Raw genomic sequence first — 72,089 nt, 5'->3', positions numbered from 1 at the left:
TCTAAGGTAAGCTGGCAATTTGGTTACGCAATTGGTTTGACATTATAAAGCAAAAAGCTATGGTGGAGGTATGCTTGTTGGACTGGAGGCCTGTGACTAGTGGAGTGCCTCAGGGGTCCGTACTGTCCCCATTGCTGTGTGTTATCTAGATCAATGATTTAGACGAGAGTGCACAATGCAGGTTAGTAAGTTTACAGATGGCACTAAAATATTGAATGGTACAAGGAAGTAAGAGGGGGTTAGTGATGTTATAGTGGTATTGTTTACAGTGAGCAACATTATCAGAAATTGCAGCACTACCTTGATCAGCTGGGGAAGTGGGCTGAGAAAAAGCAAATGGAGTTTAATATAGATAAATGCTACATCTTTCATTTTGGAAAGTCAAATTCAGGTGGGAGTTTAATGGTGAATGAGAGGGCCTTGAGGAGTGTAGTGGAACAAAAGGATGTTGGATATCAGGTGCATGGTTGTCTGAATTTGAGTCGCAGATATACAGGACAGTGAAGAAGGTTGTTGGCACACTGGCCTACATCAGGGCATTGAGTATAGAAGTTGGTACGTTCTGTTGCCGTTGTACAGGATGTTGGTAAGGCTGCAGTTGGAGTATTGTGTTCAGGTTTGTTCACCTTGCCCTAGAAAGGATATTATTGAACGAGAAAGAATGTATAAGAAATTTACAAAGATGTTTCCTGGGCTAAAGTGTCTGCGTTATAGGGAGAAGTTGGGCAGGTTAGAACATATTTCCTAACAGCATAGAAAACTGAGGGGGATTATATTGAAGTGTACCTCTTATCAAATCATGAGAACCATGCATAGGGTGAATATTTCAATTTTTTTTGCAAGGTTGGGAAGCCAAGGACTAGAGGACATCTGTTAATGTTTGGAGGGGACAAAAATAAAAAGGAACCTGAGGGTCAACGTTTTTACACAGACTGTGTTTTGCCTTTGCACTGAGCTGCCAGTGGAAGTGGTTGAGGTGGGTACAATAACAACATTAAAAAGGTATTTGGATAAATACATGGATAGGAAAGAAGCAAGGGCAGGGAATTGGGGTGAGTGTGGATGCACATTTTGGTCGGCATCTACCAGCTGGGCCGAAGGGCCTGTTTCCATGCAGTAGAATCATATGACTGTAAACATGTGTGTTTCAGGATAGAGACAGAGAGGGACAGACTGAGAAAAAATGTAATGGAAAGATATGTTCACAGGTTTTAGAATGCTGATATGAAGACATTTCGATAGTATCATGCAACACGGGTCAGTATTATGAAGAATTATGAGTGAATGGAATAATGCTGTGAGTTCAGGCGATGGGGAGTTTTGAATGAGCATTTGTTCTGCAACTTTGTAACTGGGAGTGAGGACAGCAGAGTGTTCGGCTCATTGAACTGTATAAAGCAGTAATTTGTCTCAGTGTCATTTTCATTGAGTGTGACAGAGGGATTGTCTGTACGAAGCTGAGCTAGTTTCCTGGTGCTGTCCTATCGATCTCACCTCATTAAATACCACCCACCCCACCCACCTCTCATTGAATGCCAGCCCGATTCTTCCACCCATCATGATTGGAGGTACTCACAGTCGCCAGGATTTCCCTAGATATTCCGTGTTCCCTGTCACTGGTGACATCTTTAAAAGGCCAAGGGGCACACGGCTAAGTTTTCTCAGTTTGGAGCTGCCCTGTACAGTTTACCCCGATCATGGCAGATAGTTTGTTGACGGTGCATGGTGTGCATAGTGGATGGGCTAGTGCAGAGAGGGGCCATTGCCTTCCCAGAGGGGGCCATACTACCAGACCCACCGAGCATGGTCTGTGCTCACCACCAAATTCAATGCAGCATCTGCGGCCTGAAGAAATATCCAGCAAAACAGGACAAGCATCAATAACCTTCCCCGCTCTGTCAGGGTAATTGGTCTCTCTACTCCCTCACACTCATTGTATATCTGTTATAGCACGACCAAGGCGCATGCTCCACCACTCTCACTGCCACATGCAACAGCTTCGCTCTCTCTCTCTCTCGCCTTTGTAATACCCCTCACACAGTTAGAGAACATTCTGGAGAACACCGAATATGGAATGTTCCAGATAGTGTTCCAAATAATGCCCAGTTTAAGGAAAATTAGCAGTGCCCCAGTGTGTAACCACAAAAGGGGAAGGAGTAGAGATGCACGTTTTCCAAATCACACATATTTCAAACCATGTTGAGGCCATTCAGCCCTTCAAGTGTGCTCTAGCATTTAATAACTTCCCAGCTGATCTGGTGCTTTTCTCAGATACAGGAGCTTTCAGTCATTCAACCCTCTGCGTTCCTGTCACTGTCCAGACGGCACTCAGGCACTTTTACCCCAATTATCTTCAAGCGCCTGCTTGAGGGCATTTCTGATGGAACGCGCTCTCCTAACAGTATATTCCATCAACTGTATACTTTCATGCAACAGTCAGCATGCTTTACACAGACCAAACAAAAATATACTTTTATTTTATGGTGATAGATATCCAATCACACTGTGTAATTCTGGTTATTTCAGTTGACTCACCATAATGATATTAAACCAAAAACAACTTCTAAACACGTCTTGTTATAAAATACAATTTCGAACAGAGAATGTTTTTACCCTTGCTGGGCCCAAGGGCTTTTATCCACACTGTAAGGATTCTACTAATTATAAATCACTCAAGTAAGACACACCCCTTGCTGCCCACAGTTTAAACCTGGAATCCATTATCACAGGATGCTAATTATAGGGGTAAGAAACATGATTTTGACTGTATTGCCCTCAATGTGACGAATTGTCATTCATGCTTTAACAGTCTTGATAATTATTGAGTTATGACAATACTCCATAAATGTTATATCCGTCATCTGAACTGTACCACTTTCCTTGTTATGAGTGCTTCTCTTGCCCTTTGTTTGTGACTGTTTCTGTGTGTAACAGTTACACAGTCTCCCACTCAGTTGGCTGGACGGCACGTTTGTGATGTAGAGCGCAGGTTCAGTTCCTCACACTGACAGAGGTTACCAAGAAGCGGACGCTCTCTCAACCTCACCCCATCAGCCGAGATGTGGTGACCCTCAAGATAAACCACCATGAGTGGACTGTGTAATGAGAGTTCTTTGGGACTCTATTCTATCAATGTTAGCATTTTAATACTTTTAAAAATATCTTTATTGAAAAAGAGAATTTTAATTTTATAATAAACCAATAACAACACAACTCCAGTAACTGATCTAAATTGCACCCATGTGCATGTACATACAAAACAAGTTAAAAAAAATAAACAGACAGAAGGAAAACAAAAATTTAACAGTAAATAATGAATAAATAATACTGCTCAGTGTAACAAAATGATAGCTCTCGTTCTTCAAGAGCATGAGCTGATATCCCTTTTTATGTTCATTATTCCTCCTCTTTGGATATAAGATTTATTAGATAATATCGTCATGGCTGTATAAAAGCCCTTCTGAGAGTGGCAGATAAGCCTGTATCAAGGTAATTCAAAAAGGTCTGCCATGGTCTTATATAAATCTCTGTTTTTGGTGCACCATGCTGGTGAGAATGGCCAAATGGATATTCTCCATGAAGAGCTTACGACGACCCAACAGACCCGGGTGGGGGGTGGGGGAGGGTGTTGGGTTTTTTTTGGTGGGGGGGTGGTGATTCAGACACAACAGAATGCTTTTCCTAGCACAGAAACTAAGGATATTTTTTCACTTGTGCATCTGTGTAAAGTACCCTGGGCAGGCCCAGGAAAAGAGAAACCAGGTCTATCTCCAATTCAGTCCCCTCGACTCACTCTATCACACCTAACACATTGCTCCAATATTTATGAAGCCTGCAGCAGGACCACATGCAATGTGTAAGAGTGCCTGTAGTCATTCTGCATTTCGGACATGCTGAAGATAATCCCATTTTGAATTTTGGGAGATAATCTAGGGTCAGATAGGCCCTATGAAGAATTTCCAACTGCATGGAAAGGGTCCTATTACAGATGAAATTCTTCGAGCATTTTCACAAATATCCTCCTCTGGCTCCGAAGTGTTCTGAACCCCCAACTCTCTCTCGCAGACATCACAAAGCTGCACAGTTTCGTCTGAGGGGACACTCTCCAACTAATGATAAAGGGTACTGTGGGAGAGTGTATTCTAAGCAATAAGCACCCTCTTCTCTCTATTGGATCTTTAAGAGTCTGGTAAAAGTGTGCTTTTTAAAATCAAATCTCTGATCTGGAAAAGAAAGAGAAGAGGTCTCTACTAGCAAGTCCATACATACGAGTTATTTGATCAAATGACATCATTGTTTCTCCCTCAAAAAGCACGAGGTGCCTCAGTAGTGAGCATTGCTGCCTCACAGCACCAGGGTTCCGAATTTGGTTCCGGCATTGGATGCCTGGCTGTGTGGAGTTAACATATTCTAGGCCTGTCTGTGTGGGTTTCCTCCCACAGTCCAAAGATGTGTTGATTAGATGAATTGATTACTGATAAATCACCCATAGTGTTCAGTGATGAGTAGGTTGGGTCATTAGTCAGGGGAAATATAGGATGGTACGGGAATGGGTCTGGGTGGGCTACTCTTCAAAGGGTCAAAGTGGACTTGCTGGGCCCAAGGGCTTTAATCCACACTGTAAGGATTCTACTAATTCTAAATCACTCAAGTAAGACACACCCCTTGCTGCCCACAGTTTAAACCTGGAATCCATTATCCCAGTATGACAACCCGGCATACCAATTATAGGTGTAAGAAACATGGTTTTGACTGTATTGCCCTCAATCTGACGCATTGTCATTCATGCTTTAACAGTATTGATAATTATTGGGTTATTACAATACTCCATAAATATTCTCATTTTGTCTAAGACCAGCAGACCAATAAGGGTTCACTTTGTCTGAGAGGGTTCAATATCTAATCCTATTGACGCCGAGTCATCAGCGGCCCAGGCACTAACATAGGATAAAAATGACCTGAATTCAGAACTTTTAATCTGGGAGATATACTCCCCACAATGTGGGGTAGTTAAAATTTGGTTAGCTTGAGAGAGAGTCGCTTATGGTTCCTAAATGTCTGTCTGGGAACCATAAAAGGAAGCTTTCACACGGGTTACAGTAAATGAGGAAGAACATTCATTTTAAGAACAGCTATCCGACCTAGCCAGGATATTGGAGGTGCCTCCCTTCTTTGAAGGTCTTGTTTAATTTTTCAAACAAATAGACATAGTTCCTGTTAAATAAATGATCAAAAACGGATGTAATGAATATACTGAAATAGAGAAACCTCCCTCCCCCCACCCACCCCCGTCCATTTAAAAGAAAAACAGGATTTACCCTCAAAATCTGGTATTTCCCTAAGGCCTCCCATAGGCATGGCCTCCAACTTTGTAAAATTAATCTTAAAGCCAAAAAGGTGACGAGCGAATTAATGCATTGCATCACGTGAGCTGCCGAAATTGCGGGATTTGACAAAAACATAAGACCTTCATCTACAAACAACATAATCTTATGTGACTTCTATCCCATTACTGGGGCAAGTATGTTGGGGTAATATTCCCAATTGTGCAGGATGCCAGCGAACCTAAGATTGTTTCAGGGATGGGGAAGAGATCAACCCTCGTGTGCTATTTATGCGGGTTCAAGAAGAAAATAAAATCTCTTCTTGTGAAGTCGAACTGCCTCCAGACATCCACCAGCTCTGATTCTGCACACAAATCCACTAATTACGTACATTATAACGAGGGTATTGGGGACCTTTGGTCATTCTGTCCACAGTGGGGTGCATAAGACAGTTGAAATATCCTCTACAACAATGTGCCACGATGCAAGATAACTTAATTTGGGAAATGCATCTACCAGGATTTTCAGCGGGTGCACTGGGTGGCAATTCAAAACACTGTATTAATTCCTATAGTTCAAGGTTTTGAGGATTATGATCCTTCCATGAGTGTTTAATGCAATCTAGTGATTTAAATGGAAGATTCTTACAATCCATTCTGACTTTTCCCCTACTCGTAGTATTAAAAGACGCGAAATAAACCCGATCAAAGCCGCCTTGCTGTAACATCAAATGTTCCTTGTCATCACGGTGCATCTCCTGCAATAGGCAACAACCACCCTCTTTGATTTTAAGACGAGAAATTACATTTTTCCTCTTGACTGGCAGATCACTGCCCTTAATGTTTCAGGTACACTATTTAACCACATTATAATCCATAACACATTGCAGCAACATTTGAATTCGAGAGAGTTTCACATCGAATTACACATCGCTGAACATTAATGATAAAACACTCAGCGACCCTTAAAACGATACAAACTATTACTACTACAACTAACAAGCTCGCAAAACTTTCCAAAGCTAAACACATAAAAAAAAACAAGGAACGAAACAAAATCCCAATTGCCAATGACACGTTATATGGAAATTTACCCCGCCCCTTGGAGGCGCTTACATATCCCAAAACTTTATCTTCTCCCCCCGACCAATATGGCATTCAGGGCAATTCATAACAAAAACCAGGCTTCAACTGTCCTTAGGTCAGCAGTTTGTCATCACAACTACTTTTGTAACTCCCTCCAGCTTGAGCCACACCTCCGACACAAGCAAAGAAAGAGAAAACAAGTAGTAATACTTATGAAGAAGTTAAAAGTGTGCACTCTACCCATCCCCGACTATAATTCAACACTGGTTAATACCAGAAAAATCCAACAAAATTTCTTTAAGGGAGAAACATGATTATCTCAACATCCAGCTTTCTTTAAAATATCCACAAAGTTTTCGCTTTCTCTGGAGAATCAGACGAGTTCATTGACCCATTCAAAGCAATACAGAGCATAAGGAATACTGAATCCCGAGTTCACTTACTCTTCTCTTGATATCATCAAAAGATTTCCTTTCCTGAATCACCGATGTTGAAAAGTCATAAAAGAACATAATCCTGGAGCTCTCGTGAATTAAAGCCATCGGAAACCACACTGAGCTTCCATCAGTCTTTGTTTATCCCTGTAACTATGTAACCGTACAAGGACAGGGCAAAGGCGTTGGTCTGAGTCTTACCACCGTGCCATAACCCAATGAACTTCAGCTTCGAAGTGAAGGAATCACAGCAGCCAAATCAAAGCTGACCACCTGGCGTCGGGCCCAGCAGATCGACGATGTGAACACTCTTCGTCCTGTCCCTGTTCTCGACGAGGTCATCTTGTTCAGTTAAGGTATGAACCTGTATTTCAAGGGGGAGGATCCTCTCCCGAGAGGAATTGATCGCAGTCTCTGTCAATGCAGTTCGGCACTTGACATTGTATGTTCTGTTTCCAAGGCTATCTAGTTGCTGCTCATGTTTTTGGAGCACGTCTGAGAGCGGTTCTAGCCACAGCTAGACTTCTGTTCAGTCATGCCTTCAATCATTTCACTTAAGTTGGTGAACTCAGTGACCAAGGCCTGGTGAGTAACTGGGTCCATGGAACGAGCAGAGTGGGTTGCAGCTACAGCCTCAGGCCTGCTCGATGCTTCTGACGGGTGCACTGCATGTTGTGACTTGATCGATCCTTTCCCATGTTTTGTCATTTCCACTTGACGAAACGGGATTAGTAAAGATTCTATCGCTCTTTTTAGTGTTGAATGTTAAGTAACTGGCAGGGATGGGGTGGGTTAGAGAACCACTTTGCCTGTGCTCTGATGCAGACCCCATTAAAACAGACCTTCCAGATCGCCACCATCTGGGCTTCCCCCTTAACATTTTATCGACATTACCATTTCTTTTTGAATTATATTCCTGGATGTTCTGGAGCAATGTCATTTGGTACCACTGTCTACATTTACCCCCATACCGCATATTACTGCCAATCCCTGATAATCCTCGACACCGTTGTTATTTATGAACCTTCTGTCTGTTCCTCAAAATTATTCAATATCTCTGCCTCCAATGTTCTGTGGGGAAGAGAGTTACAAAGAACCACAACACTGAGGAAAAAAAAAATAAAACTCAAGATCTGAGTGTGAGATTATTTTTTCTTTGTCTCCTTCTCTGAGAAAGAATATAATTACGTTAGAAGCAGTTCGGTGATGTTTTACTTCACGCATTCCAGGAATGAGTACCTTATATTATGAAGAATTTAACAGGTCACCCTTGGAAAGAGAGATGATCTTATTGAAACATACAAGACCTAGATGAGAGTGGATCAGATAGATACCCACTGGGTATAGTCTAAATTTCTTGTCATTTTCACATAATCTCTACAGTGTGTAAGTAAGACATCCCATCCATCAACTCCACACTGACCCGCCAAACAGCATCCACCGGACCTGCCCCCCTACCCATTTCCCATGACTAACCTACCTAACTTACATATCCCTGGGAATGATGGGCAATTTAGTAAAACCAATCCACTCTAACCTGCGGATCTTTGGACTGTTGGAGGAAATTGGAGGATTGGGAGGAAACCCACACAGAAAACTGCAGAGAGAATGCTCAAACTCCACACATAGCGTCGCCTGAGGTTATATGGAAAGCAGATCCTTAATGATGGGAGGTAGCAGTGCTAACCAGATATCCACCATGCACATCCGACAGTTCTATTAGTTATTTGTGGCTGACTAAAGAAATCTGCCTGACTTGTTCCTGTCACTGAACCTGACGCAGTCTGAGAACTTTATGATTGGCCACATCACCAACCTGGTTACATTTAAAGTTTACGAGGAGAATAGTTCATCTACTTTACTAACACCTTCCACCCCGACCTCAAATGTACCTGGACCGTCTCAGACCCCTCCCTACCCTTCCTAGACCTCTCCATTTCTATCTCAGACGACCGACTCAACACGGACATTTACTATAAACGGACCGACTCCCACAGCTACCTAGATTACACCTAGATTAAACCTCCTCCCACCCTTCCCCCTGTTAAAACGCCATCGCATGTTCCTAATTGCTTCGTCTCCGCCGCATCTGCTCCCAGGGAGACCATTTCCAATACTGAACAACCCAGATGGCCTCCTTCTTCAAAGACCGCTATTTCCCCTCAGACATGGTTGACGATGCTCTCCACTGCATCTCCTCCACTTCCCAATCCTCCGCCCATGAACCCCACCCCTCCAATCGCCAGAAGGACAGAACCCCACTGGTCCTCAACTACCACCCCACCAGCATCCAGATACATCGTATCATCCTTCATCATTTTCGCCACCTCCAAACGGACCCCACCACCAAGGATATATTTCCTTCCCCACCCCTATCATCGTTCCAGAACGACCAGTCCCTCCACAACTCCCTTGTCAGATCCACACCCCCCACCAACCCAACCTCCGCTCCTGGCACCTTCCCCTGCAACTGCAAGAAATGCAAAACATGCGCCCACACCTCCCACCTCACTTCCCTCCAAGGCCCCAAGGGATCCTTCCATATCCATCAGAAATTCACCTGCAACTCCACACTCATCATTTACTGCATCCGCCGCATCCGATGTGGCCTCCTATACATTGGGGAGACAGGCCGCCTACTTGCAGAATGTTTCAGAGAACACTGTTTTGACACCCGCACCAACCAAACCAACCGCCCCGTTGCTGAACACTTTAACTCCCCCTCGCACTCCGCCAAATACACGCAGGTCCTTGGCGTCCTCCATCGCAAGACCGGAGCAACACGACACCTGGAGGAAGAGCGCCACCTCGGAACTTTCCAACCACAAGGGATGAATGCAGATTCCTCCAGCTTCTTCATTTCCCCTCTCCCCAACTTTTCTCAGTCCCTCAGACTCAGCACCGCCTTCTTGAGCTGCAATCTTCTTCCCGACCTCTCCGCCCCACCCCTCTCCGGCCTATCACCTTCACTTTAATCTCCTTCCAACTATCGTATTCCCAACGCCCCTTCCCCAAGTCCCTTCTCCCTACCTTTTATCTTAGCCTGCTTGGCACACCCTCCTCATTGCTGAAGAAGGGCTCATGCCCAAAACGTCGATTCTCCTGCTCCTTTGATGCTGCCTGACCTGCTGCGCTTTTCCAGCAATACATTTTAAAGCTACATTTTAAATTTGTTCAGAGCAGTGGAAGAGTAGGATAAAAATGAAACAGTGACACCCTCTAACCTCAGTCAGAGCAGGAATTTGGAGAAATTCACCAAGTGGGAATTTATTCCAGTGGGAATTCTCTTTCCCGGAAGTTTGGGATGTCGGAATCTTTACATTATATCGAGGCTGGCTTCGATATAATATAAAATGATTTTCCATAAACAGGTGAATCAAGGATAATAGTGCATCGGGAGCAAAGTGCAGCTGGGAACACAATGAGATGAACCACAACCTTATTTACTGGTGGAGTAGTGTCAATGGGCTGAATGGCCCACTCATGTGCCTCAGCCCCATGTTCTGATGTTATGTTCAACCCTTCAGACCTGCTCACAGAGGCACATCGAGGCCACTCCGATGGTGAGGTGTAGTTTCGGAAAACTACTTGGAAAATTAAGGCTGGGTCAGGAACTGACCCCCACCCCCAAGCTCTCTTTCCAGGCTTCCCTCTCTGTAACATCTGTTCCAGATGTGGGTCATGTTACAGACTTAGATACGCTGGGTATACAGCCCCTATACCCCACCTAAGGTTAACCTAAACAATTCATCTGCTGTCCTTGAATGCAACATTGTGCAACACGACTTCCAGGAAAATAACCTGTTAGTTTCCAATAGCGTAACATGTGAAATTAATAAATAGGAACGGAAGTAGGTCACTCCCCCCCTCAAGCTTGCCCTGTCATAAAATAAGAACATGGCTGATCTACTCCAGGGCTCAACTTCACTTTCTTGCCGACCCCTGTAATTCTCCACACTTCTCTGGGTTAGGGAATTCCAGATATTGACTACCTTCTGAGAGAAGGCATCACTTTGCATCTCAGATTGAAATCGATGTTCTTTATTCGGTATCTTTATCCTCGAGTTCTTCACTCTGCCCAGGAATGGGAGCAACTTCTCAACATCTACCTTCTCAAGCCCTCTCTGTATCTTATATATTTCAGCAGTATCCCTCTTCATTCATTTAAACTCCAATGAATAATCACCACACCATTATAGAGATTCTGAATAACTCAACCCTTTCATCTCTGGAAGCCGGTTAATGATCCAACCGCATTACTTGCTGCATCAGCATGCTGTCGTTATGCTTCATACTGAGGAAGACTCCAATCACTTTGTACTCCTCCTTTTTTGGAAGTCCTCTCCATTAAATAACAGCCAGCCTTTTGGTTCTCAGTGTCTTCCACAAACTCGGATGTATATTGCACTCAGCTCCCTCCTTCAGGCTGTCAGTATAGATTGTAAATAACTGATGCCATCGGACTGATATGTGTGGTGATCCAGCAGATACACCTTTATCATAAAGATCCATTAATCCTGACTCACCGATTTCTATATGTTAACCAGTCATCATCGCATGTTAATAAACTATTCGTCATCCTACGAGCTTCCGGCTTGAGTAAGATCTTTTATTTTGTAATACCCTGCAGAAAATCTCTGAAAAGCCTCTTGTATACCAGATCCCCTTTATCAAGTCCGCTTGTTATATTTCCAGGCATCTCCATAAATCTTTGCATGATCTTACAGGGCAAAATATAATTTCCCTTTCACAAACCCTCACTGACACTGCGTGAAGCTTTTCTTAATGTCCATGCTGGCCAGGTTTTCCAAATGAAACTAGCCCCATCTGCTTTCATTTGACCCATAGGCCTCTAAATGTTTCCCATTCGTATGTTTGTCCAAATGAGTTTTAACTGTTATAGCTATATTGGCATCTACCACTCTTCCTCTGAAAGCTCATTCTATACCCGTACCACTCTGTATAAAAACACTGCCTCTGCGTCCCTCTTAAATCTTCCCCCTTTCACCTAAAACCTATGCCTTCTATGGTTGAACTCTCCCCTCCTGTGGAAAAGCCCTTGGCTATTCACCTGATCCATACCTCTCATGATTTCCTAAACTTCTATAATGTCAGCCCACAATCTTCTGCACTCCATCTGATACTAACTTCAAGAACAAGCATTTAAAGACAAGTGCTGCAAAATTGAAACTATATTAAACATGACAGTAAAACAATACACAGCCAAAACTTCATACTATTATTTGTTTTTCTCCATATTACAATACTGAGGCAGCATGAAACGCTTATTTAGTGCCAATAACAAGTCACGCAGCTGAATTTATTTGTCTAACGGAGGTGATGATCTCGACAATGAAAACGTAACTATGGCCAGATCTATATAATACCATATAGTCAACATTCCCCCACCTGGCCTCCCATTGAACTTCTGTGCTTGTATCTTCCTTATCTTGCACTCAATAGAGAGAACCCCTTTCCCCATCGCATCTTAATTTAAACTCATTTCACAGAATCTTCTTTTATCTTTTGCCACACCCTCTTTCCCCTGTCACCCATTCCCCAACTCTGGTTAGGGATTTGAAGCACATTTTCCAATCATTTCGAGTTCTGAAGAAGTGTCACACTAGACTTGAAACACTAATTCTGTTTCTCTGTCTCTGCAGATGCTGACAGACCTGCTGAGTTTCTCCAGAAATGAATAGGGGCACAGAACAAATTTTCAATTAAAAAATAGTGATCGATACTGGAAATAAAAATGCCAAAAATTGCTGGAGAAACAGAGAGCTTTGTAGAAGTTTCAATGGACCTGCAAGTTTATATCTGCATCCACTCCAGAAGATGCTGCAACATCATCAGTAATTTCTGTTTATGAACAATTTCCAACGATGAATGTCAAAGATGCCCAAACATCCTGTCCAACATGGAGTGCCATACACTGGGAACTGAACGATAACGCATGGTGACAAGTTCCTTGACTCTGGAACTGCATAAGGCTGGCATTACTGTCACTGCAGAGCTCTGAATTATGGTCAGGGAGAAAAACAGAAGGAAACACATTCACTTCAAATACTGAAGATGGTGTTACTGAAAGGAAAAGATTTAGATTCGTACCTTAAATTGATTGAGTTAAAGTAACAAATTGGAGGCGTGACGTCATGGAAAGAATTTCAGCAGAATGAGAATATAAAAATGGAAGTGCTACCGCATCAGAAATCAGAGTAAGTCACTGAATACAGGGCTGTTGGGTGAATGGGTCTTGGTGTTAACTGGGGGACAGTCAGTAGAATTGAATTGTAGATATTGCAGGTTAAACTGGGTTATCCTCTGATGCTGTAGGTTACAGCAGCAACAGCAAAAGCAGAATTGTATTCAATGACAATCTGTAACCTTTCCCTCAGGATAATCCCTCAGTCCACCATTACCCTCAAGCCGATCTCTAGTTCAGTGACGAGTGTGGGTGAACATGCCAGGGTCAGTACTATGTGTACCTTTATATGATGAAAACCCATTAAAGCTACCGCAATTGGCTGGTTTCTCTCGAAACAGCAGAACTAACATCTGGTACAGAGGCAGAAATTATACCACGCGTAACAAATCAGATCGAAGCACTGTCATCCTGCCAAATCCAAGCATAAATATCAATGGACCATTAAACAACGTAGTGGAGGAGAGGACTCCACAAATATCCCCATCCTAAATAATGGAACAGTCCTGTATATCAGTGTAAAAGTCAAGTATGTGGTGTCTGTACTGTCCTCAGCCAGACGTGTTGAGTGGATGTTCCAACTTACCCTATCATGATGCCCACAGAATCACAGATGGCAGTCTTCAACCATTTCGATTCGCTGCACGTGACATGAAGAAACACAGTAGATACAACAAAGGCAATGGGCCCTGAACCCATTCCTGCGACGGGACTGAAGACTTGTGCTGCACAATAAGCCGTGTCACTGGGGAAGCTGTTTCATTCCAGCTCCAACTCTGACATCTCCCTGGCAATGTGGAAAATTACTCAGCTATGTCCAGTTTCCTAAGAGGGGAATAAATACAATCTGACTAATTACCACCCCATCAGTCCCATCACGACAGTCTAATTGGCGGGAGTTCTATTTGACAGAGCTGTCAAGTAGCACAGAAATAACCAGCTCAGTGTAGTTTCAGATAGGTCTCCATGTGGAGATGGTGCGGTCGTGGAATTGTCATTGGATTACTAATAAAGACCAGGCTCATGCTTGGGCAGCTGGTGGAAGATAAAAACAATTATTAACATATCAAGATCTAAAATCTGGTTCAGTAAAAATGATCTTGAGTCCATCGATCTCCCTCCCCAATGTACGTTCAGGAAGTGAATCTCCATGTTTTCCTGGTCTGTCCTAACAGTGACTCCAGACATACAGCCATGTGATAAACTCTTCAATAGTCTCTAAAACGGCCAAGCAAGAGACTCAATTGTATCAACTGCTCCGAGCTCTTAAAGGATATACCCGGAGAGAACACCTGGCTACAACCTTGGTCTCAGAAAAGGGAACGGGAAACATAGTCCTGTTGACCCTGCAGAGACCTCCTTCCTAATGTCTGACGGTTTGTGACAACACTTACTGAGCTTTCCCACAAACTGTACAGGAACTTCGGGAAATGAGTACGTCACACAACACATTGAGCTTTCTCTATGCTAGTTAATAGTCGAACATCTCCTTCATGCAGTTTTACCCATACAATATTCATATCCCTTAATATGTTTAAACATTGTGAAATATAAAATTAGAACTGCTGTAGTCCCTTCAGCCCATCAATTTTGCTCCTTTATTCAATATACAGGCAGTTCTCAGATAACGCGTGTTGATTAAATAAAATTTGGCTGCAATGTGATTCATGAACCTTTTTCCACAAAGTGAATTCCCGTTCACTGTGACGCAATTCCTTGCCGGGAACCAACTGAACAGCAAAACCCAGCCTCAGGATCCTCTGTCTGCAAAATGTACAATCAATGTGTTCAGCTAAAACAGGAATGTAATCCGCTCTGGAAGCCTTGAAACTGAGCCTGAAACGGGGAATTGTATTATCCACTTAGAAAGAACTTTATTTCAAACTGTGGGGAGATTCTTGAGGAGAACTGGAATCTCCCCATCGACATGACGTGGTCAGTCAGCCTCACGCGCTTTCTGGTGAAGAGTGTGGTGAAAGGTACACTGCTGTAGTCATGACCTGTATTTTGAAAGTGTTACATTTACAGCACTGTTTTATTACAATATGTGACTTAAAGTTTTATTTAGACTTTGCTAGTATGTGTGTTAGACTAAATTAAATTTTTGGCTTTACTAATAATTTTGGGGGTTTGCCCCTTACCCTCTTTTTCCCATAGACCCCATGATTAATATTGCACGATTTTGCACAACACGGTGTTGCACAGGAACGCAGCTACTGAGTTATTGGAGAACAACCTGGATTGATAGCTGAGCTTCTATCTTCACACGATACTCCGCTATCCTTTTAATTTCCAGAAATCCTTATTTATATTCAGTGCCTAGGTTTCCACAGCCTGAGCTGGGAGAGAACACTCTAGTTCACCAGTCTCAGAGTGAAGACATTTATTCTCATCTCAATGCAAAGTGGCCTGTCTGTACTGAATGCTGTGGCCCCTTGTCTGAGGCATCCAAGCCAGCTTCCAATCTGTCGTGCCCTGTCAGAGTTTTATATATTTCACTGTGATCACCACTCATTTTCCTAAATCCCATGGAATACAGGTCCAGTCGCCCAAAACTCTGCTCCCACAACAAGTCTGTCATTCCAGAGATCAGTTTGGTCATTCTTCCCTGTTCTCCCTCAATGTCAGCTTTGTCCTTTATTGGGTAAGGTGCCCAAAACTGCACACAATACTGTACAATGTTAGAGATGGGGTCTCACCAAGGTCCTGTACAGCTGCAGTAGGATACTCTTACTCCTGCACTCAATTCCCCTGTAATGAAGGTAAAATACATCATTGATCTGTCCACCTGCTTTCTGCTCCTGCAATATTGCTTTAGTGACTGGTACAATGTCATCTTTCAATGTTACAGCTCCCCACTTGCTGGGTCTATATACACTGGTCAACGTATCAATGCCATTCCCAGTATTGACTTCGAGCTTCAGACTCACTGTCCTGCATGTACTCAGAGGGCTGTGCAGAAATAAACGAAAATGCAGCTTAAATTCCTTTGTAGAACAACATTTTTCAACCACTCCCTTTTCAAATGAGAGGCTGCCATTCTATTGTTCCCATCAAAGTACACAACATCACATCTCTCCCAATTGCTCTCCATCTGCCACATATTATCCAAGTAATTTCACTTGTCTCAGTCACTTTGGAGCATTTGTACATCTTTCTCGCCAACTCACAGGCCGACAATGTTTAGTGCTGTCAGCAGACTTGGGAATATTGCATTTGAGCCCGTCAACCAAATATATGATTTGTATTGGGAATAGCTGGGGCCCAAGACACGAACCTTGCTATATCCTCCTAGCCTTCCATTTAAAAAAAAATGTTGTTTTATTCCTGCCAGCTCTCCCATTCTAAAACCATGACCATACGTTAGACCCAGTCCCACAGGATTCGAATTTGCACAATAGGCTTGGGGCTTTATCAAAAATCTTTCTGAGATTCCACTCGTATTACATTGATACCTTCTCCATAATGTTGCTAAAAGCCACTTTCTCAAATATGATTCCCATTTCATAAATCTCTGTTGACTTTGTCTACGTCCATTAATTTCATTCCGATACTTTCTCTAAACTGTTTAGTTGCTAATTTCATTCTATTCCCATTTTCTCACCAGACTAAAGATCCCTAGTATTGCTAGGAAGTTTTCTTTTTTATTTTGTTTTCCTCTGTGAAGGCATGACTGAAACTTTTGTTACATAGTTCTACCATTTCCTGGTCCTCAATTATCTGACATCAAACTGTAAGAAAGCTGCACATTTCTTTCTCTTAATTTTGCCATTAACATATTTTCAGAAAATATCGTAAGTTCTGTCTTATAGACTTTGTTAAGACATTCTTCAGAAACCTATCAATTCCTATTTTAAGGTACTCACTGATTGGCCTTCTACAGCCATACAATCACAGAAGCAAAGACTCTGTACTATCAGAAATACAGCATGGTCTACATAAGGCCCACTTTCCGACACAATACGCCTAGCCGTGTATCTTAAGGCACTTCAAGTGCACAACCGTGTATTTTCGAATGATTTTGAGTTTGTCATGACATCTCCCCTCTCAAGAAGTGCACTTCAGACCCCAATACACATTGGCTGAAAAGCAATCCTCAAATCCTCACTAAACCGCAAACTCTTCACTTTAAAAGTGTGCCCATTTGACTAAAAGGAACAGCTGCTGTCCATCCACCCTGTCCATGCTCCTCGTAATCCTATGCTTTTGAATACGTCCCCCTCAGCCTCCTTTCCTCCAAACTAAACAACTCAAGTTTATCCAGCCTCTCTCTATAGCTGATATGCTCAATCGTAGGGAACATCCTGGTGAATCTCCTCTTCAAACCCTCCCGTGCAGTCACATCCTTCCTGTAATATGGTTCTCAGAACTACACACAGTATTCCATCTTGGCGTCACCAAAGTTCCGCATAGCTCTTATAATCCGTGCTTCAATGAATCAAGGTTATGTTTACAGTCCTCTGTGCTTTCCCAAATTGTGTATGAACCTGTCCATCACATTCAGGGATGTGTGGAGAAACACCCTCTGACCTTCCCAGTGTGCTGCCATTCATTGAGTCCTCTCCTTCTTCCAAAGTGTATCACCTCATATTTATCAGGGTTACATTCCATCTGCCATTGATCTGTCCATCTAACCATTTCATCTGTATCTTCCCGTTACTTAAGACCTTCCTCCTCACTGCCAGCCAATGGCCAATCTGTGTATCAAACACAAACTTACTTATCACACTCCCCACCTCTCGTCCATATTCACAGCGACATCATTTATGAGTACCACAAATATTAAAGTTGAAAATCACACAACATCAGAATAGAGTCCAACAGGTTTTTTCGGAGGCACCAGCTTTCAAAGCGCTACTTCTTCATCAGGTGATTGTGCGCTTTGATGAAGAAGCAGCATTTAGAAAGCTAGTGCCGCTGAATAAACCTATTGGACTATAATCTGTTGTTATGCGATTTTTAGCATTGTCCACCCAGTGCAACACCAACATCTCCGAATCACAAATAATAAGGGATACAGCACTGATCCCTGTCGTATACCATTGGATACTGGCCTCCAGTCACAAAAGGAGTCAACCACCACCTTGTGTCTCCCACCACTAAACTTTATTTTGATGCAATTTGGCCTAATGAGACCTACCTGTTTCTTGGTTATTCTGTTCCGCTGGATACACTTGTAGAATAATTGGGAATCCATAATCTTGCCCTGCCAGCAGGTTTCCATGTCCCTGTGTTAGTTAGTCCCCAACGCATGCAGAATTTCCTCCTTATTGCAGTCTTAAATGGTCTGTCCTTTATCCTGCCATTATTTCCCTTGATTGTGTATTAGGCAGCCGGAGAAACATCCTGTTAATTTCCAACTTGTCACATGTTTTGTGAATTTTATGCATTTCACAGTGACCCATCTGTAATTCTTTGAAACTCTAGAGAACACAGGCCGAGTTTCCTCATCGCGCAATCTCACCAATTGAGGGATTAATCTGGAGAATGTCCATTGTACTTCCTCTGTGGTCAGTATATTCTTTCTCAGATTTGGTGACCAAAACTGTCCTCAATATTCCAGGTACAGTCTCACCAACACGCTGTTAACATGTCTTCAACATGTCTTTACATCTATATTCTGACTCCCGTAAAACAATGCAATCCAAACTTTAACTTACCATTTGCATATATTCCTCCAAATACCCTTCACATTCATTGCATTTACAAACTCATTGTGTGAGTTCTTATAGAAAACCTTCTGATAATCTGAAGTATGCCATTTCTACTGGTTCCCCATTATCTGTGCTGTAAGAATCAACTTCAAACAATTCCAAAGCTTGTCAAGTATGATTTCCCTTTCAGAAATACATACTGATTCTCTCCAATGTTGCTGTTAATTTCTCAATAACGAATATCACATCCTACATAATAGATTCCAACAGTTTCCCCACAAATGTCAAGTTAATTAGTCTGCAGTTCTCCACACTATCTCTTCTTCCCTTTGTAGATGCTTGGATCACTCCCGTTCATCTATAGTGCTTGGTTCCAGACTATGCAGAATGCACTGGGTAATGGTGCACATTCATCGACAGTGCAACTAATACTTCAATTAGTGGTTTATTTCTGAAGGTTTTGGTATGAAGTACAACTAGTTTGTCAAGGTTAGCAAAGCTCAGTCCAGCTGCATGTTCAAGTAGAGCCTTGTTACTGATATAAATTGACTTTCTGTCTTTCGATCCACAAGTCCTGTACGATCACTTCGTATTTCTGGGTGATTTTCTGGATCTTCCTCCATGAAGACAGATGTGAGGTAACTGGTTATTTGCTTGGCCATTTCTCTGTTATCCATAATAAACTCGTCTCTCCTGATTGCAGATTTCCACATTTGACTATGCTTTTCTCTTTCCTTTGAAATATAGATCATAGATTTATGCAGTCCTTGTGTTCCTTTTTGTTTGTATGCATGTTCCCTTTTTGATTTCCTTACCCGTTTCATGGCCCTGCTTTTCTGGATCGTAATTTTCTGAGAATTCTCAGGATTCCACAATGTCTGGAATTCTTCTGAAGTTACTTCCTGTGATTCGTGTGATCTTTAATTTATTATGCTAATCATTGTTAACTCACTTTCTCACTCTTGGGTGTTTTACCTGAAATAAATAGACATATTTTTCAGACTTTGTAGTATTTCTATCAATCTCCTGGTCCTGATCATATATATTCAGGAACACTGCAGGAGGACAGGATAGAAATAGCGGGGGCCCTGGTTGGTACTCTTGCATCATCGGTCGTCAATGGGTAAGGTCCTGGAGGACTGGAGGGTAGTGAATGCTGTGCTGTTATTCAAAAAGGGCTACAAATAAAAACCGGGGAACTATAGACCAGTACACCTAAAATCTGTAGCAGGTAAGTTATTTGACAAGATTCTGAGGGAGAAGATATACATGCATTTGGAAAGACAGGGCCTTGTGAATGGAGGATTATGGCTCACAAGTTTGTTAGACTGCATTGATGAAGTGACCAGTAACTTTGGCAAGGACATGGCTGTATATATAGATTTCAGTCAGGCCTTCAATAAGGTTCCACATGGTACGCTGCTCTGGAAGGTTAGATCACATGGAATTGAGGGGGAGTTGGCAAATTAGGTCCAAAATTAGCTTGATGATAGGAAGAACAGGGTAATCGTGGAAGGATGCTGGTTGGACCGGAGGCCTGTGATGATTGGAATGCCTTAGGGATAGGTGCTGGGACTATATATTCATATATTACACATATCTATGATTTAGATGAGAATGTACAGGTATGATTTGTAAGTTTGAAGGTGACACTAAAATAGGTGGTATCGTGGACAGTGAGGAAGGTTATCAGAAATCTCAGAAATTACAGCAGTACCTTGATCAGGTGGGGAATTGGGCAGAGAAATGGCAAATTGAGTTTAATTCAGATAAGTGTAAGTTCTTGCATTTTAGAAAGCAGGAGTTTCATGGTGACTGGCAGGGCCTTAAGGAGTGCAGTGGAACAGAGTGACCTTGGAATTCAGGTGCACGATTTTCTGTAAGTGGAGTCCCAGGCTTTTGACTCACTGCCCTTCATCAGTTAGAGCACTGAGTATCGAAATTAGGGAGTTATGTTGCAGTTATACAAGATGTTGGTGAGTCCATACTTGTCGCGCCATGTTCAATTTTGTTCACTTTGCTCGAGGAAGGATGTTATTAAACTGGAAAGAGTGCAGAAGAAATTTACAAGGATGTTGCCAAGACTCAATGGTCTGAGTTATAGTGAGAGGTTGAACAAGCTAGCAGTTTGTACTTTAGAATGTATGAGGCTGAGGGGGATCTGATAGTAGTGTGTAAGATCATGGGAGACATGGATAGAGTCAATTCACTCAGTCTTTTTTTCCCCAGGATTGGGCAATCACGGTCTAGAGGGCATCAATTTAAGGTCAGAGGGGAAAGAGTAAAAGGGAACTTGAGGGGCAATTTCTTTTACACACAGGGTGGTATGCATATGGGATGAGCTGACAGCTGTAGTTGAGGCGGGTACATTCACAAAATTTAAAATACATTTGGACAAATACAGAGTTAGGAAAGGATTAGAAGGATACAGGGAAATGGCGGGGAAATGGGGTTAGTGTGAATGGATGCTTTTTCCGGGATGGACCAGTTTGGGCCGAATGGCCTGTCTCCGTGCGGTAATACTATATGGGTCTAACAACCATTGTTCTCCTACTGAATGTTATATTGTACTTTCCCAATTCACTGGAGCGAACTTGACCCTCTAACCTCTGTGCTTCCATGATGTTTGACCAGAATGTTCAACCATTCCACATTGAATACAGACGCAGTGTAAAATACAACATATTAATGTCACTATTCCTCCAAAGCTGCTTCAGAGGAAGGTTAGTAATTAGTCCTTCTGATCACACAATAGATAATAAACAATAGGTGCAGGAGTAGGCCATTCTGCCCTTTGAGCCTGCACCACCAATCAATATGATCATGGCTGATCATCCTTAATCAATATCACACAACACGAAATCAGAAATAATCTGCTCTCTAGTTTGGTTCACAACATACTCTCCAACCTACCTGATATACACTTAAGGAATTTATTTTTCACAACATTAGCAGTCACTTAGTTAATTCAGTTTCAATGCAACTTGACACCATTCATTATTACTGCAGAACCCACGAGTATTTGTTACACATTCACAGGATGGGGGGCTTAGCTGGATAACCAGCATTTAATGGCCATTCCAGACGGCAGTTAAGAGTCAACAGCGTTGCCTTGGATCTGGAGTGACATGCAGGCCAGACCAGATAAGAACAGCCGTTTCCTTCCCTAAAGGACATGAGTGAACCAGATGAGTTTTTCCAACAATCAGGAATGGATTCCTGATCATCATAAACCCTTGATTCCAGATACATATTGAATTCACATTACACAATCTGCCATGGCAGGATTTGAAACCATGCCCCCAGAACATTACCTGGTCCTCTGGGTTAAGAGCCCAGCGATAATATCATTATGTCATAGCTTCCCTTTGAGTATAGTTGAATATATAATTTCCAGAGCATATGATGCAAAATATTTGCGCGACAGTTTTGGTTCAGATATATAACACAACAAATTTGTTTCTCCTTGCTATTTGTAAGACCCACCCAAACCCATTCTATGGAATCTGAGGGACAGAGCCTGTGTCGTTATTAGTGATAGACTTGGATAAGACATATGGGGAGGCTCACCTCGATGCTGAGATGATCTGAAGACATGTCCAGCAATACAGGACAAGCATCAATATCCATTCCGCTCTGTCAGGATAAGTGTCACCGTATATTCTCACTGCTCCCTCACACTCACTGTATGTCTCTTATAGCACCTACCCTCGACCAAGGCTCACACTCTAACTCCATTAAGGTTCAAGCACGACCACACTCAGTGTTGAATTTAGCACCTTCCATCCCTCACATTTTCTGTCCCTGATGCAATAGTCCCACACACTAATAGCACGACATGGATACAACACTATGGACAGACTCCCTCCGGCCACCTCTCCATATCACACCTCACCGAGTCCAGCACGAACAGCAGGACCATCCACTTCCACCCACACTCCTTCCTTCCCTTTCCAGGAGAAACAGCCTGGAATAGGACAGAACGGGCCAAGCCGGGTGGTGGAGTGCCAGATATCCGTTCCCTCATCCCCCTACCCTGATATGTGGGGAGGATCCTGGAGTGAGCCGGAGAGGACCAGGAGGCCTTGTGTGGAGATTCGGAAATATCCACGTCCCACCAACCGAATAAGGAGTAGTGTTCAATAAAGAGCAATTCTCAATTCAAACCCACTGTCAGTTCCAACCTCATCTCTCTCACTCGCAGATGAACAGATACCCCATTGCACAGAGATGCAGGCATTGAAATACACAGACGTATTGGTAAACACCCCAATATACTAACATGCACAATGCATACAAGGAGATAAGCATGCACACACGGAGAAGCACACAAAGACATAAACAGTCACACACAAATAGACACAAACACAGATAGAAACACACAGGCTGATACAAAGACAGACAGATATAGTCACACAAATACAAAAGTAACAAGTACATGGACAAACACACACTTAAGTACACATTAAGACACAGACGTCAGTGCCATTAGGACACAAATAAATAAGTTTCTGATTTATAAGGAGATCAAGGATTCTGGGAGAAGGTAAGAGAATGATGTTGAGGAACATTATAGAAATGGCTTTAAAGTATATCAGACTCGATAGGCCAAATGGCCTAATTCTGATCCTTTTTTAATGTTTGTGTGGTGTTATGCTATCAGGTATTCTCTTCCTGAGACAGCAGCAGCAACATATTTGATTGGAAATAGTCAGTGGTAATGTGGGAAAAGATTGGAGGGCAGAATGGTTAATGTCTATTCCTAGTTATTGTACCACTATATTCGAAAAGGGGCAGTGATTTGATATGAGGTTAACACAGTTTTTAAAAAATGTGTCCCACAATGAAAGAAGGATGTCCCTTTCCCTTTAATGTTGTGCTATCTGTGGTGTCCTCATCCTCAGGGAGCAGTGGAGACTCGGTTAATTTAGGTATTTTAGTTTGAGTTTGACTGATCTTTGCCGGACAGGAGAGTCAATGTTTATTGGGAACAGACAGGAGACGGATGGTCAGACACACTCGGATCAGCCATGAGCATTCTGAATGGTGCCACCAAATGGCCAACTGCTGCCCCTATCCAATGTGTTGTTCCCTCAATCCACGCTCCCGGCCGTTACAGAGATATACTGCTGTCCCTACCCCATGTGTTGTTCCCTCAATCCACCACTGAGTGCGATTACAGGGTAGAGGACTATCCCATTCAGCCTGACTGGATCGTTACAATGACACGGGAGGAGACCATTCTGCCCCTCAAAAGAATTACACAGAAATATATGATGAAGTAATTCAGCTCGTTGAGTACATTACACAGCCCAGGATGAGGCCATTCAACCCGCCTGAACTGCTGCACAGGAACAGGGAAGCTGTCGCTAACAGGAAATAGACAGTAGTGATATATGACTTTTTTAAACAAAACTGTAACTAGTTTTGACTCAGAGATCACTGTAGGGTCATCACTGATCAATAATCTATGTAAAATATCTCGATGAAGGGACTGAATGGATCAAAGCTGAACTACCTCGGACACCAACATGATCATTCAATTGATCTTCAAATGGAGGTAGCGAATCTGCATTATGATGTAGACAGGGTAGGTTAGTGAGCATACCCTCAGCAGGAATAATATAATGTGAGTTGTCTATTGCAGTCGGGAACAATTTAAATGGAGAGAGATTGCAGAACTCTGTGATGCAGATGTTTTTCATATTCTTGGTACATGAATCATATGAAGTCTGTCTGCAGATGCAGCAAGTGATTCGGAAAGTAAGTGGAATGATAATGTTTGTGGCAACGGGTATTGGGTTTAATTAGGAATATTTCACTGTATCTGTGCAAGGATTGCTGAGACCACATCAGATACACTGGGTGCAGTTCTGATCCTCTAAACTAAAAAAAAGGAGTCAATTCCTTTCAAAGATGTTCAAAGATGCTTCCCTTTACTCATTCCTGAAATGAAGGCCTTTTGTTATCGGGGATTATCTGTTTAGATCTGAGATGAGAAATCTTACTGAACCACGATTTTCAGAGAAGTCTTTCAGCTGGATACATATTTTCTCTTCTTAAGAAGTCTAAAGCTAGATAATAATTTTTTGAATGAGATGCATTGGTATTAACACAAATCTTATGAAGATATCAACCCATTTTTAAAAATTACGCTGATGCATATAAGCATCTCATCAAATCATAAAACGGGCACATTATTTTCTTTTGCTAATGAAATGCACTGTGCACAACAACAGCAATGATGCTGCATACGGCATACAGTCTAATATCATCCATTCCAGAGAATGTACATGGAGAGCGCACATGGTCCACTTTGGTGTTCAGTTGACATTCTTGTATTTTTCCACACAGAGACGGAGAAAAATATTACTTGCTTCAGAAGCAGCAGCCAATTGGTGTCTCTACCTTACTTTGTTCTGCCTGAAAACAAGGTGTAAGAGCAGAAAAATCCTGAGTCATCTTTACCATTCGTGGAGGATTCCTGATGAGGATTCATAGAAATCTCTGCACAGCTCGAAACAAAGGGAATTCAGCCAAATCCAACTGTTCCGGGAAGAAATCCGCATTCCCAGACATTTGTGTGAGCAGAATAAGTTCAAAGTCAGAAACATATTTGGGACACTCTATGATTTTACCATTTTTTCACAGTTCAACTTTCTGTGTCTCAGATTTTTCCAGAAAATTACCCAGTCGGATACCTATATCATTGGGCACAGCACTCAACTGGTTACATTTAAAATTTGCTTTCACCAATAGAGGAGTGGGAAAAGACATGAGTGACCCTCCAACATTGGTCAGAACACAAACAAGAGATTCTCAAAGGGTTGTTAAGGTGTGAATTCCCTTCCACAGACGATTGTGATGCTTGGATATTTCCATTTGTTCAAAGTTGTCTATGTAAGACATTTGAAAGAAAAATGAATGTAGGGAAATGGTACTGACAGAAAAGTGCTGCTGAGACCTTAATCAGATGATAGTTCATGGAAGAGCAGTGACAAAGTGTCTGATGACCCACTCTTGCTCCACAGTCCCGTGTTACTATGGTGCATTCAGCCTCATACAGCTCCTGCAAGGTGCAGATGGGGGCCACTTGCTCCAAATACCTGGTCCACAGTAACACAGGATTTCATTAAATCACTCACAACTGTCACACTCAGATTGGTACGGATTGGAAAATGTTATTTGGAAATCCAGGCTGGTTTTGAAAGATGCCACTGGTCTGTTTACAGAGTGTCCCCTCTCTGCAACTTGTGCTTCATTTGTTGGTCTTGGACTAGACCAGGATTCGTTATGAATAAAGCTCCATACCTCACTCAGAGATGATGCAAAAATGCTTTGTTCTCTCTGATTACAGCATACAATAACAGTACATCCAGGGAAATTACAGCCATTTACTTTGAAATTACAGAAAATGAAAACATAAGGAACAGGAATTTGTAATTTGGACGGTCAAGCCATTGTATTTGATAATGGCTGATCTACTGTTAGCATTAACTCCTCCTTAATGCCCAGTTTTTCACACTCCTCAGCTCACTGACAGGTCAAAGATTCATGTACCACCTCTTTAAATACTTTCAGTGATGTAGCTCCCCTAACTCTCTAGTTCAGATAATTCCTGACATTGATTACCCTCTGTGAGAGGAAAACACTCTCTACACGTACACTGTCACCTATTGATATGAACAAGAGGTGAACACAGGGGCTCAGGAAAGACTGAATGGCCTTGATATCAAGGCAGTAGATGACTGCGGGTGTTATCGGGACCACCTACTTATTTGAGCTTATTGAGAATCAGGTCTAACCTCCTCACTGGTTGGGGTCTGTCAGAGCACAAAGGAAGATGTTTGTGGTCGGTGGCCGACAATCCTCTCAATCCCGGGACATCGCTTCACGAGATCCTCAGATTAACTTTCCTCAGCACAAACATCTTCAGTTCCTTCGTCAACGTCTATGTGCCCCCATTCCGACGCCCCCCATTTATCTCAAGATCAGAAGCGGAGTGATCACTGAAGATCACACAATATTCGGAATATTTTGTCCGCACTCAGCTCCTGAACGGGTCTGTGTCCATATTCAGCAAGACCCGAACAACATTCACATTTGTGCTGTTAAAGTGTCGGTAACATTCATGTAACAGAACGGCCAGGCACTGCACATTTCCACAGTTAAAAGAGGAGCTCATTCAGCACCTCAAGCTGGTGACACCCGGATATGTAGAAACTATTCAGCCCATCGAAATGACTGAACAAGAAGAGGGACAGCCCATTCAATCCTCCTGCGTGTTCCACAGAAGAGGAGGCGTCTGATCAGTACATTGAGCTGTTAAGCAGGAACAGGCAGAGTCCAGTAAGACCCCTAAACCTGTTCTATGGAACCAGTAGGAGACCATTCACCTCTCGAGACACTTACACAGGAATAGGAGGGTGTTATTGATGCTCCAACCTGGAAAACGAATGGAGCAGAGACTGCACTCATAGACTGCTCACAATGTTCCTCGTGGCTCCATTGCCTGTGGAACAAATGATACTTTAACGTATTTTGCGGACAGTGAGGGAGGAAGCCAAATGTTTTGTGCCAAGCCTCAAGGAGGCATCTTCCATCTCCAAGAAGACAGATCCATGTTCTCCATGGGGGTCAGAAGCTGGTGGGGATTGTTAAATTGTTATAGAATGAAGGTATTGTGGCTCCTGTTGCGATGGTGGATAACGTGAAGTTATATGTATGATCACACACCAAATGCACTGTATTAATGTTGGAAGAGTTCAGTTAAAGACTGGCTCTCTCTCTCTCTCAATCGAAATGGGGAGTGGTGTGGAGTGAGAGGAACGTTCTCAGAGTCGTTTAAGCCATCGAGAATCATGTAAACCAAGTTAAAAAAAACATGGAATTTATCACCGTTTTAGTTCTGTTTGGAATATAATGAGTGACTGTCCATCACCTTGAGTTCAATGCAATCACCTCTTATTCTTCAAAGCGCCACAGATTAATCCTCATGCACTCCCGATGGTACAATCATTCCAACAATTAGTCAGGCGAAACTCCTTTATACTCTTTCTGCCAAGAGGATTGTTCCTTATAAAGGAGAGAAAATCTGTGCACAATACCCCAAATACTATCACAACAACACTCTCAGGGTTGATCACAATAATTCTGTTCCAGGAACATCAACTATAGCGAGGATGGGATAGTAACCACCTTGAATAATCCAAAGGATATCTTCAATCCGTGATGCTAATGACATCCAAGGCTGAGAAAGGTAGAAAAAAACCACAGGATAAACTCCTGTCTGTTGTAATATTCCAGTCTAAGGTTCTCAGATTCTGATCCATTAATGGAACATTCCAGTCTAATGTCCTCAGATTCTGATCTCTCCTCCCCCTGTCTCTCGAGCTACTGATCCCTGTTAGTCCAGTCATTGATGCTCCCGTCAATACTGGGATAACACAATGAACCGAGTCCTTAATTAATAGAAGAGGCAAACCCTCCAGTGACTCATTGTTTATTTTGAAGGATTGCATAAATTCTATTCTCCATTGGGCAGGCTACCACTTCTCACATTTTACATTAAAAAGTTGATTCTGATACAAAATTCGTAATATTATTATTATTTCTACTGTTAATCTTTTTCTTAGCGAATTGGACAAGACATGCCAGGCATCTGTTTAAGGTTTTATAATTACGTTGAAATCTGTGTCCATGATTATTCACCAAATATTTAACTAGAACTTTTTACGATTGTAAACAGTTTCAAAGGCCAAGCTGGCTTCTGAAAGATAACTTGGGTTGCTGTTTTTGAGGATGAAAAGAATCCTTACTGAGATCAGAATAAGTTACCTTTTGTAGTGATTCTTCAGAGTTTTTGTGCTACAATTTCATTATTTCATCTGTGTTCTGTTACAAATCATCAATTTTTCGCAACAAGAACCTTCTTTATCACTATGTTAGCATGTTTCAGAATCTTGCGAATCAGATTATCCATTCTTTGGCCTTGGAATTATTTCCTTCTCAAAGTCACTTTTTTCGCGAATGCTGAAGCAATCTATTTTAATGTCTGGCTATTTTGTGGCTTTTCAAAAACAGACAACTGAAGTAGACTTTTAAATTTTGGCCATTTCATGTCTCTAAAAAAAGGCAGCTCCAACTCTCACTATCCCTGTCCCTGGGGAAGCTGTTTCCTTCTACCTCTAACTCTGACATCTCCCTGGCAATATGGAAAATGACTCAGCTATGTCCTGTTCCTAAGCGGGGAATAATTACAATCTGACCAATTCCAACCCCCTCAGTCTCATCACGATAGTCAAATTTGGAGTTCATTTTGACAGAGCTGTCAAGCAGCACAGACATAACTTGCTCAGTGTGGCTTCAAATAGGTCCCCATGTGGAGATGATGCTGTTTTGGAAAAGTCACTGGATTAATAATCAAGACCAGGCTAATGCTCTGGCAGCTGGTGGAAGTTAAAAGCAATTAATAAAATATCGAGACCTTGAAGTGACCTTGAAGTCAATGTCGATTGTAAACAACAATTTTCTTTTCCAATGTACTTTCAGGAAGTGAATCTCCTGTGCTTTCCTGGTCTGGCCTAAATGTGACACCAAACACACAGACATGTGATAAACACTTGAATGGTCTCTGAAAAGGCCAAGAAAGACACTCTATTGTATCAAACTGCTCCGAGGTCTTCAAGGATAAAACCGGACAGAACACCCAGCCTCAGTATGGAAAAGGGAACTGGAAACACAGTCATGTTGAGCCGGCAGAGACCCCCTTCTTAACATCTGCGAACTTGTGACAACATTTACAGAGTTTTCCCACAGACCGTACAGAAACATCGGAAATGGAATAGGCCATACAGCACATTGAGCCTGCCCCATTCTAGTTAATGTCTGAACATCTCCTCAATGCACTTGCCCCACTCACTGTTCACATCCCTTAATGTGATTAACCTTGTGAAGCTATTAAATAGGAACTGCGGTAGTCCCTTTGATCTGTCGAATTTGCTGTCCAGTTCAATATAATGATGACTGAACATTTATTTCTACACCATACTCCTGCTCTCTCCACCACCCCTTCGGTGTCTCGGCATCCTTTATAGCCTTTAATGCCTTGTCTTCCACAGCCTTATGTGAGAGAGAATTCCCAGGTTCACCAGTCTCTGAGTGCAGATAATTATTCTTATCTAAATGCAATGTGACCTGTCTGTACCTAATACTGTGGCTCCTTGTTTTAGACGTCCCAGCCAGGGGAATTATCATCATTGTTTCCAATCTACCTAACTCTGTCAGTGTTTTATATATTCCTCTGAGATCTCCACTCATTTTCCTCAACCCCATGGGATACAGGCTCAGTCACCCCAAACTCTGCTCTCACAAAAAGTCTGTCATCCCAGAGATCAGTCTGGTAATCCTTTGCTGCACTCCCTCAATTTCAGGTTTGTACGTTATTTGGTACGGAGGCCAAAACTGCACACAATACTGCACAATGTTCGAGTTGCGGTCTCACCAAGGCCTGTACAGCTGCACTTAGACACCCTTACTCCTGGAGTCAAGTCCACCTGAATGAGGGTCAACACCCCATTTATAGAACATAGAACATAGAACAATACAGCACAGAACAGGCCCTTCGGCCCACGATGTTGTGCCGCACTTCTATCCTAGATTAAGCACCCATCCATGTACCTATCCAAATGCCACTTAAAGGTCGCCAATGAATCTGACTCTACCACTCCCTCGGGCAGCGCATTCCATGCCCCCACCACTCTCTGGGTAAAGAACCCACCCCTGACATCTCCCCTGTACCTTCCACCCTTCACCTTAAATTTATGTCCCCTTGTAACACTCTGTTGTACCCGGGGAAAAAGTTTCTGACTGTCTACTCTATCTATTCCTCTGATCATCTTATAAACCTCTATCAAGTCACCCCTCATCCTTCGCCGTTCCAACGAGAAAAGGCCGAGAACTCTCAACCTATCCTCGTACGACCTACTCTCCATTCCAGGCAACATCCTGGTAAATCTTCTCTGCACCCTCTCCAAAGCTTCCACATCTTTCCTAAAGTGAGGCGACCAGAACTGCACACAGTACTCCAAATGTGGCCTAACCAAAGTCCTGTACATTTATCTTCCTGACTGCTTTCTGCTCCTGCAATATTGCTTCAGTGACTGGTGTACAACGGAGATCCCAGATCCTTTTCAATGTTACAGCTCCCCACATGATGGGTCTGCGTAAACTGGTCTCTGTGTCAATGTATTTCCAGTATTGGCTTCTGTCTTCAGAACTCGCTGCCCTGCATGGATATCAGAGGTCTGTCCAAATAATAATAGAGGAAAAGTGTCTTCATAGATCGACATTTCTCAACCACTCCCTTTTTAAATGGTTGGCTGGCATTTTAGTGTTCCCCAACAAAGTAGACAACATCACATCTATACACACTGCTCTTCATCTGCCACAAATTTAATCATTCACTCCATTTGTTTCAATCGCCTTGAAGATTTTTTCACATCATCCTCAATTTTCAAAATCCTAGTTCCGTCAGCAGACTTGGAAACTTTGCATTTGATTCCCTCAACGAGATGTTTGTGATGTATTGTGAATATCTGGCGCCCAGCATCAATCATTGCGATGCCTCATGAGCCTTCCAAACTGAAACCCATCCATTTATTCCTCCTTTTTGTTTCCTGTCAACACTCCCATTTTAACACCATGTTCATATATTACCCCCATCCCAATTGCTTTTACTTTGCACACGAGGCTTGGGACTCTATTAAAATTTTTGCTGAAAATCCAAGTTCAATGCCTCTATTATTTTTTTTCTGTAATTAATCCACCAGTCAGTTTCTCAAATATCTTTCCCATTTCATCAATCTGTGTTGATTTTTTTTCTATGCCCGTTATTTTCGGTTCCAATAATTTCACCAAATTATTTTATTTACTAATTTCATTCAACATAATTTCCTCCTCAGACTCCTATTGCTGGGAAGGCTTTGTTTATGTATTTTTCTGTGAAGACAGAAGTGAAGTAGTTGTGTCATGTTTCTCTGTTCTCCATTCTCCATTTCCTGTTTTCAGACTGTAAGGAAGCTGAAACTTTGACTAAAAAGAACAGCTGTTGTCTATTCACCCTGTCCATGCCCCTTGTAATATTATACCTGAATTACTTACCAACTCAACTTCCTCTGCTCCAAATAAATAACTCGAGCTTACCCAGCCTCTCTCCACAGTTCATATGCTCCATCCCAGGGAACATCCTGGTGAATCTCCTCTGCACCTCATCCAGAGCAATCACATCCTTCCTGTAATGTGGCTCCCAGAACTGCACACAATATTTCATTTGTCCTAACCAAAGTGCCATATAAAATTCGTATAACCTTTGGGTCAATGAATAAATGCTTTGTCTACAATAATGCTGAACTCATCAATTATCACTTCCAGTCACATTCAGAAATGTGTGGAGAGGCACCCTCTGAGCTTCCTAGTGAGGTGCCATTCTTTGAGTACTCCCCTGTCTGGTTCCTTCTTCCGAAGTGTATCACCTCATATTTATCAGGGTTACATTCCATCTGCCATTGATCTGACCATGTGACCATTCCATCTGTATATTCCTGTATCATAAGACCTTCCTCCTCACTGCCAACCACCCAGCCAATCTTTGTGTCAAACACAAACTTACTTCACACACTCCCCCTACCCACTTCACATTCACATCACTTATGAATACCACAAATAATAAGGGGCACAGCATTGATCTCTGCGGTACACCAGGGGAAATTGGGTTCCAGTCACAAAAACACCCTTCTACCATGAAGTTGAGTTTGGATGCAACTTTGCAAGTCACTAATAGGCCCTACATGTTCCCTGGCTGTTCTGTTTTACTCGATATACGTGAAGAATATCTGGGGATTCTCCTTTATCTTGCCCTGCCAACAGGCTTCCATGCCCCTGTATTAGTCAGTCCCCTCCGAGGGAAGAATTTCTGCCTTATTACGGCCTTAAATGGCATATCCCTTATCCTGTCATTATTTGCCTTTAATATAGAGTAGACAGCTCGAGAAACATCCTGTTTATTTCCACCTCATTACATGCATCATAGATTTTTGAAATTTCACTGCGATCACCTCTCATGCTTTGAAACTGGAGAGGTTGCAAGACAACTCGCTCCATCAGAAAATCTTGTCATCTGTGGAATTAGTCTGGAGGATGTACATTGATCAGTGTAATCTTTCTTAGATTAGGTCACCAACACTGCACTCAATAACTCAGGTACATTCTCACCAACACTCTATGCAACTGCGACATGATGTCTTTCCCTCTATATTCCTATTCCCTTAAACAAAATCCAACCTAAGTTTAACTTTCCAATTACACGTATTCCTCCAATTACCAATCAAAGTAATTGCATTTAAGAACTCACTGTGTGAGTTATAGAGTCGTAGAGATGTACAGTATGGAAACAGACCCTTTAGTTCAATCCGTCCATGTCTAGCAGATATCCCAACCCAATCTCGTCCCACCTGCCCGCACCCGGCCTATATCCCTCCAAACTCTTCCTATTCATGTAACCATCCAAATGCCTTAAAATGCTGCAATTGTACCAGCCTCCACCACATCCTCTGGCAGCTCATTCCATACACGTACCACTGTCTGTGTGAAAATGTTGCCCCTTAGGTCTCTTTTACATTTAGATCAGATTTCTTACAGTGTGGAACCAAATCCACACGGACCCGCTGAAACGCAACCCACCCAGACTCATTCCCCTTCACCTAATACTATGGGCAAATTAGCATAGCCAATTTACATAACCTGCACATTTTTGGATTGTGGGAGGAAACCCACGAAGACACGGAGAAAATGTGCAAACTCCACACAGAGAGTCGCCTGTGGCGGGAATTGTGAGGCAGCAGTGCGAACAACTGTGCCACCGTGCCACCCAACATCTTTCTCCTCTCACCCTGAACCTATGCCCTTTAGTTCTGGAGTCTCCCAACCCAGGGAAAAAAACTTTGTCTCTTTACCCTGTCTATGCCCCTCATAATTTTGTACATCTCAAGAAGGGCACCCCTCAGCCTCCGACGCTCAAGGGAAACCAGTCCCAGCCTGTACAGCCTCTCCCTTTAGCTCAAATCCTCCCACCCTGGCAACATTCTTGTAAAACTTTCCTGAACCCTTTCAAGTTTCACAACATCTTTCCGATAGGAAGGAGACCAGAATTACAGGCAATATTCCACCAGTGGCCTAACTCGTGTGCTATACAGCCGCAACATGACCTCCCAACTCCAATACTCTAACCAATAAAGGAAAGCATACAAAACGCCTTCTTCACTATCCTATCTACCTGCGACTCCACTTTCAAGTAGCTATGAACCTACACTCCAAGGTCTCTTTGTTCAGCAACACTCCCCAGGACCTTACCATTAAGTGCATAAGTCCTGCTAAAATTTGCTTTCTCAAAATGCAGCATCTCGCATTTGTCTGAATTAAACTCCATCTGCCACTTCTAGGCACATTGGCCCATCTGAAGATCCTGTTGTAATCTGAGGTAACCTTTATCGCTGTCCACTACACCTCCAATTTTGGTGTCATCTGCAAACTTACTAACAATACCTCCTACGCTCGCAGCCAAATCATTTATGTAAATGACAAAAAAGAGAACCCAGCACTGATCCTTGTGGTACTCCACTGGTCACAGGCTTCCAGTCTGAAAATCAACCCTCCACCTCCACACTCAGTCTTCAAACTTTGAGCCAGTTTTGTATCCAATTGGCTAGTTGTCCCTGTATTCCATGAGATCTAATCTTACTAATCAGTCTCCCATGGAGAATCTTGTCGAACGCGTTACTGAAGTCCATATAGATCACATCTACTGCTCTTCCCTCATCAATCCTCTTCGTTACTTCTTCAAAAAACTCAATCAAGATTGCGAGATATGATTTCCCACGCACAAAGCCATGTTGACTATCCCTAATCAGTCTTTGTCTTTCCAAATACATGTACATCCTGTCCTTCAGGATTCCCTCCAACAACTTGCCCACCACTGACGTCAGGCTCACTGGTCTATAGTTCCCTGGCTTGTCCGTACCACCCTTCTTAAAAAGTGGCACCACGTTTGCCAAACTCCAGTCTTCTACCACCTCTCCTGTGACTATCAACGGTCCAAATGTCTCAGCAAGAAGCCCAGCAATCACTTCTCTGGTTTACGACAGAGTTCTATGGTACACCTGTTCAGGTCATGGGGAATTATCCACGTTTACCCATTTCAAGACATCCAGCACTTCCTCCTCATATGGACATTTTTCAACGTGTAACCATCTATTTTCTGATATTCTATATCGTCCATACCCGTTTCCACAGTAAATACTTATGCAAAATACTCGTTTAGTATCTCCCGCATTTTCTCGCCTTGCTGATCTTTGAGGGGCCCTATTCTCTCCCTAGTTATGATTTTGTCATTAATATATTTGTAAAAACCCTTTGCTACAGCTTCTACTTGCTACAGCTATCTCATGTCCTCCTTTTGCCCTCCTGATTTCCCTCTTAAGTATACTCCTACTGCCTTTATATTCTTCTAAGGATTCGCTCGATTTAACCTGTCTATACCTGACACATGCTTCCTTCTCTTTATTAACCAAACCCTTTAGTCATCCTGCATTCCTTATACCTACCAGCCTTTCCACTCATCCTAACAGGAACATATTTTCTCTGGATTCTTGTTATCTCATTTCTGAAGACTTCCCATTTTCCAGCCGTCCGTTTACCTGTGAATATCTGCCCCCAATCAAATTTTGAAAGTTCTTGCCTAAAACTGTCAAAATTGGCCCTTCTCCAATTTTCTACTTCAACTTTTAGATCTGGCCTACCCTTTTCCATAATTGCTTTAAATCTAACAGAATTATGGCAGCTGGCCCCAAAGTGCACGTCCACTGACACCTCAGTCACCTGCCCTGCCTTTTTTTCCCTCGGGTGGGTCAAGTTTTGCACCTTCTCTAGTACGTTCGTCCACATACTGAATCAGAAAATTTTCTTGTACACACTTAACAAATTGCTCTCCATCTCGACCCTTAAGGCTATGGCAGACCCAGTCTATATTTGGAAAGGTAAAATCTCCTACCATAATCACCCTACTTTCTTACAGATAGCTGAGATCACCTTACAAGTTTGTTTCTCAATTTCCCTCTCACTATTAGGGGGTCTACAATACAATCCCAATAAGGTGATCATCCCGTTCTCATTTCTCAGTTCTACCCAAATAACTTCCCTGGATATATTTCCAGGAATATCCTCCCTCAGTACAGCTGTAATGCTAACCCTAATCAAAAATGCCACTCCCCCTCCTCTCCTGCCTCTCTTTCTATCTTTCCTGTCGCATTTGTATCCTGGAACATTTAGCTGACAGTCCTGCAAATCCCTGAGCCATGTTTCTGTAATTGCTATGATATCCCAGTCCCATGTTCCTAACCATGCCCTGAGTTCATCTGCTTTCCCTGTTAGGACCTTGCATTTAAATAATGCAGTTTACTTTATTAGTACTACCTTGTATTTCCCTGCCCTGACTGTTGGACTTGTTTCTGTTCGCAGTTGTACCAATCTCAGATTGATCTATTTCCTCACTATCTCCCTGCCCCCCCTCCACCCCCCCCCCTTACTCGATTAAACCCTCCCGAGCAGCTCAAGCAAATATCCCTGCTAGTATATTCGTCCCCTTCCAATTTAGGTGCAATCTGTTCTTCTGGTATAGGTCCCTTCTACCCCAAAAGAGATTCCAACGATCTAAAAATGCAAATCCTTCTCCCATACACCAGCTCCATAGCCATGCATTCATCTGCTCTATCCTCCTATTCCTGCTCTCACTAGCTCGCAGCGCCGGGAGTAATTCAGATATTACAACTCTCGAGAACCTCCTTTTTAAATTTTTGCCTAACACACTGCAATCTCCGTCAAGATTCTCAAAATTTCCCTTCCTATATCGTTGGTTCCAATGTGGACAATGACCTCTTGCTGGCCCCTCTCCCCCGTGAGAATATTCTGCACCCTTTCTGAGACATCCTTGATCTTGGCACCAGGGAAGCAACACATCATTCTGTTTTTTTCTCTGCTGTCCACAGAAACGTCTGTCTGTTCCTCAGACTAGGGAGTCCCCTAACACAATTGACCTCATGGAATCCGACATACTCCTTGTTGCATTAGAGCCTGTCTCAATACCAGAAACTTGCCTATTCGTGCTATGTTCCCCTGTGAATCCATCACACCCCACATTTTCCAAAACAGCATATTTGTTTGAAATGGGGACAGCCCCAGAAGACTCCTGCACTAATTGCTTACCTCTCTTACGTTTCTTGGAGTTAACCCATCTATGTGACTGCATCTGAGACTTTCCCCCCTTCCTATAACTGTCATCCATCACATACTGTTGCTGTTACAAATTTTTCGTTGTCTCTAACTGTCTCTCCAACCGATCCATTCGATCTGATAGGATTCGCAACTAGAAGCATTTATTGCAGATATAGTCCGCAGTAACCCTCAAATCCTTTTTAAACTCCTACATCTGACAAGAAGTGCATATGATTCTACCAAGGCCATTTGTGCTCCTTCACAATCTACAGACCCAGAAAAACAAAACTGTCTTGTTCCTCTACAAAACACTGCCCCAGGTTAAATTAATATTTATGGCTTATATTTTATGATTAATCAAGGGACATATCTCAAAAAACATATAATTAAGGAAGAATCCATTCTACTAAATTCTGAAGACTTTCTGTAGGACACAGTTAAAACAATTCACTTATCTGGCTGGGGACTTTGCCCAAACAGTTCCTCCAAACCAGTTGTAAATTTCACTGTTTGTTAATTTTTCTAGACGCACTCTGATATTCAGCAATACATGAATTCAAACAGCAAAGGCAGTAACTGTGCAGGTACGCTATCCTGTCAGTTGCTTCCCCTCACCGTGTGCTTCCTTTGTATGTTCTTTTCCCTTTTAAAACTGCTGTTGCTTTGACTTTTTTCCCCAAAGTTCCAAACCAATGCAACAGCATACAAAGCAGAAATTGCTGCTCCTGGAATTTGGGGAAATCAGCTTCGACACCTAAAATACCTCAAAAAAGGAGCAGCTGTTACAGCCAGAAATGTTTTCCCGCCCAGACTTCTGAAAATCCAAATACACTACTTCCACTAGTTGTCCGTGGTCTATGCTGCAAGAAATAAATTCAAATAAGTTTGTCAGGCATGATTTCTCTTTCAGAAATGCATTGTGATTCTCTGCAACATTGCTGTTCATTTCTTAGTACCCAGTAAGACTTCTTATATAATGGATTCTAATTGTTTCCCTACATATGTCAAATTAATTGTTCTGCACTTCTCCACATTATCTCTTCTTCCCTGTGTACACAGATGGATCACGTTCACTACCTTCCAGTGATCTACAAGGGCTTATGGTCTTTGCAGGATCTACAGGAAAATAAAACACAGTCACTGACAGTTCAATTAATATGTTGTTTTATTTCTGACATTTTGATATGAAGTATATCTGGCCCATCAGACTTAGCAATGATCAATCTAGCTCCATTTTCAAGTACTACCTTGTTGCTGATATGAATTGACTTTATGTCTTTAGTTCCACAAATCCCAGGTGATTACTTGCTTTACACAGAGATTGCCTGGCGCTTTCTCCATGAAGACAGATGCAAACTAGATGGTTAGTTTCTCTGCCATTTCCTAGTTCCCCACTATGAATTGTCCTAACCCTTATACATTTCCACATTTGGCCTTACTTTTGTTTTCTTTGGTACATGGATCCTAGATTTGAGCAGTCTTTGTGTTTCCTGTTTGTTTTTATTTGAGCAGTCTGTGTGTTTCCTGTTTGTTTGTATTCATGTTCTTTTTGATTTACTTAACACTTTCTTCGGCCTTATTTTCAGCAAAGTAAATCTCTCAGAATGTTCAGGTTTGCACAATATCTGGAATTCTTCTGAAGCTGCTTCCTTAGATTTAATGCAATCATTAATTTCTTACGTAAACCATCAATGAGTCACCTTTCCTTTAATTGGTGTTTGTAACTTAGTGTTATATACGTATTTTTCAGACTTTACAGTATTTCTATCACTAATAGGCAAAGTCTGTCTCACACTAAATGTAATATTGTATTTTTCCAATTCACTTGAGCCTCTAGCCTTCGGGTTTCCATGATATTTGAGTGTAATGTTCAAACATTCTATATTGCTTGCAGGCGCCTTGTAAAATGCAACATATAATGTCACGATTGCCCAATAGGTTCCTCAGAGCACGGTAAGTAATTAGTCCTTCTGACCACACAACACCACGCCCGAAATAATCTGCTCTCTACTTTGGTTCATAACATACTCTTCAGCCTACCTCATACACACTTATGAAATGTATTTTTCACAGCATTAGCAATCATTTCGTTAACGCAGTTAAGTTGCAATTTTAGATCATTCAATATTACTGCAGCACCCACGATATTTGCATCTCTAATTTCCAGAGAATCGGATGCACAACAGTTTTGGTTTAGATATGTAAGGCACCAATGTTTGTTCCTCCTTGTTGTTTGCAAGATCCACGCAAACATATTCTGAAGAAGCTGTGGGATGTGCTCTGTGCTGTTATTAGTGATAGACGTGGACAAGACATTGGGGAGGCTCACCCCGATGCTGAGATGATCTGAAGAAATGCCCATCAATACAGGACAAACATCAATAACCTTCCCCGCTCGGCCAGGACAAATGTCTCCCTATTCTCTCTACTCCCTCACACTCTCTGTACATCTGTTACAGCACCTACGCCCAAACAAGGCTCTTGCTCCACCAGTCACCCTGTTGCATGCAACACTCTCTTTCCTTCACTCTCTCTGTCACTGAAAGCAAATCGAGATTGAATTTATTGTTTTGCCAACATTGAACCAGTGAGACAATTTGATGCTGAGTATATAAAAATGCGAACATTTTGAAAATTGGGTAGGCAGCAGATGCAATCGAGACGGAGAAGCCTGGGATCAACCATCTTGCTCTGCAAGAAATTAGGAAATACTCACTATCATAGATATTTTTTCATATGAAACATATTCACAGGAAACAGAAATACGATGACCCAGGGAATTCAGCAGCCAGGAGAGTAACATCACAGAGGACGGCAGTGGCTGTGTGGTTTTTAAATCAAGTTGATGCAATCTTCATAAGTGTCTAATTGAAACAGCATATTGTTATAGAGGTGGGTGCAGTTGTGTGGTTGGGGTGGGGGTGGGAGCTGGATAAAGTTGTAAATAGTTGTGGTGTAATGTTCACTTTTACAGTTAAAAATAAATTGGCGTTATTTTCTTTAAATAATGGAATTTGGGAGTTCTCTGTCACTCATATTCTAATAGATTACGAGGTGAGTTGAGCTTTCCTGGATGTTTGGTTTAATTAATAGAGGCATTCGCCACCATGTCGTAACACTTGTAAAGACCAACAGAGAGCAAAAAAAAACAGAAGTAAGGAGTGAGAAGATTAAATAAAAAGAAAGACTGTAAGAGCTTCTTTCGACATGGAAAGGGCAAATTAGAGGCAAAAATGGGCATCTGATCGCAAGAAATTGACACAGGAGAGATCGTAATGTGGAACAAGGAAATGACTGAGGAGCTGAAAAATTACTTGGTGTCAGTCTTCACGGTTGAAAACACGAGCAATATCCCAAACATTTAAAAGACTTAGTGGACAGACCTGAGTATGGTGGCCATCACCTAGGATAAGGTGCTGGGAAAACTGAATGGCCTGAAGGTAAGTAAATCACCTGGACCAGATGGACTCCATTCCAGATTTCTAAGGCAGATAGCTGATGAGACAGTGGAGGCGTTGGTGGTGATCATTCAGGAATCTCTCAAATCAGGGAGATTCCCAGTGGACTGGAAAATCGCTAACGTCATACCCCTATTTAAAAAAGGGAGTAAAGCAAAAAACGGAACATCACAGACTGTCTAATCAAAACTTGAGCTCTGGGTCAGATCCTGGAATCCATTGTGAAGGATGAGATTTCTGAATAGTTGGATGTGGATGGTAAAGTTACCATGGTTTCTTCGAGGGGAGGTCATGCCTGGAAAAGCTGCTAGAAAACCTTGAGGACGTAACGAGCAGCTTAGAACAAGGAGAGCCAATGGATGTCATCACCTGGACTTCCAGAAGGTCTTTGACAATGACTACTGAGTAAGCCAAGGGCCCATGGTACTAGAGCAAGGTGCTAGCATGGATAGAAATTTGGCTATCTGGCTGGAAGCAGAGAGCGTCGATAATAGTGTCCTTCTCAGGATGACAGCCAGTGACAAGTGGTGTTCCATAAGGCTCGGTGTCCGGACCACAACGTTTCATTTTATACATTAACCATCCAGATGAAGGAGCTGAAGGCATTCTGGTTAAGTTTGAAGGTGATACAAAGATAGGTATAGGGACAGGTAACGTCGAAGAGGCATGGAGGCTTAAGAAGGATGTGGGTAAGTTAGGATAATGGGTAAAGAAGTGGCAGATGGAGTACAAACTGGGAAATTGTGGGAACATACACTTTGGTAGGAAGAATAAAAACAAGGACTACCGAGAAAATTCAGATGTCTGAAGTGCAAAGGGACTTGGGAGTTCTACTCCAGGCTTCTCTCAATGTAAACGTGCAGATTGAGTCAGTAGTTAGGAAGGCAAATGCAGTGATGGAATTTATTTTGAAAGGATTTGAATGTAAAAAAAGGGATGTACTTCTAAGGCTCTATAAGGCTCTGGTCAGACCACATGTCGAGTATTATGCGCTGTATTGAGCCCCATGCCTCAGGAAGGATGTGCTGACCTTGGAATGGGTTCACAGCAGGTACATGAGAATGGTCCCAGGAATGAAAAGCTTAACATTTGGGAACGTTTGAAGACTCTGGGTCTGTTCTTGATGGAGTTCAGAGGGATGTGGGTGAATCTAATTGAAACATACAGAATATTGAATGTCCTGGACAGTACGGATGGTGAGAAGACTTTCATTGATAGGAGACTCTAGGATCCAAGGACACAAACTTAGAGTAAAGGGAAATCCGTTTAGAATGGAGGTAAGGGGAAATGTCTTCAGCCAGAGCGTGGGGAACCTATGGAATTCATTTTCACAAAAGGCAGTGGAGGTCAGATCATTGAGTATATTTAAGATAGAGATAGTTTGCTTCTGGAGTATCAAAGGGATCAAGGGTTACAGGGAGAAAGCAGGACAATGGGGTTGAGAAACTTGTCAGCATAATTGAATGGTGGATCAGACTTGATGGGCTCAATGGCCTCATTTCTGTTCATATTTTCGATGATCTTATGGTCGTAAGCTGCAGTCTGATGCTCCCGTTCTCTTACCTTGACCCTCCTGTCAGCAAAGTGTGAGATTAAAAAGTCCCTGAATCATCTTTAACAAACGTGGAGGATTCCTATTGAGGATTCATGGGAATCGCTCCACTGCTTGAAGGAAAGGAAATTCTGCCAAATCCAACTGTTCCAGGAAGAAGTCTCATACCAGCAGCTTGTTTGAGTAGAATAACGTCGGAGACAGAATAGCAGTTGGGACACATTATCTCTTTTCCATTTGATATGATTAAAAATACTATGAAACTTTGGAAACCATTTCTTATTCTTTATCGTCTTCAGACATGTGCGTTGGTGTATGTGTCTGTATGTGTGTGACTCTGTGTCTCACATTTTTCGAGAAAATGACCTAGGTTACACTTCAAATTTGTTGTAATCAGTGGAGAAGTGTTGGGCTGGAAAATGAAACAGTCACCCTCCAACATTGGTCAGAGCAGGAATGAGAAATTCTCACGGGGCTGTTCAAATGGGAATTCTCTTCCCTAGAAGTTTATTCCCAAGATGCAGCTCAACATCACTACTTCCAGCGTAATTAGACATGGTCCATAAATGTTGGCCTATCAATAACACCCACATTCCATGAATAAATAAAAAAATGATGAACTGCAGCAGAATTAATTGTATGGGAACAAGACTGTTAGACAAATGCCTGGCGCCTTCCAGAATTGTGCTGCCTGTGTAGTTTGACTTTGTGCAGTTCCCTAATATTGTGCCTGGGTGCTTGCATTTATTCAAAGTTGAGTTTATTCAACATTTAACAGACATGTGAATGGCGTAAAATTGTGGACAGACAGAAAAGTGCTGCGCAGACCACACTCAGATCAGCCATGATCTTATTGTCTGGTCGAGCAATGACAAAGTGTCTAATGACCGACTCCTGCTCCTCAGTCCTATGTTCCTATGTTCCCTTCCGTCCTTAACACCACCTGAACAGGAGCAGATGGAGACAGGATATTATTGAGTCCCTCAACACTGGGTGATTTGGTGTGGGTTGGAAAATGTGATGGGAAATCCAGGCTTGATACAAAAGAGGCCTCTCACCTCTTTACAGAGTGTCTCCTCGCTGCAAATGGTGCTTCATTTGTTGGTCATGTTGTAGACCCAGATTCACTGTGAATATCAGGTCCATATCTCGCCCAGAGATGGCTCACCAGATACTTTTCTCTCACTGTCCTCAACATTCAATAACAGCACTTCTAGGTAAATTACAACCATTCACTTTCCAATGACAGAGTATGAGAGCATAAGAAACAGGACTAGATAATTCCGATGCTCATGCCATTGTATGCGATCATGTCTGACCTACTGTTGGCATTAACTCATCTTTAATGCCCAATTCTTCCCTCCACTCAGCTCTCTGACGGATTAAAACTCCATCTACCTCCTCTTTAAATACTTGCAGTGATATCGCTCCCCTAACTTTCTAGACCTGAGAATTCCTGACATTCACTACCCTCTGTGAGAAGAAAACACTCTCCACACAGACACCATCACGTATTAACATTAACAAAAGTGTTTAACTGACCTGCTTAGGTAAGAGGGATTGACCCCGATATCAAGGCAGGATTTGACTGGAGGTTTTAACCTCAGAGGCACTTAAATATCCAGAATCATGCATCCTGAGTAAAATAAAAACTACAAGCCATGGAATTTATCACCTTCTCAGTGTGTGTAGAACATAACGAGTGATTGTCCGTCACCATCAAGTTTCAATGCAATGACCTCTTATCTCTGACAGTGCTACAGATTAACCTTCACTCACTCCTCTTTTACCATCGGCGCAGGGATTAGTCGGGTGAAATTAGTCTCTATAGCAATGAGATCATTCGTTCTAAGGATAAGAAAATCTGTCCATAATACCCCAAGTACTGTCTCAACCACACTCTCAGTGATGATCACAATAATTTCTTTCCCACACTTACGGTCTCCGTATCGTTATTATGACATAAAAACCCATTCCTTCTCTATGTACTGCCATCGATGTGGAATTTAAAAGTTCCTTAGATCTGTATGTCAGCATCAGTAAATCCAGAACCAAAGGTGCCTGTGGAGATGAACATCACTCTTGGGTAGAGACTCAGTCAGAAAGATTGCACTTGAAATAGGGAATGGTCACCTACCCGAATGGAAATGTAGTGTAGAAATAAGGAAAACAGGCAGAGGAAGGGAGCTAACTTTACTTTTGTTCTTCCCTCACGGGATGTGTGCAGCCATGGTCAAGCTAGCATGTTATACGGATCTTGAACTGAGTGTCTGGTTCCACAGCACAGTAAAGAGTAAAACACATTGATGTGGGTTTGCACAGCTATGACTGGGGAAGAATAACCATTGACTTCTCTGAAGGACAGGAAGCATGCAGATGAGCCTTTTTTAAATTACAAATGATGATGGTTCCACTTCAATAACATCAATTTCCTTCTTGAGTTATCAACAGATTATTATTCTGTGGCTCTAGATTATGCGTCAATGATTTAAGCAGCACGCAGTGTCTGCCTGTCTGACAGGTTCTGTGCAGTGAACAATTCAACATACTCAAGAGCAATTATTCTGCAACTGACATGTGGTTACAAGGGACTTGTTAAGGTATATCCAGATTGAACAAAGGCACAATTGATGGTTTATTCAGAAGATGCATTGAGGCTGAGGAGGAGATGGGTATATCATAATGGTGATATTGGACAGAATTAGTGAGTGGGGAAGATATAGAAATGTTGAACTGTGCAGGTATAGAAGTATTACGGAGTTTGAGAACAGTCTGGTTCCTCATCGCGTATTGGTGAGTAATTTGCCAATAATAATCTGCTCGTTATAATTTGTGAGGAATGGAATATTTCATTGGAATTGAAATATTGACGTCCACCTTTCTAAATTTTAAATAATATGAGCAGTAATTCAGTCTTACTTGGCTTTATGAACAGATAGAATGACTTACCAGGAACACCAACGATAATGAGGATGGGATAGTAACCATTTTGAATAACCATCAGTACACCATAGAACCGTAATGCTAATGAGATCCAAGGTTGAGAAAGCAAGGAAATACCCTCGGATAAACTCCTGCCCATTGCTGTAACATTCCAGTCTAATGTTCTCAGATTCTGATCCATTGTTGGAACATTCCAGTCTAATGTTCTCAGATTCAGATTTCTCCTTCCCCCCTCTCTAGATCTGCTGATCCCTGTTAGTGCTGTTGGTGATACTCCCGCTGATACTATGGGATAACACATTGAACCGATTCCCTCATTAATAGAAGAGGAAAGCTCTCCAGTGATATATTTAGGTTCCACGGAGATTGAGATCAATCTCAATCGCTGAACAAATATCTGCAGTTAACCCATTTCAATTCAATACTTGTTATTATTATTTTTTAAAAAACCGTATGATTAAAATTTACGCATTCTGGGTGGGATATGTGGGGATGATAGAGGGAACAAATGTTAGGGTTGGTCGATCAATCATGTGTAAGCATTCAATCTACCTTGGATATGGGAGCAATGCCAGAGGTTTATTAGAACATGAGCATGCTTCTCTGTTTATAAATTGAAACGTACGTTCTTTAACTACTGATCAGGAATTACAATATCAGTAAAACGTTAAAAGAACTTTTATCGTCCATGATCTGAGAAGAAAATGTCCCTAAGACTACGTGCGGTTGTAACAGACAACGACATGGTTTTTTTGACAGGGAATTGTACCTGAGAGATAATGGAGACTGCAGATGTTTGATAATTTAGAGTATGTAAAGCATGGCGGTGGAAAAGGCACAGCAGGCCAGGCAACATCCGAGAAGCAAGAGAGTCGAAGTTTCAGGCAGAACTTTCAGCGGAAAGGTAAGTAATAGGTGAACGAAGGTAGGAAGTGATCGTGATAGATCGATGGGGAGTGTGGGATAGAGCGGTGGGAATTAAGATGGGCATTAGTTCTCCTCAGGAGGGCAGATGTGAGTCTGGGAGTTGGATCTGGGATCTGGGTTACCCAGGGGAAATTTGTAAATCAGTGGATCCAATGTTCGTGCCGCATGTTTGTTGGCTCCTGAGGCAGAAGATGGTGTGTTACTGGTGACATCCTGGTACATCTCTTCTGAACCCTCTTCAGCTTAACAATCTCCTTCCCATAACAGAACTGCACACAGAACTACAGAACAGGCTTTATCAATGTCCTGAACAATCTCAGCATGCCTGCTCAACTTCTAAACTCAAAGGTCTGAGCACTGACGTAATCTGAAATAACCTGCGCCACAAACTTCAAAGAATTATACCTGCGCCCCCGGGTCCCTCTTTTCTATATAACTACCAAATCCCAGCATTCATTGTGTAAGCCCTCCCCTTGTTTGTTTTACCAAAAAGCAATACTTCACATGTATCCAGGTTAAACCCCATCTGCAACACCTCAGCCCAGTGAATGATATTACTACCCCCTCACACTCCCCCTTCGGATTAAAACCACAATCCACTCTCCATAATGCCTACAGACACCAGCCTTGAGTTTCCCAAAGACCCAGAGCTTGGTTTGCATTGTGCAGGCAGAAGGAGGAGTCGGTAAGCAAAAGCTGGATAGGAAATAGCTGTCTTATCTCAATTAATGGTTTTCGTAAGAGGGAAGCCACATGCTCGAGATTTGAAATAGTGACCGGTGTTTTGGGCACAGAATTGTGTTCTTTCCTCGTCTCTGGTCTTCAGTATTGATATCTACTCGAGATCCCTCATAGTGCAGTGTGTTGCAGGATTTCTTTCCCTAATATAGGAGACTACTGGTAATAGACATTTAAATCGGAAATCATAGCCAAGCAATTACAGATGTTCATAGTTTATCTCAATAGTACAGCGAATGCACTCAACATCCTATAGTTAAGGCTAATAATTTGTACAAATTTTCAATGAGATTTGTCCCCTGTATAATTTGGTATTGTTAACCAGAATTTAATAAATCCATACACTTCAAATATGACCCAAAATCTGGGCATAGTTTCGGCCTTGTTTAATGGATGGTGCCCACGTTTCTGAGCCGGAGCTCTGGATTCGATTCCAGTCCAGGAATGTCTGATAGTGCCCCTATCTCTGGAGAAGGTGGAGTGGAGTCATGTCCGATGGAAGTGTGTCACAGCGTGTTACAACAAGCTGATGAACAACATATAGGAGCATCATGTTGCAGCTTTAGGGGCTAATGCTGAATGATGGTAGTGTATCTATCACTGCGCCGAAAATTCTCGTTTCAACTCCCACAAAGCAGTTTCATAATATGTCTGAACAAGTTGATTAAACTTTTTGGAATCATGCCTTGATGGAGAAGGAAGAGGTACGGCTATTGAATTTGGGACTATAGACCCAGGATGACTGAAAGCACAGCCAACCGTCTTGATTGGAGTCATATTTACACTTTCTAGAGGTTTATAAAATTATGACGGGCATGGATAGGGTGAGTGGTCAAGGTTCCATCCCCGCAAGGCAGGAGAGTCTAAAACTAGAAGGCGTAGGTTTAAGGTGGGAAGAGAGATATTTGAAAGACAATGAAGAGCAACTTTTTTTCCCTGCAGAGGGTGGTGCTTCTATGGAATAAGCTGCCAGAGAAACTGGTGGAGGCTGGAACAATTACAGCATTTAAAAGGCAACTGGATGGCTTTATGATTAGTGGGATATGGGCCAAATGCTGGCAAATGGGAGTGGATTAATTTAGAACATTAGGATGGCATGAGCGAGTTGAAGAGTTTGTTTCCCTGTTGTACATCTCGACGAATGATTGATTCAATTAATGAAGGTCTCTTTGTAACCTTCAGCTGTTCACCATTATACAAACACTGTCCACAGTAAACCCAAACTTGACGTCATCCTCAAATTTGCGAAATATGCCTTCTATAATTCTCATCTCAATCATTTATATAAATGACAAACAAAAGTGAACCCAACAATTTTGCCTCTGGATCATTGCTGCCCACCGGATTCCAGTTCAAAAAACAACCATCCACCATCACCCTGTCTCCTGCCAGTAAACAGATATACACAGAAACACACATGCAATCACACACACATACAGAGACACCGACGCAACCATGTCTTTTAGACAAAGGTTAGATTAAAACCACGATCAAGGGTTACGGTGAGAAGGCGGGGAAATTATATTGAGATACACACCAGACAGGATCAAACTGCAAAGTAGACCTTATGAGCCAAATGGCCTGATTCCAATTTCCTATGCTCTGTGGCATTAAGGTGGCAGGATTATTTTCCAAGGGTGCAGTAGAAGCTGAGTTTGATAAATACTTGACTGAACAGTCAATGGGACTGTGGATACGTTTGAGGGGCTGAATGGTATATGTTTGTTCGTATTTGCTGTGCCCTTGTTTCTGAAAAGTGTAGGTGACTTGCTGTGAGGTTAACACACTTTAAAATGAAAGGGTGCTTCCTTTTCCATTTGAGATAAGATTGCTCCTTTCTTCTTTGGATTGTGTGATCTGTGGCGTTCTCATCCCCCGGGAACAGGGAAGACTGGGTCATTGAGGATATTCAAGGCTGACCTTGACTGACCTTTGATGGACAGAGGAGTCAATGTTTATTGGGAACAGACAGGAAAGGGGTATTCAGCTACAATCAGATCAGCCATAATGTTTCTAAACTGAGCATCAAGTTGGAGGGAACGAATGGCCAACTGCTGCTCCTACTTCACTCGTTGTTCTGTCAGTTCTCACCTGAGGCTGTTCCAGAGGGAGATAAAGATCCCATTGAGGCAGTCAGCATCGTGACAATACAGCAGGGGGAGGCCATAATGCACTTCCATGGGGTTAGACAGGAATAGAATGAAGTATTCAAATCATTTCAGTAAATTACACAGCACAGGAGGATGCCATTTAACCATCCCAGGCTGCCTCAGGAAATACAGACAAGAGATCATTACTCATTTTGTGTTTGGTAAGCTGTAACCAGTGGAATTCTTCAGGGATCTGTGTGAGGTCATCAACAAATGACAATCCACACCAATGAACTGGATGGAGAGGATGGAGCTCAGTTTGCTCATACATCAGGATAGTCAATCAATAAGATGTCAAAGGGAGACAGAGTGTCTCCAATGAGATACAGACAGGGGGAGGGCAGCACGTCGGCAATGGGATACAGATGGGGAAGGCATAGCGTCTACAGTGGAATACAGACAGGGGAAGGGCATACCGTCTACAATATGATACAACAGGGGGAGGGCAGAGCTTCTGCAATGGGATACAGATGGGGGGAGGGCAGAGCGTCTACAATGGGATACAGACAGGGGAGGGCATAGTTAGTAGGTTTACAGGTAACATCAAAAAATAGTGGGGCGGTGGACAGTGATGGTTATTTCAGAGTACAACGGCACCCTTGACAAACAAAGGGTCAAGGACTGGCAGATAGAATTTAATGCAGACATTTGTGAGGTTTTGCATTTTGGTAAGTTAAAGCAGGGTGGTACCCTAGGGAATGTTGCTGAACAAAGAGACCTACGGATGCAGGTTCATAGTTCCTTGAAAGTGGAGTAGCAGGTAGACAGAGTATTAATGTTCAGTCAGAACATTGATTATAGGAGATGGGGTAGCATATTACGTTTCTACACGACATTGCTGAGGCCACTTTAAGAATACTGCGTACAATTCAGTAGGCACTGCTAAAGGATGGATGTTGCTCAGCTTGAGAGGGTGCAGAAAAGGATTTTCTGAAACCTGAGAAATTGAACTGCAGGAGAGGATGAGCAGGTTGGGGTTTTTGTCCCTGAACTGTTGGAAGCTGAATAGTGACACGACAGAGGTTTATAAAATCCTGTGGGCTATTTATAGTCTCAATGGTCAACATTTTTTCCCAGTGTTCGAACTTCCAGAACTATATGGCAGAGGTTGATGATGACAGGGGAATGATTTAGACGGGACCTGAGGGGAAACCTTCACATGCAGAGGCCCTGGGGGTACGGAAAGTGCTGTCAGAGGAAGTGGTGAAAGCGGGTACAATTACATGTTTAAAATATATCTGGATAGATACATAAATAGGAATGGTTCAGAGGGATATGGGCCAAATGCTGGCCAGTGAGACTAGGTCACGTTAGGATGCCTGATCGGCATTCAGAATTTGGAAAAAAAGGATGTGTTTCCATGCTGTATGACTCTGCTATTCTATCACAGTGACGAGGAAAAATGCAAAAAGGGCTTTTGAATGGGAATTCTCTTCCCCAGAAGTTTGTGGTGTTTCTCTGATTGCAAGTATTCACAGCTGAGTTAGTTAAAGATTTGACAGAGACTGCGTCATGGATAATGGGATACAGACAGGAAAGTGGGGCTGAGACCACAACCTGATCAGCCACAATCTTAGTGCCTGGTGGAGAAGGCTCAAAGTATCTCAGGACCTACTCCTACTCCTCAGTCCCCTGTTTCTGTGTTCCATTTAGACCCTCAAACCTGCTGGATCTGAGCAGTTGGAGGCCACTTACTGCTATCACCTGGTGCATAGAAACAGAGGAGAACATTCACTCCCTCATGACTGTCACACACGGTTTGGGAGATTTGGAAAATGTAATTGGAAAACCCAGGCTGGATATGAAAGCAGTCCCTCATTTCTCTTTACAGAGGTTCCCCTCTCTACAACTTGTACTCCGTTTGTTGGTAGATGCAGATTTACTGTGAATACAGCCCCCATACCTCACCCAGAGATGGCTCACAACGTCCCCTGGGCTCCGTGACTGCAACATTCCATAACAGACCTTCCAGGTACCTTCCTGTAAGTAATCTAATCTAATCTAATCTAATCAAATTTTCCAATAACAGAATGTGAGAATATCAGAAACAAAGGCAGGTCGTTCGCCTCCCAAGCCTGTCTTGCCTTTCACTAAGATCATGGCTTCATAGCCCTCACCTCTCTGATACATCAAAATCCCTCTCCAACCTCTATGAGCACTTCCATAGAACACAAAACAAAGAACATTAGAGCACAGTACAGGACCTTTGGCCCTCGATGTTGTGCCACCCGTTTATCCTACTCTATGATCAGACTATCGTCCGTGCTTCCGTTCACTTTCTTCCATATGCCTATCCAAGAATCTCTTGAGTTTCCCTCACGTATTTGATTCTACTTCCACTGCTGGCAGTGCATTCCAAACCCCCACCACTCTCTGTCTAAAGAACCTACCTCTGATATCTCCCCAAACCTTCCTCCTGTTACCTTAAAATTATGACCCCTTGTGATAGATATTTTTGCCCTAGGAAACAGTCGCTTGCTATTCACTCTGTCTATGCCTCTCATCATCTTGCACACCTCTATCATATCACCTGTCATCTTTCTTTCCTCCAATGAGAAAAGCCCTTGCTCCCTCAAGCTTATTTCATAGAACCTTCCGTCCAGTCTGGTGAGCATCTTTGGAAATTTCCTCTGCACTCTGTCTAAAGCTTCCACATCCTTCCTATAATGGACTGAGTAGAACTGAGCACAATAGTCCAAGTGTGGTCTAACCAGGACTCTATAGAGCTTCAGCATAACCTCACGGCTCTTAATCTCAATCCCCCTGCATATGAAAGCCAACACACCATGTGCCTTCTTAACCACAAAATCAACATTGGGAGCAAATTTGAGTAATCTGTGGACACAGACCTCAAGGTCGCTCTGTTCCTCCATACTGCCAAGAATCCTGTCTTTAACCATGTATTGTGCATTCATATTCGAGCTTGCAAAGGGAACCTGATATTGGTGTGAGTTCAGATGATGGACAGTTTTGAATGAGCATTAGTTCTGCAGCTCTGTAACTGAAAGTGGGCACAGCAGAGTCTATGACTCATTGGGCTGAATATAACCATAATTTATCTTTGTGTGATTTTCACTGAGTGTGACAGATGGGTTGTCTGCACGAGGCTGAGCTATTTTCCTGGTACTATCATATCGAACTCACCTCATTAACTACCCAGCCACCCCATGGTGTCCCTGTCATTCAATGCCAGTCCGATCCCACCCATCATGGCTGGAGTTATTCACGATCGGCCGGATGCCCTGATATTCCGTGATCCCTGGCATTGGTGCACAGTTTACCCCGAGCATGGCAGATAAGGGGCAATTATACCACGGTTTGTCGACAGGGACACGGAGCTCCTGGTGGATGGGCTAGTACAGAGGGGACCATACTCTTTCCAGCGGAACCACACCACCAGACCCAACGAGCTGGGCCTGAGCTCACCAACCAGCTCAGTGCAGTATCTGCGGTCTGAAGAAATGTTCAGCAATACAGGACAAGCTTCAATAACCTTCCCCACACTGTCAGGATAAGGGTCACTGTGTTCTCCCTGCTCCCTCACACTCACTGTATATCTGTTATATCACCGACACCCGAACACGATTCATGGTCCACTACTCTCACTATTGCATGCAAAGCCTTCTCTCTTTGTCACACACACACGCACACACACACACACACACACACACACGCTCGCCTTCGCAATACTCTCACATGTTGATAGAATATTCTGAAGAATGTTGATTGTGGAATGTTCAAGTTCGTGTTCCAAATAATTCCCATTTTCAAGAAAATTTCAATGCCCCAATATGTAACACAAAAGGGGAAGGAACAAAATTGTACAGTTTTCAAATCACATGCAATCCACTATGGGGCCATTCAGCCCTTCAAACGCATTCTAGCATTTAAGAAGATTGTGGCTGATCTGATGCTTTTCTCAGTTCCATGTTACATGAATTTCCAGTCATTCCACCCCCTGGGTTCCTGTCACTGAGCAGACAACACTCAGGCACTTTTACCCGGGTTTTCTTCAAGCGCCTGCTCGAGGACATTTCCCAAGGGGATGCACTGTCCCAATAATATATTCCATCAGCTTTCTCCATCTATATAATGGTAAGCACATTTTACACAGACCAATCAAAAATCTACACTCATTTTATGGTTATCGATATCCAATCACAATTAGTAATTCTGGTTATTTCATATGTCTCACCTTACCGTATTCAGCCAAAGATGGCTTTGAAATACTTGTCTCATTATAAAATACAATTTCTAGCAGAGAACGTTTTTACCCTCAGTCGTTATTTTGACCGTTATCTGAATTGTACCTTTTTCCTTGTTATGAAAGTTTCCCTTACCCTTTGCCTGTGACTGTTTCTGTCTGTAACAGTTATACAGTCTCCCACTCAGTTGGCTGGACAGCTGGATTGCGATGAAGATGGAGGCCAACAGTGCTGGTTCGATTCACCACACTGACAGAGGTTACCATGATAGGGACGCTGTCTCACCCTCAACCCATCACCCGAGGTGTGGTGACCCTCAGGTTAAATGACCACAAGTGGTCTCTCTTTAATGACAGAGCAGCTCTATGGTCATTGGAACTCTGTTCTATCACTGTTGGCATTTTAAAATGTTTTCTAGATTACCATTTCGTTTTCACGGATGTTCTGAAGCAGTGTCATTTTGTACCACTGTCAACATTTCCCCATGCTGCACATTCCAGTCCATTCCCTGATAATCCTTGACTCTGTTGTTACTTATGAATCTTCCGTCTGTGCCTCAAAAATATTCAATAACTCTGCCTCGAATGGTCTGCGGGGAAGAGAGTTCCAAAAACTCAGAGCACTGAGAAAACAAAGAAAAAGCCTCACCTGGGGTGTGAGGTTATTTTTTGTCTACCTCCCTGAGATTGGATATAATTACATTGGAAGCAGTTCAGCAATGTTTCACTTCATGTATTCCAGGAATAAAGGCCTTATATTATGGTTACTCATAGAAAGAGAGGTGATCTTACTGAAACATACAAAACCTTCAACAGAGTGTATCAGGTAGATATCCACTGGGTATTCGTATAGTCCAAACTTCTTGCCATTGTTCTAGAACTTCAACCGTGTGGCGGCAAGGCATTCTGCCCATCAAATCCACACTGACCCAGTGAACAGCATCCCAGCCAGACCTGCCCCCACCCTATCCATGTAACCCTGCATTTCACATGACTAACGCAACTAACATACACATCCTTGGGCACTATGGGCAAATTAGCATGGCCAATCCACTCTAGGCTGCACATGTTTGGACTGTGGAAGGAAACTGGAACACTGGGAGGAAACACAGACACAAGGAGAATGTTCAAACTCCACATACAGGACGCCCGAGGTTGGAATTGAACCCAGCTCCTTGGTGATGTGAGGCAGCAGTGTGAAACACAGATCCTCCATGCTCCTCAATTAGTTTTATAAGTTACTTGTGTCTGACTAAAGAAATCTGCGTGACTTGTTTACTGAACCAGACCTAGTCTAAGACTTTTATCATCAGCTATATCACCAATCTGGTCACATTTAAAATGTGATGTGAGTAGTGAAGGAGTGGGACTAGAAAAGGAATCAGTGACACCCTCCAACCTCAGTCAGAACTGGGGTGAGGAGAAATTCACAAAGTGGGAATTTATTGACGTAGGAATTCTCCTTCCCAGAAGTATGGGATGGCTGAAGCTTTATATTATATCGAGGCTGGCTTCATCTGATTTTCCATCGACAGGTGAATCAGGGATAATGGTGCTTGGAGAGAAGAGTGCAGCTGGGACCACAATGAGATGAGCCACGACCTTATTAACTGTCGGAGTAGTGTCAAAGGGCCGAATGTTCCACTCGTGTTCCTCAGCCTTATGTTCTGATGTTCCATTCAGCCCTTCGGACCTGCTACACAGGGGCAGATTGAGGCCACCCCGATGGTTAGGTGTAGTTCGTGAAATGTAATTGAAAATCCAGGCTGAGTCAGGAATTGTTCCGCACCCCAGTCCCTCTTTTCAGGCTTCCCGTCTCTGTAACTTCTGCTCCAGATTTGGGTCATGTTACAGACCCAGAATCGCTGTGAATACAGCCCTCTACCAGTGTTAGCTCAAAGAAATCCTCTGCTCTCCCTGAATGCAACATTGTACAAAACCATTTTCAGGAAAATAACATAAGAACGTAAGAAATAGAAACAGGAGCAGGCTATTCGGCCACTCAAACCTGTACTGTCATTTAATAAGAACATGGATGATCTACTTCAGGGCTCAACTCCACTTTCCTGCTAACCTTTTGTATCCCTCAAATCACTAATCTATCAAAACCCAATCCAGCCAGTCTGGAAATGTATTAAAAAAAAACCAGTTTCCATAACCTCTAGGTTAGGGAATTCCAGACATTCACTACCTTCTGAAAGAAGATGTTTCTATGTATCTCAGTTTGAAATCGATATCCCTTATTCTGTATCTACAACCCTGAGTTCGACTCTCTGCCCTGGAACGGATCCACATTCTCGAAATCTCCCTTGTCAAGCACCCTCTGCATCATGTCCATTTCAGTAATATCATCCACATTCATTTCAACAACAATGAATAAACGCCTCACCATTTTAGATGTACTAAATAATTCAACCCTTTCATTCCAGGAATCCGCCTAATGAACCAACTTAGTTACTTGCTGCATCAGCATGCTGACGTTATGATTAAGACACAAAGACAATTCCATCCCTTTGCACTGTTCCTTTTGTGGGTGTCCTCTCCATTAAGTAACAGCCCGCCTTTTAGTTCTCAGTGTCATCCTCAATGAAGTGGGGAGGGACCATAATGTGAGAGAATGTGCTCTGTAATTGGAGATGGAGAACTTGAATCAGGAAGGGGAGAGGAGCAGGGAAGAGGATGGAACAGCAATGGCAGGGGTTTCTGGGGGGAATTCAGGAAGCACAGCTGAAAGTCATGCCCAGCATATGCTTATGATCCCAAAAAATAAACATCCTAAATCTGGCCCTACACTAATGCTCATCATAGTATCCTTGTCGACCATGGGTAGTACATCTTCTAATCGAGTCCTTCTTTTTGAACAGAATCAATAATTTTTGAGCGTTATTGGATATCTGCTTGAATGTCTGCCCAGGTATACCCACTGACCTTCCTCTGGGTCTACTTTCACATCCTGCTTCAGATCAGATGTGAGACAGAAAGCCTCAATTTAGATGTCTGGTTATTTTCAATCATTCAGGGGTGTCTTCTAGATGTAGCTGAACACATGATCAGCGGAGGCTGACTCCATTCTCTCAGTTTCTCCGTCTCTGTTGTTTCTCTTTGATGACGCCACATTCCAGTGAACTGCTTGTGACGTGACCTCCTTTGCCTTCAAATCAGAAATCCGCTAATTCCGGTGGACAGGGCCTTCAGCTGTGACTATCCCATCTCACGTGCTTCTGCCCTCACTCCGTCCTCTCCTTCCCAGAACAATGATAGATCTCCCCTCGTCCTCACTTCTACTGTACTAGAATCCACATTCACAGAATCATCTTCCGCCACTTCCACCATTTCCAGTGGGACAGCACCATCAAACACATCTTTCCCTCGCGACCACTGACAGCATTTCATAGGGACCATTTCTTTTGTGACACCCTCCATCATCCCGAACACTTCACAACTCCCCCATGACACCTTCCCATGAAATAACAGAAGCTGCAACACTTGCCCATTCACCTTTCCCTTCTCACTGTCCAAGACCCCAAACATACCTACCTGGTGAAGTAGCATTTCACTTTTACACTTTCAATCCAGTCTCCTGTCATTGCTGCTCACAATGCTGTCTCCTTTACACTGGGGAGACCAAACAGAGACTGGTTTGAGGACCACTTTCACTCTGTCTGTAGGAATAACCCTGAGCCTCTCATTGCTTCTCATTTCAATAACCGACCTTGCGCTCATCCTAACATTTCGGTCCTGAGCTGCTGCAACGTTCCAGTGAAACACTACCCAAGCTAGAGTAACACCTAACTTTACACTTTGATGTGTCACAGCCTGCAGCAGTTAATACACACTTCCAAATTCACAGCCTGATTCCATTATGGCTGTTCTCCATTTTTCATATATTCTACTTCCTGACCTCCCAATGATCTCGTCTGTGTCTTATTTTATCCTGCACTCAATAGAGACAACCCATTTCTGCCATCCACACTTTAATTTACACCAATTTTATATCTGTTTCTCTTTCACCATAATTAAAAGCCCATCCCTCTGTGCCATTGCGTCTCCACATGCTCTGTTTCCTATCATCCGTCGTCCACTTTTGCTTAGGCATTAAGCAGCCCTTTTCAGTTCTGAACAAGCGCCACGCTGGACTTGAAACACTATCTCTGTTTCTCTGTCTCCACAGATGCTGACAGACCTGCTGAGTTTCTCCAGAAATTTCTGGTTTTGAATATGTTCAAAGGTATATGTCAAAGCTGCTCAAATGTCCTGACCCACTTGGATTGCCGTACACTGGGAAGTGAAAATTAATTAAAAATGCACAAATATCTTGGTTCTGAAACTACATAAGACTGGAATCATTGACACTACAGAGTTCTTATTAGAAGCCATTGAGAGAACAGAGTGAAGCACATTCAATTTAAACACTGAAAATGGCATAACTGCAAGGGAAAACGTTCAGATGAATGTTGGAATTAGAATCGCTACAGTATGGAAACAGGCCCTTCAGCCCAACAAGTCCACACCGATCCTCTGAAGAGTAAACCATGCACACCCATTTTCTTATCCTATATTTACCCCTGACTAATGCACCTAACCTGGAAATTTTTGGTTTGTGGGAGGGAAGAATCCAACAAGGAGAATGCGCATGTTCCACAAAGATGGTCGCTGGAGGATGGAATCAAACCTGGGTCCATAGCACTGTGAGGAAGCGGCACTAAACACTGAGCCGTGTTGCTACCTCACGGAATGCGTTTTGGAGTTTTGAAAAACAAGACAATAAGAGATGTGACACAATAAACAAACGCTCTGAGGAATGAGAATATGAAATTGGAAGTGCTACCACATCTGAAACCAGAGTAGCTCACGGGGTACGGGTCATTGGGTCTCGGTATGAATTGGGCGACAGACAGCAGAATTGCATTGCAGAAATTGCAGCTCAAACCCGGGAATTCATGTCATAGTGTAGATCATAGTTGGACAGAACGAATATTGTACTGAGTCACAATCTGTAACTTTTTGCCCAGGATAATTCCTCAGTCCATTATTCCCATTAAGCTGATAGATGTTTCAGTCACGAGTGTAGATGAACATACCAGGGTCAGAACCGTGTAGACCTAAAACTGATGACAACCCATTTAAAGCTACCACACTTGACTACTCACTTACATTGCAAACAGTAGGACTAACATCTGATAGAGAGGACGAGATGATGACAAAGCAAACAGATCAGATCGAAGCTCTGCAGTCCTGCCACAGCCAGTTAGAAATGGAGTTGAACTATGAAACAACTGATGAAAGAAGAGGACTCCACAAATATTTTTTTTAAAAAACTGTTTTTGGGATTAGTGTGTCACCATTTATTGACAGGAGGGTAGTTAAGAGTCAAACACATTACTGTGGGTCTGGAGGTACAAGTAGGCCAGAGCAAGAATGAATGGCAGTTTCCTTCCCGAAAGAGCATCTGCGAACAAGATGGGTTTCCCACACAATCAGCAACTGTTCCATGATCATCATTAGACTCTTAATTCCAAACATTTATTGGATTTGAATTCCACCATTTGCTGTGGCAGTACTCGAACTCAGGTCACATGAGTATTGCCTGGGTCGCTAGACTAACAGCTCAATACCACTTGGTTATTGCTTTGCCATTCCCCGAAAGAATGGAACTTTGCTGCACATCAGTGTAAAAGACAGTATGCAATGTCTACACCATCCTCAGCCAGAAGTGTTCCTTAGATGATGCCCACAGAATCACAGATGTCAGTCTCCAACCAATTCGATTCGCTGCACCTGACATGAAGAAACAGCCGAATACAGTAGGTACGAAAAAGGCAATGGGCCTTGACACTATTCCTGCAATAGGACTGAAGACTTGTGCTGCATAACAAACCGTGTCCCTTGGGAAACTGTTTCATTCCAGCTCCAACTCTGACATCTCCCTGGCAACGTGGAAAATTCCTCAACTATTTCCTGTCCCTTAAGAGAAGAATAATTACAAGCTGACCATTTACCACCCCCTCAGTCCCATCACAATAGACAAAATTGTGTGAGTTATTTTTGACAGAGCTATCAAGCAGCAAAAAATTATCTGCTCAGTGTGGTTTCCGATTGGTCCCCATGTGGAGATGGTGCTGTTGTGGAAATGTCACTGGATTACCAATCTCGACCAGGCTAATGCTCTGGCAGCTGGTGGAAGTTAAAAACAACTAATAAAATATCAAAATCTAAAATCTGCTGTCAGTAACAGTGACCTTGAAGCCAATGTCACTTGTGAACACCAATTGCCTTCCCAATTTACTTTCAGGCAGTGAATCTCCCCTGCTTTCCTGTTCTGGCCTAAAAGTGCCTCCAGACGACAGACATGTGGCAAACACTTCAACGGTCTCTAAAATGCCAAGCAAGGCATCATTCTATTGTATCAAACTGTTCCGAGCCCTTAATGGATAAAATTGGACAGAACACCCAGCACCAGTCTCGGTATGAGAAAAGGTAATGGGAAACACAGCCCTGTTGATCCAGCAGATGCCTCCTTCCTAACAGCTGAGAGCCTGTGACACATTTACAGAGTTTTCCCACAGACTGCACAGAAACATTTGGGAAGGAGTAGGTCATTCAACACATTGACCCTCCCCCATTCTAGTTTTTGGTCTAACATCTCTTCAATTTTTTTTCCCAAACACTTCATACAGGATATCCTTTGAAGTGATTAATTATTGGAACAATATGAATTAGGAACATCGGTCCATCAATTTTGCTTTCCCATTCAATATAATGATGGTTGATCCTTTCTCCCCACACCAAACCTCTGCTGCAACCTCGTCCCTTTAGTGTCAAGAAATACTTAATGAAATTCAGTGCCTTGCCTTCCACAGGCTTGTGTAGCATAGAATTCCCAGATTCACCAGTCTGTGAGTGCAGACATTTACTCTCATCTCAATGCAGAGTGTCCTGACTGTACCTAATACTGTGGCTGCTTGTTTTAGACGTCCCAGCCAGGTGAATTATCATCCCTATTTCCAATATATCTCGCCCTGTCAGAGTATTATATATCTCACTGAGATCTCCACTCATTTTCCTAAACCACATGGAATACAGACTCAGTCGCACCAAACTCTGTTCCCACAACAAGTTTGTCATGCTAGAGATCAGTCTGGTCATTCTTTGCTGCTCTCCCTCAATGTCAGGTTTGTCCTTTATTAGGTAAGGAGACCAAAACTGCACACAATACTGCACAATGTTCGAGATGGGGTCTCACCAAGGTCATGTACAGCTGTAATAAGATACCCTTATTTCTGGACTCAAATTCCCTGAAATGAAGGTCAACACATCATTTACCTTCCTAACTGCTTTCAGTTGCTCCAATAATGCTTTCAGTGACTGGTGTACAGGGAGATCCAGATCCTTTTCAATGTTACATATACCCACTGGCATATGTGCCAGTGCCAATCCCAGTATTGACGCCTGGTTTCAGAATTCACTGCCGTGAATGGACTTCAGAGTTCGGTGAAGAAGTCAACAAAAGTATGCATGTTAGTATCTTCACAGATCAACATTTTCGCATCAATTCCTTTTGAAATGCTAGCCTGATATTCTATTTTTCCAACCAAAATGTTCAATGTTACGTCCATCCACATTGCTGTTCATCTGCCACGTATTTGCCCATTTCCTCCACGTGTCTCAATTACCTTGAACTTCTTTACATCCGCCTCACCCAATCAATTCTCAGTTTGGTGCCATCAGCAGATTTTGAAACATTACATTTAGTACCATCGAGCAGATGTATAATCTACTTCATGAATAGATTGGTGCCAAACATCAATTCCAGGATCATCCTGCTCATAATTGCTTTCCATTCCAAAAAAAAAGGAACTGCTTATTCTGACTCACATTTTCTTTCAACTCTCTCCCATTCTCAACCCATGCCAGTATATTAGATCTCACTGTTGCACACTGTTATGGGCCAGGACAGAACACCTCGAGTCATTTCAAGGAAGTAGTACACACTCAAACTTTGCTTGTTGCCTAAGCAGTTGTAAGGCAGATATTCCAGGAGTGACGCAGCTGGTCAAGCCACTTAGTTTTAAATAAAACAGAATTTATTTTCAAGGTTACGGAATGAAACACAAACAGAAGAGAATAGCATGCAGAATGACAACCTATCCGAAAACCCAACAGATTATCCTAACTTAATGATGTTAGCAAATGAAATTCATAAGGAGTGGGTACATGGGAAGACCAAGAACTGACTTTCAATTCAGCCTACATAGATGTAGGGCATTACTGTGTGACATGATTGGGGATGATAATACCAAGAGGCAGCCAATTAAAAGCCATATCCATGCTACTAGTTCCACAGTAAGTAGAAGTAAAGTGACTTTACCCAGCTTTTGTCATTTTAAAGTTCTATAAATAAATATTAAAAAATATTAAAAGTTGGCTACTCAACTAATCTTCCAGGTGAAGCTTTCTGGTCTTCAGTAGCACTCCACTTCTCAACTGAGAATCTGAAAATGGTTGAAAGCCATGGGGTAGTACCGTGGCACGGTGGTTAGCACTGCTGCCTCACAGCGCAAGGGACCCGGGTTCAATTCCTGCCTCAGGCAACTGTTTGTGTGGAGTTTGCAAATTCTCCACGGGTTTCCTCGCACAGTCCAAAAATGTGCCGGTTAGCTGAAATGGCCATGCTCAATTGCGCAGAGCGAAGGGGTAAATGTAGACAAACGGATCTGGATGGGTTGCTCTTTGGGGGGTGGTGTGGACTTGTTGTGCCAAAGGGCCTGTTTCCACACTGTAAGTAATCTGTATCTAAATAATCTAAGGTGTTGTTCGAAGTACTTGAAACAATCTCCATAAACACCCCATGGAAAATTCGAAAGGAAACATCAAACCCAGGTTTTTCCAGGAGAGATATCAGAGAGGGGGGCGGGGGGCGGATATAGCTTCACAATTGGCTGCCTGCTTTCAGTAAACAGCCAGTCTGTGAAAAACCAGTCCAAACAAATCAAAGCAGAGGGACTGCGCTGGGAGAACTGGCCACGCCCCTTTCATAAGAACAGAAGGACGAGGAGCAGGAGTAGGCCATCTGGTCCTTCTAACCTCCTCAGCCAATCTGTAACATCAAGGCTAATCTACTCGTGGACTCATATCCACTTACCCGCGCTCTCACCATATCCGTTATATACTTCATTGTTCAAAACATATCTATCTCTGCTTGAAAAACATTTACTAAAGTAGCGTCAACTACTTCACTCGGCAGGGAGTTCCATAGAATTACAAGCCTTTGGGTGAAAAGGCTCTTTCTCAATTCAATCCTATATCTGCTCCCTCTAATATTGAGGTTATTCCATCTTGTCCTAGCTTCACCTGCCAGTGGAACCATCCTCTCTACTTTTTTCTGACCTCTTCCCTACATAATATTTTTTATGTTTCTATAAGATCCTCCCCTCATTCTTCTAAATTCCAATCAATATAATGCTGATCTACTCTGTCTCTGCTCATAAGACAACCCCCTCAACTTCAGATTCACCAGAGTGAATCTCCTCTGCATAACCTCCACTGCCAGTACATTGCTTTTCAAGTAAGGAGGCCAAAACTGCTCACAATACTCCAGGTATGACCTCACCAGCACCCTGTACAGCTGTAACATAACCTTCCTGCTTTTAAATTCAACCCCTTTTGCAATGAAGAACAAAATACCATTTACCTTCCTAATTACTTGATGCACCTGCAGATCACCCTTCTGTGATTCATGCACAAGGACACCCAGCTCCCTCTGCACAGCAGCATGCTGCATCTTTTTACAATTCAAGTAATAATCCCTTTTACTGGTACTCCTAACAAAATAGATTACTTCATATTTATTAATATTGTATTCCATCTGCCAAACCTATACCCATTCATGCAATGTAACTATTTTCCTTTGCAAAGTTTCACAGGACTCTGCAAACTTTGCTCTGCCACTCATCTTCGTGCCATCTGCAAACATTGGCCAACTACGCATGCTCCCACCTCCACATCATCGATATAAATTGTGATTAATTGCAACCCCAACACTGATCCCTGAGGCACACCACTCAGCACTGATTTCCAGCCAGGATAGCACTCATTTATACCCACTCTTTGCTTCCCGTTAGTCAACCAATCTTTTATCCATGTTAATACTTCAGCCGTAACACCATCCATCTTTATCTTATGCAGCTGCCTACTATGTGGCACACTGTCAAAGCCTTTTTGAAACCTAGATACACCACATCCACTGCGGCCTCGTTGTCTATCTTGCTCGTAATGTTTTCGTAGATTTCCAAAAGACTTGGTAAGCATGATCTGCCCTTCATGCATCCTCGCTGCATCTGTGCAATGGGCCGTTTTCTATCAAAATGCCTTGCTCTTTCTTCCTTGAGAATATAGTCAAGGCATCTTCCCCACTACTCAGATGAAGCTAACTGGTTTATAATTCCCCAACTTTTATCTACCTGCCTTTTTAAACAATGGCGTCCCATTTGCTGTTTTTCAATCTGCTGGGACTGCCCCAGAGTTCAGCAAATTGTAGAAAATTACCACAAGTGCACTTGTTATTTCTCCTGCTATCTTTTTAGTACCCTGGGATACATTACATCAGGGCCAGGGGATTCGTCTAACCTTAGCTCCATTACTCCATTAGCTTGCCTAATGCTACCTCCTCTGTAATAATGATTGTTCACAAGTCCTCACCTACCTTCATCTCTTTGGTAGAATCAAGGACTGCAGATGCTGGGAACCAAATTCTAGAGTGGTGCTGGTAAAGCACAACAGTTCAGAGCATTCCTGATGAAACGTTGATTTTTCTGCTCCTCAGATGCTACCTGAATTGCTGTGCTTTACCAACACCACTCTAATCTAGAATCTTCATCTCTTCGTCGATCACTGGCATGTTATTAGTGTCATTCATTATGAAGACTGACACAAAACACCTGTTCAATGCCTCAGCCATTTCATCATATCCTGTAACTAAATGCTCCTTCTTATCCTCTCAAGTACCAACATTTAAGTTAGCCACTCATTTTCATATTGAGGGAATCATCTGCTATCTGTCTTCATATTCCGTCCTAGTTTTTTTTTCTCTCGTGTTCTATCTTACTTTTCTTTATAGCTTTATTCGTGGCTTTCTGTTGACCTTTAACCTTTTCCCAATCTTCTAGGTTCCTGCTGTTCTTGGCCACTTTGCATTCCATCTCTATCAATTTCATAGCCTTGCGTATTTGCTTAGACACCCACGGCAGACTGCCTCTTTTCTGAGAGTCTTTCCTTTTCACTGAATATACTTTTGCTTAGGACTTTGAAAAACTACTTTGAAAATCCTCCACTGCTCGTCAACTCTCACCATAAAGTATTTGTTTCCAGTCGAATTTTGCCAAGTCCTCCCTCCATTTTGTTGTAGTCTACTTCGTTTAAGCACAGGACCCTGGTATTAAATTTTATCTTCACTCTCCATCTGTGTTTTAAATTCAACCATACTGTCATCATTCCTTCCAAATTGATTCCTAACTAAGAGGTCATTAATTATTCCTGTCTCATTACACAGGACCGGATCTAGCATAACTCGCTCCTCATTGTACGTGTTTTAATTTTCAACTTGAAAGCATTCCCAAGTTGTCAAACCCAGACTCTTTGGATTCGCTGCTTTTCAGACTGCTATGAAAGAAAAACAAAGACAGCATAACCTTGTTAAAGGAGTAGCATTGTCACAACACTACACTTGGGACATCATCAAAAATGTTTCTGAAAATTCAAATTCACTGCATCTATTGCTTCGCCATAATTTATTTCGCAGTCGGAATCTTCAATATGATTCTCCATTAATAATTTGGTATTGACTTGATCCATATTCATTACTTTCAAATTAACATAATTCTCAAAGTTCACTGGCAAAGCATTCTTTCTAATAGATTCTTGTATTGTCCTGACTGCTTCTCTGGTGCTAGCAGACGGTAATTTCCTGCGGTCTCCCTGCCTCCTTTAGAAATATTGGGATTACATTTGCTGCTCTCAAATCTGTCAATTCAATCACCTGGAATTTGGAACACGGCAAGCAGAGTATCCATTATTCCCATGGCCACCTCCTTTAGGAATCAGAGATATAGATTATCATTCCATGGGGATTTATCAGATTTCAGTACAAATAATTTCTCCAAAACTGCTTACTTAGTGATTGATTGCATTTCCTTTCTTTCTCAGTAGACCTCGAATTGTTTGGAAGCATTTTTTAAAAATCCTATCATGACGGCAGAACTGAAGTAAATGCTTCATAGTCTGCCATTTTCCTCTTCTCCATTCGTTGGTTTTGGACTGTAAGGAAGCTACAATTATCTTCTCCAACATTTCACCTTGGTATATTGTACGTTGAGAAGATTTTACATTTCACGCTTGTTAATGTACTCTTCCAAATCCCATTAGTTCCTGTCGTAAGCTGTTCAATGATTGACCTTCCACAGCCATACAATCACAGAAGCATAGACTCTGTACCATCAAAAATACAGCACGATCTATATTATTCCAAATTTCCTACATCTGTCCCGTAGCCATGAAAGGTATGACACTTCAAGTGCTCGTCCAAATACTTTTTAATGGTTGTGAGATGACCCATGATAACTGCCCCCCCTCCCCCCACCTTAGGAACTGCATTCCAGATCCCATAACCCTCTTGGTGAAAAACAATCCCTGTATAATCTCTAAACCTCAAATCCTTCCATTTAAAAGTGTGCTCCCCTGTTCTTGACCATTTGACTAAAAGGAACAGCTGCTGTCTATCTACCCTCTCCATGTCCGTCGTAATCTTATACTTCTGAATCACGTCCCCCTCAGCCTTCTCTCATGCAAACTAAACAACCCGAGCTTATCCAGCCTCTCTTCATAACTGATATGCTCCATCAATGAAACATCCAGGTTAATCTCTGCACCCCCTCCAGAATAATCACATACTTCCTGTAATGTTGCTCCCAGAACTCAACACAGTATTCCATATTGGCCTCGCCGAAGTGCTACATAGATCTTGTAATCTATGCCTCGATGAGTAAAGGCTATGCCCACTGCTTCCATTGACTTCTTATGTAACCTTTTATTCTCCCGCGTCACATTCAAGAATGTGTGGAAAAGCTCCCTATGAGCTTTCTTGTGTGCAACAATTCATTGCGTATTCCCCATTTAGTTCCTTCTTCCAAAGTGCATCACCTCATAGTAATCAGAGTTACATTCCATCTGCCATTGATCCACCCATCTGACCATTCCATCTGTATCTTACTGTAACATAAGAACTTCCTCCTCACTGCCAACCACCCTGTCAATCTTTGTATCAAACGCAGACTTATGTATCACACTCCCACTCCCCCTCTACATTCACACCTGCACCATTTATGAATACCACAAGTAATAAGGGACACAGCACTGATCACTGTGGTATATCAGGGGACACCGGTCTCCAGTCACACAAAAAGTCTTCTAACACCACCTATTTTGTGCAAAACTTTCTTTAACACTGATCTGAAGCACACTGGTGTATAGTTCCCTGCTCTATCACTACAACCCTTCCTATAAAGCATGTTCTCTAGTCCTTGGACACCTCACCTGTGACCAGGTTCTATTGTAACATTTGTATCAGCGCCTTTCATCCCTTGTCTCCAACAGCAGCCTGAGATGTAACTGATCTGGACTTGTGCATTGGTCCAATTTTATACCAGCCAATACATCTTACATCAATCTATTCAAGAGCTTGCCAGTCCATCTTCTTGAATTCTGTACCTGCCTCCTCCTTTTCCCAAGTAAAACAGACGTGAAGGTCTCATATAACAATCAATCAGCGTCTCCAGTTTCACGCACAAATTTCCGCCTTGATCCTAGACCAAGTCTCCTCAGCAGACCATCGTGCCATCTGAGGGATTAATCTGGAGAAAGCCCATTCAGTATATGTGATCAGTATATTTTACTTAGATCACGACGTCAAAATTGGACAGGCACAGTCTCCCCAACTCTCTGTGTTACTCTGCAGAATGTCTTTACTTCTCGTAGGAGCAAATCACTGCAGAAGCAGAATCTCTACTGAAACCAACACATGCTAAAGATCACAGTTAGTCAGACAGCATCCGTAAAGAGAGACCAAGCTAACACTTTGAGTCTAGTTGATTCTTCATCGTCTGTATTCGGATTCCGTTTAAATGAAGGCGTTTAAAGGGGCACAGCACTGAATCCTGTGGCACACCAGCGTACACCGGTTTGCAGTCACACAAACAGCCTTCTACCACCATCTATGTTCTCCAATAGTTTCTCTAATGCTTACCTTCCCCTGTTTGCATATGTTCCTCCCAATACACTTTGCTGTAATGTTTTCTGCTAACTTACTGTGTGTGCTGATTAAAACTCCTCTTGAATATCTGACTGTACAATATTCACTGATTCGCCATTGTTTACAAATACAAGAGATATATTCAAGAAAAATTTTGTAAATTATAACTTCCCTTTCATAAATGCAGAACAATTCACTTGAAATTTGCTATTAGTTTCTCAGTGTCCAATAAGATCTTTGTTACAATAGGTTGCAACAGATTCCCTACTGTGGATGACAACTAACTGGCCTGTAATCCTCCACTCTCCCACTTCTTCCCTTCCTAAATCATTTGAATGTATTTATAACCTTCCGAAGTGAATACAGAAAAGTACAGTGGTCCTTTTTGCAATTAACATGTGTACTGCTGCTTTCTCAGAAATTTCAGTTTGAATTATATCCGGTCTGTCAGACTTATCAATCCTCATCCCACTTCTGTTTCCAAATACTACCTCGTAACTGTGTATGAATTATTTTAGTCTTTAGTTACAAAGGTCCCGTGATGAATTGGTATTTCTGGGAGATTTTCTGGATCTTCCTCTTTGAAGACAGATGCAATGTAACTGTTTCGTCTCCTTGTCATTTTTCTGTTCTCTACAATAAATTCTCGTATCCACATATTCCCTGTGCCACATTTGATCTTGATTTCATTTTCCTTTCAAGTATCAACAGACGCTTTTGGCCAGTATCTACAATTAACAAAGAAAATCACAGCGCAGGAACACGCCCTTCAGCCCTCCAAGCCTGTGTCTATCCAGATCCTCTATCGAAATCTGTCGCCTATTATCTAAGGATCTGTGCACCTCTGCTTTCTCATATTAAATGATGCTATCATCCCCGCCTCTACTACCTCAGCTGGCAACGCATTCCAGCCACCCACCACCCTCTGTACAAAGAACTTTTCGAGCATATCTCCAATAAAGTTTTCCCCTTTCATCTTGAATTCTTGACCCCTAGTAACTGAATCCCCCACTCTGGGAATAAGCTTCTTGCTTTCCACCCTGTTTACATCTCTCAAGATTTTGTAGACCTCAATCAAGTCCTCCCTCAACCTCCGTCTTTCTAATGAAAATAATCCAAATCTACCAAACCTCTCGTTATATGTCGTTCTCTCCATACTAGGCAAAATTCTGGTGAAAATCCTCTGCCCTCATTCCAAAGCATCCAGATCCTTTCAGTAATGTGGCAACCAGAACTGTCCACAGTATTCCGAATGTGACCGAACCAAAGTCCTATACAACTGTAATACGGCCTGCCTAATCTTGTGCGCAATAGATTCCAACAGATTCCCTCCTGTTGGTGACGAGTTAACCACTGTGGTTCTCCACTTCTTAAATTGTTAGAATGCAGGAAGGAACTATGCTGTATGCCTTCTTGATCATTCTATCGACCTGCCACTTTCAGCGAACAATGGACCTGAACACCCAGATCTCTCTGTACATCAATTTTCCCCAGGACTTTTTCCAGATACTGAATAATTCGTTCTCGAATTGCACTTCCGAAATGCATCACCTCACATCTGCCATTTCTCCACCCAACTCTCCAATCTATCTACATTCAGCTGTGTTCTCTGACAGTCCCCTCAACTTTCTGCTACTCTATCAATCTTAGTGTCATCTGCAAACTTGCTAATCAGACCACCTATACCTTTCTTCAGATCATGTAAATATATCACAACAAACAGTGGTCCCAGCACGGATCCCTGTCAAACACCACACAGAAGAGTTTTCCATTTTGAGAAACTTCCTTCCATTACTACTCTCTGTCTCCTGTTACCCAGCCAGTTCTCTAATCCATCTAGCTAGTACACTATGGACCCCTGCGACTTCACCTTCTCCATCAGTCTATCTCATCAAACGCCTTACTGAAGACGTTGTATTTGATATCTACAGTCCTTTCTCCACTATCAACTTTGTCATTCCTCAAAGAATTCTATAACGTTTGCTAAGATGTGACCTTCCCTGCACAAACCATGGAAGGTCTTGTGTGGAGTCCGACTTGTTTTACCCTGGAGTCATACTGGTTTTATTTCCAAAGCAGGACTTTATAAAATGCCACAATGATTGGCTGCGTACAAATTGAATGTTGTTTTGAACAAAATACAATCTATCCCCAAATATAAATCTGCAAACGCAAATTAGCCCCCCCCCCCCCGATTTATAGGTGTGTGTGTGTTTGTGTGTGTGTGTGTGTGTGTGGTGGGGCGGTGGGGGTGCCGTGCGAGTGAGAGAGAGATGATGTGTATGTTTGTTTCCATGTGTGTGCGTGAAAGAGGGTGTGTGTGTGTGTGTGTGTGTGTGTGTGTGTGTATGTTTAAGGATGAGAGTGAGAGTCTGTGCTCACATTAAGACACAGACAGATTTGGCAGATCCCTTTCCCCACACACACCTTGTCCGTGGTTTCATAGCGTCCATGCTCTGCAGCCTCTGCTCCATTTGTTGTTCATGTTACAGACACTGATGATGTAACTACAGTCTCCATGCTCCATCCAGAGTTGGGTCACCAAATCCTCTGGTCTCCCTCAATGTCTGAGGTAGCTCACAGCACAACCTCTAGCAAACCATCCTCATCCCCAGCCCATCCACTAACTTTTCAATAACAGGAGACAATCAGACTTCCCTCCACTAAAAGTGAGATATCTACTCCTTTATAATTATACTTCAGGGTCCTCCTCGTGTTTCTGACCACGTGATCAGCTGAGAGGGACAAACACTGGCGTTCAGTAGACAAGCACAGACCAAATTTTAAATACATGAGTCAAAGATGCTGAAACTCCCTGTCCAACATGGAGCACAACTTGGGACACACCGGGAAATGAGCAATAACCCAAAACACAACCCCCTGTCCATGGAGCACCACATGGGACACACCAGCAAGTGAACAACAGCCCAGCACACACACTGCTGTCCAACATGGAGGACGACGTGGGACACACCGGGAAGTGAATGGCTGCCCTGCACACACACACCTCTTCATGAAGCACCTCAAGGGATACACCAGGAAGTGAACAACAGCCCAGCACACACTCCCCTGTCCATGGAGTAACATATAGGACACAGTGGGAAGTGAACAATAGCCTGACACACACCATTACATTATTTCAGAACTTCATGCTGCCAGCATTCGATACAATACACAACCAAAAAACCAAGGCCAGAGAAAGATACAGATGGACAGAGACATTCACATTAAAGATAGAAACGGACAATTAAGACAAAACCAGAGCATGTTGTTGAAATATGAAATTAAAAAAAGACAAGGGAGTGGGTCTATCTGGAGGAGTGAGACCTTGGTGGGTCAGGTCACAAAACTGAGAACATTGAATAAAGGCATTGCCAGAGCAGCTGACCAAATTTGTTCACTAAATTCTTAATTTGCTTCTCAGAACAAACGCAGAAACTATACACTGGGACAAGTAGACAACTCAGCGTGGAGTGCTATGCAGACTTTGCCAGTGTATTGCTCAGTAAACTGGTCTATCTGCCCAGCATGGGGAGCTGTGTAAACTGTGCTGGTGTATTGCTCGGTAAGGTGGAATATCCGCCCAGCATGGGGAACTATACAGACTATGCTAGTGTATTGCTCAGTAAGGTGGACTATCTGCCCAGGATGGGGAACTGTGCAGACTATGCAAGTGTATTGCTCAGTAAGGTGGACTATCTGCCCAGCAGTGGGAGCTGTGAAGACTATGCTGGTGTATTGCTCGGTAAGATGGACTATCTGGCCAGCATGGGGAGCTGTGATGACTATGCCAGTGTATTGCTCAGTAAGCTCGACCAGCTACCCAGCATAGCAGTATTGTAAAGCATTGCCGGTATATTGCTGCTACATTTGCACTGCGTAACTGCCTAACACGGGACAATTTGCTGCCCATACTGCGAGTGACAGTAAATGGGCGCCCACAAATTAATGTCTCTGTATCTTCATGCATCGGTTCAAGACAAGGGGTTTTATGTGTGCATGGTTATGGGGCAGTGTTAGATGAGAAAATCATTGTCTAAAAGAGAGCACACCTGGAGGAAAACAGTTTAAATGTGAACAACTGTTAGGGCTTGGTATAATGGACAGAGAGAGATAGTTCATGGGCAGCTGTTAATCACGTGCTTGAGAATATTAAATAAAGGCATTGCCGGACCCAATAGCATTATAGATCAGTACGCACAGGAATGATGGATGGATGGGGGGTTCAGTGTGATATCAGATATGAGCTATGGAGTATTGACTCAGAATTGTTTCTGCAGGTTTGCAGCTGTGGGTGTCAGCAACAGACGATGGCCATCTTTAAGACTGCATTTCACAGCTCATGGTTCAAACAACAGATGGGATGTGCCAGTGGAGTGTATACCGGATTTACCAGTAGTTATAATTAGGAATGGTCAGGGTATAGTGTCAGGAATTGGTTCATGTCCAAAGGGATCACCACCGTTGTTATTTGTCTAATTCAGCCTCAGATATTGGCCAGGATGAGCTGGAGTCAGAGGAAGGAAATGCAGTTTGTAACCAGAACAGAAGATATTTAGATAGCAAGTGCAGTGATACAGCGAATCATGGTTCACAGCTGAAACTGAGCAAGTCACCATACTAACCCATGAGTAACACTGCCAGAAGCAAGGAGGGAGAGAGTGATTTAACAATTTAGTAGTGGTTTGTCAAGTTAATATGTGGATTTAGAGTCTCAGCAGGAACAATAACAGTGGCAAAGAGGGGTGAGTGAATGAAGGAACAGTATTATTGTCAAATATGATTTATA

This window comes from Chiloscyllium punctatum, chromosome 41 (assembly GCF_047496795.1).
Source record: "Chiloscyllium punctatum isolate Juve2018m chromosome 41, sChiPun1.3, whole genome shotgun sequence".
NCBI classification, from domain to species: domain Eukaryota; kingdom Metazoa; phylum Chordata; class Chondrichthyes; order Orectolobiformes; family Hemiscylliidae; genus Chiloscyllium; species Chiloscyllium punctatum.
This window is presented reverse-complemented; position numbering follows the sequence as displayed.